A 72089-nucleotide genomic window follows, 5' to 3' on the forward strand; every position below is an offset into this window, starting at 1 on the left:
ATAACAGCAATCCACAGCAGTCAGACACATGTGGACGGGGATCAGCTGGTTAATCGATCATCACTTCATCTCTTTTTTTTGTTACCTAGTTGACGATCATCATGGAAACATCAAGTCTATTGTTTCAGAAAATCCAACTATGAGATTATAACAATATCCTTTAATACACCATATCACATTACTCAGAGTAATCATAAGCCGGGCACACACTGGCACCATGCCAGGCATCTACGTGCCAAGGTATCTCACCCTCCAAACCAAACACTTTCCCTGTTTCTCTAGCTGTGATAATAGAATAATGAGTAATGGGACCCAGCCGCATCCATGTGGTCATCAATCAATGTTTGGACAGTTTGTTTTTGAGGTCCTTACATTAATCTGATGAGTTTTTAGGACCTGTATGTAGAAGGTGCCCACCCCCCCCACCACCCAATTCCAGTCCGTCCTGATTTCTGCCCCTTCACATCTGATGTGCATGCAGAGTAGAGAGCGGAGCAGGAGTGGGGCAGGCTGGAGGTGGGTCTGAACGCCCCGACCTGCCATATTTACTATAGTCTGTGCCCAAAAACTGGTGGAGACTATAGAAGAACTCTTGGTGAGCTCTAAAAAAGGTCCAACCTGGTGGAGATCCCTTCCACATCCACTAAGAAGCTGGAGCCTCTTATTAGTTTTGGGACCCAATGAGACGGCAGGGTCCCAAATGAATGAATGCCAGTCTTATGCTGCTATGGGGCCCACAGTGTCAGGGGGCTCCGGCATCCTCTACAATCTTTTTGGAAAGATACAGTATCATCCACCTGATTTTGGCGGTGTTTTGTACCCCCTGTAACTTCTTTTCCTACTGCACTATTATTGGCAGACAAATTTCCAGGGCTCCAAAACCAAATTAATAAACCCAGCCAATGTATCTGTACAGCCGCAGGAATTCATGTGGCGGCTATTTGGAAGTCGCCGTTACTGTCAGTAACTCAGGTTAAGGCCAAGGGTCACCAAGATAATGAAATTTGAAAAGATATCGGCAATTAGGGAAGATGGTATGGAGGCTTCTCAGAAAACATGACCTCCCCGGATCGATTATATACAATTACCGAATCAGGCGGCTGGACTGACGCCATAACATGTAGGTATTGGGAAGATCAGAACTTCTTTATGCTTAATGTGTGTGTGTGACATAGCAGCTAAGACTGACTTAATTTATCTGAACACCCCCCCACCACCACCCTTTTGTGCTGTCCCCTTGTCTAACGTCTTTGTATTATTATATTATGTTGTTCGCAGGTTAGATCCAGTGATAATATAACCCTTATTACTTCCCCTGCGCAGGATGATGAACTACGTATCTTCTGCATCTTCCACGACAGTTCGGGGAATAGTATTATGTGACATATTTGTACATCTACCCCATGTGTGGGGTAAACCTGACATAATGGGAGACATTTACTTACCCATCCGGAGGAGTTCACCCGAAGTGCATTGTCCATGTATAATGCGCTGTGCGGCGATTCACTAAGAGCATGCGCCCGATATCCTGCATGCGCAACTTCCCCCACCGAGGCCTGGCCTTTTCTTGGGGGCTTGAGGCAGCCGGGGCCCAGGATACCGTTGTGGCTGGCGGTTGCGGCCTAGGCACGGCAGTGTTGCGGTGCTTGGTATGGGGACCGGAGGGCTGTCCTACAGCCTGGCAGCTCTCCAGCAGGTGGTGTGTGCAAGAAATATGGAGGAAGAGGCTGAAGTACTGGTTCTCCCTGGGGCAACCCTTAGAGTCTGTAGTGTGTGTCCCTCGTAGATAGATGGGGCGCCCTTGATGGTGATACAGCTGTAGCAGGGACCAGACGGAGGCAACAATGTGCAAAAATAACCGACAGTTCTTTATTTGAACCAAGAGCAGGCAACGGCCAAAACGTCCGGATTACTGGGAAGGATCCGGAGTGCTGGATGTGCAGGTGCAGGCTGGGATGGAGCTGTGTCCAATGCTGGAAGCTGCAGCTTTGGCCTGGGTCTTCTGTGTGTCTGTGCTAGTGGTGCACTAACACTCTGTAAGCTCTATAGTGAGAGCTGAGGCCTAAGAGGTCTGTAGTGAGAGCATGTGCTCTGAAGTCTCTCTGGTAAGAGAGCTTGCTGGAAAGAGAGCTTGTCTCTTCCTGTCTGGAGGTTTGGTTACTCCCTCTGGTCAGGTGGTGGCTCACTCTCCAATCACACTCCAGTTTACAATGAAGCATGTAATTGGACAATAACAGTATGCAATAATATTAACTCTTGCCTATCTAGGCAGAATCTACCACTGCATAATTACCTCTAGATGTACTGAATGGTACAAGGGGCTTATTCACAACCACTACTCTGCCCATGCATTGGCAGGGGTGATGCATATGTGTCGCTTCCCCACTCAGGTCCGCCGGAGTTCACCTTCTTCTTCCTGGTGCATGTAAGTGCTTGATCTTGCAGCACAATTTGAATATTAAATCACACGCTCAGTCCAAATGAGTTGTATTGTCCGACGGCCACGCCCTGATTCCTATTGAATTAAAACCGCCAAAATATGATCGTGTGCAACACAATCCCCTTCTAAATCCCTGTCCCAGTGGTGCAAATCCCGAAAACCATGAACAATGCAACGGAAATGCGATCCGCGGACCCTTAGTAAATACACCCCAATGTGCCTTGAGCGACTATTCGTTCTCTCCCAAATAAAACCTGGTAAAATTAAAAATGGCGCTTGGAAACAGCGGAACTCTGTGTGCTGTGGATACTGCTTTAAAGCTGTTTTAATGCAGCAGCTCAGCCATAAATATGATGATTAGTTTTTATTATTATACATTATTCATAGGCTTAGATATATAGCTCCGGCTTCATGTATAGTCCTACCTCTAATACTAACACCATAACCCTGACATGGGATCATAGGTTTTTGGACCCCAGTGTCACTCACTGTCTGGAGTGGAGCAGTGTCCGATAGATGTGTCATACATGAGACAAGATATCCCTTTAAGTGTTCTCCTGGGGTCCAGGGATGTAGCCTTACCTCTAGGATCCCACCAGGGGAGACATGTATTAGGGTCTACACTAGAGATGAGCGAACACTAAAATGCTCGGGTACTCGTTATTCGAGACGAACTTTTCCCGATGCTCGAGTGCTCGTCTCGAATAACGAACCCCATTGAAGTCAATGGGAGACTCGAGCATTTTTCAAGGGGACCAAGGCTCTGCACAGGGAAGCTTGGCCAAACACCTGGGAACCTCAGAAAAGGATGGAAACACCACGGAAATGGACAGGAAACAGCAGGAGCAGCATGCATGGATGCCTCTGAGGCTGCATAATCGCACCATTATGCCGAAATTATGGGCAACAGCATGGCCATGACAGAGTGACCGAATGAAGCTAGATAGCATCTAAAACATCCAATAATTGACCCTGACACTATAGGGGACGGCATGCAGAGGCAGCGGCAGCAGGCTAGAGAGTGTCATGGCGACATACCCTAAATGGACTCAGGCTTCAAACCAATGGGTGGCAGAGAGGAACCAAAGGAGGTGAGCAAGAAGCGCTCAAATAATATCGGTACATGATAAAAGTTTGCCAGTATATTTTGTGGATTACACAGCAGGGTGGCGACAAAGTTAACATGGAAGCCATGAAAACAACCCAAAATTCTGCCTGACACAGCTCGTTTGATAAGGGGACCATGTATGGAGGCAGTGAACTAGTAGTAGATTAAAGGTGCTGCAGTTAAAACTATGTTAGTTGGATCTTGGCATGGAGCTGGCGCTCCGCTGCCAGGCGAGCTTTCGCCAATCCAAGCCCCTGTCTCTAGGCTACTCCCCAAACAGCACTTCTAAGAACCTTTTGTATAAGATCAAGTGTAGTAGCGTTCTTATAAGTTTAGGATATGCCGGGTGAGGGGAATGTAAACAGATGCGCAAGAAGCGCTGAAATAATATCCCTAAATGGTAAAAGTTTGCAAGTATATTTTGGGGATTACACAGCAGGGTGGCGACAAAGTTAACAACTTTGATGTGGAATGCCCTGTAATAGCTCTTGGGCGGTGTGCCTTTTATCGCCTAGGCTCAGCAGTTTCAGCACCGCCTGCTGTCGCTTAGCGACGGCACTGCTGCTGTGCCTAGAGCTACCGACTGATGGCGCCATGCCCACGGATGGTAATTCGGAGGAGGAGGAGGTGGAGGAGGGGTGGGAGGAGGTATAGTAGGCCTTTGAGACCTGGACCGAGGTAGGCCCCGCAATTCTCTGCGTCGGCAGTATATGACCAGCCCCAGGGTCAGACTCGGTCCCAGCCTGCACCAAGTTAAGTGTAGTAGCGTTCTTATAAGTTTGGGATATGGCGGGTGAGGGGAATGTAAACAGATGCGCAAGAAGCGCATGATGCGCATGGAGCTGGCGTTCCGCTGCCAGGCGAGCTTTCGCCAATCCAAGCCCCTGTCTCTAGGCTACTCCCCAAACAGCACTTCTAAGAACCTTTTGTATAAGATCAAGTGTAGTAGCGTTCTTATAAGTTTAGGATATGCCGGGTGAGGGGAATGTAAACAGATGCGCAAGAAGCGCTGAAATAATATCCCTAAATGGTAAAAGTTTGCCAGTATATTTTGGGGATTACACAGCAGGGTGGTGACAAAGTTAACAACTTTGATGTGGAATCCATGAAAACAACCCAAATTTCTGCCTGACACACCTCGTTTGATAAAGGGACGATGTATGGAGGCAGCTATATGGACGACTTTTGGAGGTAGCAATGGAGACAACGTGTGGAGGCTGCTATGGAGACAATTTAATTTGGATAGTGCCTGTATGTGGCAGTCCCAAACATTTTTCAAACCAGAGGAGCAGGTAGGTGGCCCTCCAGTAAAATGGGATAGATTGAGTGCCTGTATGTGGCAGTCCCAAAAATGTTTCAAACCAGAGGAGCAGGTAGGTGGCCCTCCAGTAAAATGGAATAGATTGAGTGCCTGTATGTGGCAGTCCCAAAAATTGTTCAAACCAGAGGAGCAGGTAGGTGGCCCTGCAGTAAAATGGAATAGATTGAGTGCCTGTATGTGGCAGTCCCAAAAATTGTTCAAACCAGAGGAGCAGGTAGGTGGCCCTGCAGTAAAATGGAATAGATTGAGTGCCTGTATGTGGCAGTCCCAAAAATTGTTCAAACCAGAGGAGCAGGTAGGTGGCCCTGCAGTAAAATGGAATAGATTGAGTGCCTGTATGTGGCAGTCCCAAAAATTGTTCAAACCAGAGGAGCAGGTAGGTGGCCCTGCAGTAAAATGGAATAGATTGAGTGCCTGTATGTGGCAGTCCCAAAAATTGTTCAAACCAGAGGAGCAGGTAGGTGGCCCTGCAGTAAAATGGAATAGATTGAGTGCCTGTATGTGGCAGTCCCAAAAATGTTTCAAACCAGAGGAGCAGGTAGGTGGCCCTCCAGTAAAATGGAATAGATTGAGTGCCTGTATGTGGCAGTCCCAAAAATTGTTCAAACCAGAGGAGCAGGTAGGTGGCCCTGCAGTAAAATGGAATAGATTGAGTGCCTGTATGTGGCAGTCCCAAAAATGTTTCAAACCAGAGGAGCAGGTAGGTGGCCCTCCAGTAAAATGGAATAGATTGAGTGCCTGTATGTGGCAGTCCCAAAAATTGTTCAAACCAGAGGAGCAGGTAGGTGGCCCTGCAGTAAAATGGAATAGATTGAGTGCCTGTATGTGGCAGTCCCAAAAATGTTTCAAACCAGAGGAGCAGGTAGGTGGCCCTCCAGTAAAATGGAATAGATTGAGTGCCTGTATGTGGCAGTCCCAAAAATTGTTCAAACCAGAGGAGCAGGTAGGTGGCCCTGCAGTAAAATGGAATAGATTGAGTGCCTGTATGTGGCAGTCCCAAAAATGTTTCAAACCAGAGGAGCAGGTAGGTGGCCCTCCAGTAAAATGGAATAGATTGAGTGCCTGTATGTGGCAGTCCCAAAAATTGTTCAAACCAGAGGAGCAGGTAGGTGGCCCTGCAGTAAAATGGAATAGATTGAGTGCCTGTATGTGGCAGTCCCAAAAATTTTTTAAAACAGAGGACCGGGTAGGTGGCCCTCCAGAAAAATGGAATAGATTGAGTGCCTGTATGTGGCACTCACAAAAATTGTTTCAAACAGAGGACCGGGTAGGTGGCCCTCCAGAAAAATTAAATGCATGAAGTACTATAGCAAGAGCCAGTGGGCCCTGTCAAAAAATAGCCATTTTCCTCTGCTTTACTGTACAAAGAGGAGGAGAAGGAGGAAAATGAGGAGGAGGAGGAGGAGTGGATCAATTATTCAGGTTGAGCTTCCTTCACCTGGTGGAGATTGGAAATTCTGAGAAATCCAGCCTTTATTCATTTTAATAAGCGTCAGCCTGTCAGCGCTGTCAGTCGACAGGCGTGTACGCTTATCGGTGATGATGCCACCAGCTGCACTGAAAACCCGCTCGGACAAGACGCTAGCGGCAGGGCAGGCAAGAACCTCCAAGGCGTACAGCGCCAGTTCGTGCCACATGTCCAGCTTTGAAACCCAGTAGTTGTAGGGAGCTGTGTGATCATTTAGGACGATGGTATGGTCAGCTACGTACTCCCTCACCATCTTTCTGTAAAGATCAGCCCTACTCTGCCGAGACTGGGGACAGGTGACAGTGTCTTGCTGGGGTGACATAAAGCTGGCAAAAGCCTTGTAAAGCGTACCCTTGCCAGTGCTGGACAAGCTGCCTGCTCGCCTACTCTCCCTCGCTACTTGTCCCGCAGAACTACGCACTCTGCCGCTAGCGCTGTCAGAAGGGAAATACTGTTTCAGCTTGTGCACCAGGGCCTGCTGGTATTCATGCATTCTCACACTCCTTTCCTCTCCAGGGATGAGAGTGGGAAGATTTTGCTTGTACCGTGGGTCCAGGAGAGTGAACACCCAGTAATCGGTGCTGGAATAAATTCTTTGAACGCGAGGGTCACGGGATAGGCAGCCTAGCATGAAATCTGCCATATGCGCCAGAGTACCAACGCGTAAGAATTCACTCCCCTCACTGGCCTGACTGTCCATTTCCTCCTCCTCCAACTCCTCCAACTCCTCTTCTTCTGCCCATACACGCTGAACAGTGAAGGACTCAACAATGGTCCCCTCTTGTGTCTCGCCAACATTCTCCTCCTCTTCCTCCTCATCCTCCTCCACCTCCACCTCCTCCGATATGCGCTGAGAAACAGACCTCAGGGTGCTTTGGCTATCAACAAGGGAATATTCTTCCCCCGTCTCTTGTGACGAGCGCAAAGCTTCCGACTTCATGCTGACCAGAGAGTTTTTCAACAGGCCAAGCAGCGGGATGGTGAGGCTGATGATGGCGGCATCGCCACTGACCATCTGTGTTGACTCCTCAAAGTTACTCAGCACCTGACAGATATCAGACATCCACGTCCACTCCTCATTGTAGACTTGAGGAAGCTGACTGACCTGACTACCAGTTCTGGTGGAAGTTGACATCTGGCAGTCTACAATCGCTCTGCGCTGCTGGTAAACTCTGGATAACATGGTCAGTGTTGAATTCCACCTCGTGGGCACGTCGCACAACAGTCGGTGAGCGGGCAGTTGGAGGCGGCGCTGCGCTGCCCTGAGAGTGGCAGCATCTGGGCTGGACTTCCTGAAATGCGCACAGATGCGGCGCACCTTCGTGAGCAAATCAGACAGATTGGGGTATGTCTTGAGGAAACGCTGCACTATCAGATTTAACACATGGGCCAGGCATGGCACATGTGTCAGTCTGCCGAGTTGCAGAGCCGCCACCAGGTTACGGCCGTTGTCACACACAACCATTCCCGGCTTGAGGTTCAGCGGTGCCAGCCACAGATCAGTCTGCGCCGTGATGCCCTGTAATAGCTCTTGGGCGGTGTGCCTTTTGTCGCCTAGGCTCAGCAGTTTGAGCACCGCCTGCTGTCGCTTAGCGACGGCACTGCTGCTGTGCCTAGAGCTACCGACTGATGGCGCCGTGCCCACGGATGGTAGTTCGGAGGAGGAGGTGGAGGAGGGGTGGGAGGAGGAGGAGGCATAGTAGGCCTGAAACACCTGGACCGAGGTAGGCCCCGCAATCCTCGGCGTCGGCAGTATATGAGCAGCCCCAGGGTCAGACTCGGTCCCAGCCTCCACCAAGTTAACCCAATGTGCCGTCAGCGATATATAGTGGCCCTGCCCGGCAGCACTCGTCCACGTGTCCGTGGTCAGGTGGACCTTGTCAGAAACGGCGTTGGTCAGGGCACGGATGATGTTGTCTGACACGTGCTGGTGCAGGGCTGGGACGGCACATCGGGAAAAGTAGTGGCGGCTGGGGACCGAATACCGAGGGGCGGCCGCCGCCATGAGGTTGCGAAAGGCCTCGGTCTCTACTAGCCTATAGGGCAGCATCTCCAGGCTAAGCAATCTGGAGATGTGCACATTAAGGGCTTGGGCGTGCGGGTGGGTTGCACTATATTTGCGTTTCCGCTCCAGCGTCTGGGGTATGGAGAGCTGAACGCTGGTGGATGCTGTGGAGGATCGTGGAGGCGACGATGGGGTTTTTGTGGCAGGGTCCTGGGCAGGGGGCTGACTATCAGCTGACACAGGGGAAGGAGCAGTGGTGTGCACGGCCGGAGGTGAACGGGCTTGTTGCCACTGAGTGGGGTGCTTAGCATTCATATGCCTGCGCATACTGGTGGTAGTTAAGCTAGTAGTGGTGGAACCCCTGCTGAGCCTGGTTTGGCAAATGTTGCACACCACAGTCCGTCGGTCATCCGGTGTTTCCTTAAAGAACCTCCACACTTCTGAAGATCTAGCCCTCGCCGCAAGAGCCCTCACCACGGGAGCTTCACTAGTTGACAGTGGCGCTGATGCACCAGCTCTGGCCCTGCCTCTCCGTCTGGCCCCACCACTGCCTCTTCCAACCTGTTCAGGTCGAGGACTCTCCTCCGTCTCAGAAGCACTGTGTTCACCCGGCCTCTCAACCCAGCTTGGGTCTGTCACCTCATCATCCTCCGATCCCTCAGTCTGCTCCCCCCTCGGACTTCCTGCCCTGACAACAACTTCCCCACTGTCTGACAACCGTGTCTCCTCATCGTCGGACACCTCTTTACACACTTCCACTACGTCAAGAAGGTCATCATCACCCACAGACTGTGACTGGTGGAAAACCTGGGCATCGGAAAATTGCTCAGCAGCAACCGGACAAGTGGTTTGTGACTGTGGGAAGGGTCCAGAAAACAGTTCCTCAGAGTATGCCGGTTCAAATGCCAAATTTTCCTGGGAGGGGGCAGACTGGGGGGGAGGAGGCTGAGGTGCAGGAGCTGGAGGAGTGGCGATTTCGGTGACATGGGTGGACTGTGTGGAAGACTGACTGGTGGTGGACAAATTGCTCGAAGCATTGTCAGCAATCCACGACATCACCTGTTCGCACTGTTCTGGCCTCAACAGTGCTCTACCACGAGTCCCAGTAACTTCAGACATGAACCTAGGGAGTGTAGCTCTGCGGCGTTCCCCTGCTCCCTCATCAGCAGGTGGTGTCTCACCCCGCCCAGGACCACGGCCTCTGACCCCTGCAGTAGTTGGACGCCCACGTCCCCGCCCTCGTCCTCTACCCCTAGCCCTCGGGTTAAACATTTTTAAAATGAGAGTTATAACTTTATTTTTTTTTTTACTTTTTTTTGTTTTTTTTTGTGTTTTTTTTTTTTTTTTGTGTTTTTTGTTTTTTTTTGAGTTTTTAAAACCAAACAATGCTATCCTATTGCTATGGCTATTTTCTAGCCAAGTATCAAAGGAAGCACAGTACTATGCCAGATGAGATGACACTGAGTTATTGCCTAATAGAAATCCAACCCCTACTGAATTTTGCCACTTCGGCCTTTGCTATGGATATGTGCGCCACTAAGCGCAGAACACAGCGGTCGCAAGTCCCACTACAAATTGCTCAGAATTGGCAAGTACATGCACTGCAGAAACTACAGCCACCAGCAGATCAACCAGAAATCAAATATATAGAACGCTACTGTAGGCTTCAAGATCAAGAAGCTGTTTGTATTCTCCTATGGCTATTTTCTAGCCAAGTATCAAAGGAAGCACAGTACTATGCCAGATGAGATGACACTGAGTTATTGCCTAATAGAAATCCAACCCCTACTGAATTTTGCCACTTCGGCCTTTGCTATGGATATGTGCGCCACTAAGCGCAGAACACAGCGGTCGCAAGTCCCACTACAAATTGCTCAGAATTGGCAAGTACATGCACTGCAGAAACTACAGCCACCAGCAGATCAACCAGAAATCAAATATATAGAACGCTACTGTAGGCTTCAAGATCAAGAAGCTGTTTGTATTCTCCTATGGCTATTTTCTAGCCAAGTATCAAAGGAAGCACAGTACTATGCCGGATGAGATGACACTGAGTTATTGCCTAATAGAAATCCAACCCCTACTGAATTTTGCCACTTCAGCCTTTGCTATGGATATGTGCGCCACTAAGCGCAGAACACAGCGGTCGCAAGTCTCACTACAAATTGCTCAGAATTGGCAAGTACATGCACTGCAGAAACTACAGCCACCAGCAGATCAACCAGAAATCAAATATATAGAACGCTACTGTAGGCTTCAAGAAGCTGTTTGTATTCTCCTATGGCTATTTTCTAGCCAAGTATCAAAGGAAGCACAGTACTATGCCAGATGAGATGACACTGAGTTATTGCCTAATAGAAATCCAACCCCTACTGAATTTTGCCACTTCAGCCTTTGCTATGGATATGTGCGCCACTAAGCGCAGAACACAGCGGTCGCAAGTCTCACTACAAATTGCTCAGAATTGGCAAGTACATGCACTGCAGAAACTACAGCCACCAGCAGATCAACCAGAAATCAAATATATAGAACGCTACTGTAGGCTTCAAGAAGCTGTTTGTATTCTCCTATGGCTATTTTCTAGCCAAGTATCAAAGGAAGCACAGTACTATGCCAGATGAGATGACACTGAGTTATTGCCTAATAGAAATCCAACCCCTACTGAATTTTGCCACTTCAGCCTTTGCTATGGATATGTGCGCCACTAAGCGCAGAACACAGCGGTCGCAAGTCTCACTACAAATTGCTCAGAATTGGCAAGTACATGCACTGCAGAAACTACAGCCACCAGCAGATCAACCAGAAATCAAATATATAGAACGCTACTGTAGGCTTCAAGAAGCTGTTTGTATTCTCCTATGGCTATTTTCTAGCCAAGTATCAAAGGAAGCACAGTACTATGCCAGATGAGATGACACTGAGTTATTGCCTAATAGAAATCCAACCCCTACTGAATTTTGCCACTTCAGCCTTTGCTATGGATATGTGCGCCACTAAGCGCAGAACACAGCGGTCGCAAGTCTCACTACAAATTGCTCAGAATTGGCAAGTACATGCACTGCAGAAACTACAGCCACCAGCAGATCAACCAGAAATCAAATATATAGAACGCTACTGTAGGCTTCAAGAAGCTGTTTGTATTCTCCTATGGCTATTTTCTAGCCAAGTATCAAAGGAAGCACACTACTATGCCAGATGAGATGACACTGAGTTATTGCCTAATAGAAATCCAACCCCTACTGAATTTTCCCACTTCGGTCTTTGCTATGGATATGTGTGCCACTAAGAGCTAAACACAACGGTAGCAAGTCCCCCTGCTAATTCCTCACAAAATGGTAAAAGATGCAAATTAAAATAAAAAAAGTAGAACGTTATTGTAGCCCTAAGAAGGGCTGTTGGGTTCTTTGAGAATCACTCCTGCCTAACAGTAAGCTAATAGAACACCCTAACGCTTTCCCTGAGCAGCAGCAGCTCTCTCCCTAGCGGCATCCAGAGACAGAATGATCCGAGCAGCGCGGCCAGCGGCTAGTCTATCCCAGGGTCACCTGATCTGGCCAGCCAACCACTGCTATCGACGTGTAAGGGTACCACGTCATGCTGGGTGGAGTGCAGAGTCTCCTGGCTTGTGATTGGCTCTGTTTCTGGCCGCCAAAAAGCAAAACGGCGGGAGCTGCCATTTTCTCGAGCGGGCGAAGTATTCGTCCGAGTAACGAGCAGTTTCGAGTACCCTAATGCTCGACCGAGCATCAAGCTCGGACGAGCATGTTCGCTCATCTCTAGTCTACACCCCTTCCACTCATCAGAGATCCAGCCCTGCTCCCTGCACTATTGTCCCCCTGGTACGTGTTTGGGCTGGGGTCCAATGTATTCAGGCTCTGATGGTTTCATCCACAGACTATGGAGACTGCAGTATCACAATGTCCTCTACTTGGATCTAAATGCACAAAACAGGAAATGGATCCTGTAATCTGCAGATATTTATAGCTGGGACACAGCCGGCGCCGGATGGAGGGTAACTCCTCACATCTGTTCTGTCCAAACCCAGGAAAACACTAATTACTGTCTTGTGGGTGGCTGTGCTGGCGGAGCAGGACCCAGAAAACTGTGATGTGTGATACTGTGTGCTGAGCCAGGGTATCTAAGCCCATCAGGTGTGATACTGTGTGCTGAGCTAGGGTATCTAAGCACATCATGTGTGATACTGTGTGCTCAGCCAGGGTATCTAAGCCCATCATGTGTGATACTGTGTGCTCAGCCAGGGTATCTAAGCCCATCATGTGTGATACTGTGTGCTCAGCGAGGGTATCTAAGTGCATCATGTGTGATACTGTCTGCTGAGCCAGAGTATCTAGGCATATTCTATGTGCTTCATTGTCTGCTTATCCAGGGTATCTAAGCCCATCATGTGTGATACTGTGTGCTCAGCGAGGGTATCTAAGTGCATCATGTGTGATACTGGGTGCTGAGCCAGGGTATCTAGGCATATTCTATGTGCTTCATTGTCTGCTTATCCAGGGTATCTAAGCCCATCATGTGTGATACTGTCTGCTTGTTCAGGGTATCTACGCCCTAATCTATTGTGAGAAAGTGAGAACCGCTATCTGCAGACTGTGGTAAGCAGGAGTAGTCAGTTTGGTCTATCTTGGCCTCGCTAGCATAGACACCTTTGTAATGTCCGTACTGGGCTGCTTATTATGGAGTAGGGGTAGTGGGACTCCTACTCCATCCGGGCTTCGGTCCTGGGTTTCTGTATAGCCCACAGGTGCAGGGTCACAGGGGCAGGGTTAGAGCCTGACTTAGACTGCAGGCCAGAAGCAGTAGGTGAGGCACTACCTGGAGAGCTGAAGGCTGGACCGTGTTCACACAGCAAAGGTAACTGAGTGCCTCCTGTACTACTGCTGGCCAAGACCGTGTGCCAGGCAGCCTGGTACCTGTATAGCTAAGACCTGATATTGTATTAGGCAGCGCCTAGCCGGGCAGGATTTATTTTTGTATTTTGTATGTGTCTAAGCCAAGGCTGAATTTGTGTTTTGACAAAGAAGTGTGATTAAAACACTTGAAATTTGGACTTCAACTCTGCATGTGTCCCTGCTTCCTGCACTGCTACAAGACATCTACCAGAGCAATTCCCTACACTATATATAATCTTATTTACATTTCTCCATCTCCTCCGTCTCCCTCTCCTCTGTCTCTCCCCGCATTACATTGAGGTGTGATGTCCCCTGTAAGTGTGTGACGCGGCACTTCTGATATTCCCTTCCTGAGTGACACAGTTTGGTTTATTGCTGTGTCATCATTACTTATAGCCATTGTTTGTGTGAGATATAATTGTTATTGTCTTTTATTTCTCTGTGAGTGATGATGATCCACTGCCCGGGGCACAGCGGGGACAGGAGGGGGAACATCTCAGTGTATGTGGATTTGTACCTGTGCAAGTGAATACGATTGTGAAAGTTACCTATAAAATATGTCTTAACTTGTCTGTTCAATGACTCATTTTATTTTGCTCTAAACCTGAAAAACTCTTTTGTTTTGGCTTGAGGTAAAACTCATCCAATATTATTATCAGGTTAGTAATAATTGTTTTATAAGCACATGACGTTACTCATCCTGTACTGATCCTATCCAAACAACTGGAAATGTGTCTTATATCCCAGGTCCTTCTGCTGTGATTACTGCTTTGCACAGTCTTGGCTTCTCTTGATGAGATACAAGAGGTAGTCACCTTAAGAGGTTCTCACATCACAGGTGCCCTGTCAGGGGTAGTAAGTGGGGATTTCTTGCCTTATAAATGGGACTGGGACCATCAGTTGTGTTGTGCAGGAGTCAGGGGGATAAACTGCTGATCGTCCTACTGAATAGACTGGTAGAATATGTATTATGGCTAAAAAAAAGCAGCTAAGTAAAGGAAAATAAGTGGTCATTATTACTTTAAAGGAAACCTATTATGTGATTTGATGCATTATGAAGCAAACATACCTTGAGAATGCTGTAGCTACACTGATGCAGAAACATATCTTGGTTAATCCCTGAGATGAGTGGTTTTGCTGAAAAAACAATTATAACATTCACGACCTTGGGAAAGCTGGGTCAAGCTGGCTGCCCACATAAACACATTAGACACGAGCTTGAAATTACAAATGGAGATTAGTCAAGACATGACTAATCAACCTAAGCTGGATCACTCATACACAGCAGCTGGGGGATGGTGCAGTGATTGATTATTCTGCCTTCAAGCACAACCCAGGGATTACATCATCCTCTCCTCAAAAGAAAAACTCACCTGCTAGGAGAAGCTGATGGTCTGATGAGTCCAAATTTGAAATCTTTGGTTCCAACCACCGTGTCTTTGTGCAACGCAGAAAGGGGGAACAAATGGAGGAGGAGGTGTGATGGTGTGTGTGTGGGAGGGGGGGGGGTTGCTGGTGACATTGTTGGGTGTGATGGTGTGTGTGTGTGGGGGGGCTTTGCTGGTGACACTGTTGGGGACTATACTGGACCAGCATGGTTACCACAACATCTTGCAGCGGCTGCGATTCCATCCGGTTTGCATTTCGTTGGACCATCATTTATTTTTTAACAGGACAAGACCCCAACCACCTCCAGGCTGTGTAAGGGCTATTTGACCAAGAAGAAGAGTGATGGCGGCTATGCCAGATGATCTTGACTCCACTGTCACCAGACATGAACCCAATCCAGATGGTTTGGGTTGAGCTGGACCACAGAGTGAAGGCAAATGAGCCAACAAGTGCTAAGCATTTCTGGGAACTCCTTTAAGACTGTTGGAAGACCATTTCAGGTGACTACCTCTTGTATCTCATCAAGAGAAGCCAAGAGTGTGCAAAGCAATGATCACAGCAAAGGGAACCTGAAATATAAGACACATTTTCAGTTGTTTCACACTTTTTGTTAAGTGTGAATCCACAATTTTTATAGCCATGACAATACAGAAAACTCTTTTGAATGAGAAGGTGTGTCAAAACTTTTGGTTTGTACTGTACATACATGACATTATTTTAAAATAGATCTAAAATTTACCATAAAAATAATAGGTTGGCAACACAATACAAAATTTTTTAGTTTTTTAATGAAAAAGTAGTGCAGAAAAAATATATAATAAATATAAATTTGTCACATTATGTTCTTGGTGCCCTACATAAATGCTACATAAATAAATGGGATAAGTTCCAATCAGTACAACTCTACATTCTATGGGAGCAACAATTTACTAACATTCTCAGTTTTTTATTAAAACATAGTGGTAGATTGACCAATGAGTCTACCTGGGGCCCTAGAAGAAGACAAAGGAGGTGAGATATGCTGCTTCAGAATTTTTTTTTTTTTTCATTTTCATTAAAATCTCTAAAATAATGTAATAATGTAAGTAAGGCATTGTTAGAAGAAGACATTATACATTTGTATATGTTCCAGTATCGGTTCTATTGTGAGTATATCGCGACAATGGTGAGCGTAGCCAGGAGCGGTAGCAGAAGCCCATTGTCTCTCAAACACTCCCCATTGTTCTTGTTGCTCATATCCTGGATGGAGACTGAAGATCCACGGAAGGCAGCGCCCCCTTTAGACCTCTCCATACTCTCAGAGGCACAACCAGCCACGGTGATAGCTCCCCCTGCAAGATAAGACGGACACTTAGTACCGGTGCAGCATGAGCTTAGTGTAACTGTGCAGGCCTCAAAAAGTGGTGGGCATGATGGATGGAAATCAATGATAGAGACAGTTTAGCTCCTCCTCCCCTCCCTGCACAGTGACCTCTGCACAGGTCACAGAGCATGCTCACTACACTTTCCCTTGAAGGCAATGGGTATTTGATGTTTCTTATGATCAGTTTTTTGGAAATATTGTTGAAGTAGATCAGTGTAGACAATTATCTTCATATTCACATAATAAACATTGAAATGATACATGACACTTAACTTCATTAGAAATTTGGGTCCTAGCCTGGGTTCAGTTTAACTAATGTGGGCATTAAAGGGGTTTTCTCACAAAGACAAGTTAGGCCCTATCCACGGGATAGGGCCTAACTTGCTGACCAGTGTGGGTCTCATTGCTGAGACCCCTGCAGATCGCGGAAACTAGGGGTCCGACTGTCCCCTCGTTGCTCCATGACCGCACATGATTGTTCTGATCCATTAATCTCTATGGAGCTGGCGAAGATCGGTGAGCGCGGCGCTCAGGCCATTTCCATCAGCTCTATAGAGATGAATAGAGCAGAACGGTCATGTGCGGCTGTCTGCTCCATTAGTCTGACGAGCGTCGAGGGGTCGCGAACCCCCATTTGTGATCTGTGAGGGTCTCAGCACTGAGACCCCACTGATCAGCAAGTTAGGCCCCACGTCATGGATAAGGCTTAACTTTTCTTTGTGGGAAAACCCCTTTAACTCTTTAAATGCTGCTGGAAAAGTCACCAGGAGCAATGACCCTGCTCAAAATGGTTGCACGCAAGTACCGTATTTTTTGGACTATAAGACGCACATTTTTTCCCCAGAAGATGGGGAAAAAACTGTGGTGCGTCTTATAGTCCGAATAGAGCACATGACAGTAAGCGCAGGGGCAGTGCTGAGCTCGGCTCCACACACAGCTGCCGCCTGCTGGTTTCTGTGAGCAGCGGAGCTCAGTAATCAGATTGAATGCACACTGACTGACACCACTTCCAGGTTATGAAGGGAAGCACAAGCCACGCCCCCTCAGCACGGAGCTCTCACTGTGACTGATGCCTGACAGATCACTATCTTCTCCCAGAGACCCAGCATCAAATAACACTAAAGATGGGACAGGAAATGTGACCAGTACTTCTCTGCTCCTGTGCCTGCTGTGCTGTTCTCACAGGTGTGTGAAACTGAACAATTCACAAACAGTGCTTGTACAAGGTCATATGAGCTTACAGTCTATGTCACCTCCCGTGTCCTCCTCCTCCTCATAGATTGTAATCGCTTGTGACCATTGTACAAGCACTGTCACCTCCCGTGTCCTCCTCCTCCTCATAGATTGTAAGCTCTTGTGACCATTGTACAAGCACTGTCACCTCCTGTGTCCTCCTCCTCATAGACTGTAAGCTCTTGTGACCATTGTACAAGCATTGTCACCTCCTGTGTCCTCCTCCTCCTCATAGATTGTAAGCTCTTGTGACCATTGTACAAGCACTGTCACCTCCTGTGTCCTCCTCCTCATAGATTGTAAGCTCCTGTGTCCATTGTACAAGCACTGTCACCTCCTGTGTCCTCCTCCTCATAGATTGTAAGCTCCTGTGACCATTGTACAAGCACTGTCACCTCCTGTGTCCTCCTCCTCATAGATTGTAAGCTCCTGTGACCATTGTACAAGCACTGTCACCTCCTGTGTCCTCCTCCTCATAGATTGTAAGCTCCTGTGACCATTGTACAAGCACTGTCACCTCCTGTGTCCTCCTCCTCATAGACTGTAAGCTCTTGTGACCATTGTACAAGGATTGTCAACTCCTGTGTCCTCCTCCTCATAGACTGTAAGCTCTTGTGACCATTGTACAAACATTGTCACCTCTTGTGTCCCCTCCTCCTCCTCATAGATTGTAAGCTCTTGTGGCCATTGTGCAAGCATTGTCACTGCCTGTGTCCTCCTCCTAGTAGATTGTAAGCTCTTGTGACCATTGTACAAGCATTGTCACCCTGTGTCCTCCTCCTCCTCATAGATTGTAAGCTCTTGTGAGAATTTGTCACATATACTCATACATACAGCCCTGGTAACTCTTGAGACCCCCTGACTACGTGTCAACATAATTCTATAATTCCCATCACTAATTCTGCCACCAACACTGGCTGATCTTCCTGCTAGCCAAGCCCTAGCCAATCAGTGTTGGGTCAAAGTAACAACACTTCCCCCCGACCACCAAGTGTTCTGTATAGGGCTGTATCTGATAGAACACTTGTAGTGTCGGCACAGGAGTCATCCTTCAGCATCAGGTAACAGTGTCCCATAAAATGTCCCCTAATAAAGTGTCCCCATTAATTCTCCCCGAACACAGTACACTATTAAAACTTCACCAAATGTCACTCAATGACTCCTAATAAAAGTACCCCCTACACAGTCCCCTTAGGCTACACTCACATGAACGTGTGCCCGCCGTACCATAGCAAGGCTGGCACACGTTGATCCCCAGGAGAGGAGGAGGGGGTGAGGGCTGCTCGCCCCCTACCCCTCTCCAAAGTGAAACATGGCTGTACCGCCCCATACAGCGCCGTTACTTTACTGTTAAATATTTTAGCACACTATTTGGGGGGGGGGGGATTTTTTCTTATTTTTCCACCTCTAAAACCTAGGTGCGTCTTATGATCCAGTGCGTCTTATAGTCCGAAAAATACGGTACCTTAACCCAGAACCAAATTGAGTTTTAAAAATAAACCAATAAATTCATCACCTATTATATGGGTATATTATCAATGTTGTTATCCTTGAATCCTCCTTTAAGGTCCTCCACTGCTCTATACTGACATATGAAGATTATCTGCATATATGTAAAGCGCTACAGAATATCATGGTGATATATCAATTTTTATTATATGATTGTGCCTTTGGTGTGACCTCTGCTTGTATGTAGTCCCAGAGCTTCCATGTCACAATCGTATCTTACATCATATATTGCTCCTTCTTTATAATTATTATGTATATTCCCATAATTCCCATTACAAATCCTACAATTACAATCAATTTACTGCAGGGATTTTACAGCTACAACCTGCTACTGTGGAGAAGCTACTGTGGAGAAGCTACTGTGGAGAAGCTACTGTGGAGAAGCTACTGTGGAGAACTGAAATGTTGAAAAATCTAATCATTATAGGCCAAGGTTGTGTCCAATGGTGGAACTTAGACCAATCCAAAATCTGTACTGGACCACCAGTAATCATGTGCTATTTATAGTCCTGTACTCCTCATAGAGAAAAGATTTTCCAATGGGGAATGTTTGGTTGTTGTATGATATTGATGTTGTGCTGAGGGCGACAGATTCATGAATTGTGGTGCCTTATTTTCATGAATCTAGCGCCCTCTGCACTGCCCCAACAGAGTGCACCAACTCTTTTGGTGCACCTTTAACATTGGGTGTGCAACACAATACTGTTGGACTCTTCACGATATGTGTCGCCCATTGCGATTCTGCATTAGAACGCCTCATTTTGGTGAAGAAATTTGTGTTGCTTCGGGAATAGTGCAACCGCAACACAAAAGTGTTGCATGTGGGGCGCGGACCCTTCTTAAATACATGTGCAAGCAGTTTGGACAGAAAACAGGTGCTGGGGCTTTAGTAAATCTGGACCATTGACTTGAATTATAAACTACACATTTTGCATAAAAAATAAATGAAGATCCCAATAATAAGGATTTCCAGAAAGAAGAGGCTGCCAGGGTAGAGCTCAGCTAAAGAACGTCCAACAGGTGAAATACAACATTCTCTCATTGAGATGAAAATAACAATTTTTGATCAACTTTTTTACTAGATTGACCCAGTTTTTTATCCTTGTTTTTTTTTTTCTTCAAAATATTGTAAACCACCCAAAACATTTTTATCCAAAAACAAGGATACAATTTTGTAAAATTTGACTGGGGTGTCACTGTTCACCTAACTTATTGCCATGAAGATAAACTTGGCTCCATCTCTAAATGTTTGTTCGAGTCTTTGACGAGAGACTTGGAAGAACCACAAAGAATAAAATTACTTTCAGAAGGACGCGGTGACAATGAAGATGCTTGGGGTAGATAAAGACATAACAAAACAATACAATTCACATTCATTAAACTCCTAAAAGCTGAGATTATGAGACACAATGGAAAAATAATGGCTTGAACCACCTTGGGTCATGTTTCTAGGACAAGATCTTTTGGAACAACAATAAGATCTGAATTGTGAGATTTACTTTAGAAACAGGTTATTCCTCTTCTTCCTACTTTTTGTCTTAGAATATTTTAGAAGATATTCAATCACAAACTTGACGTTCTGTGTGAATGTGAGGCCAAGCGAAGTGTATGACCCTTTTTGTGATTTTAGGGAAGCCGGAACACAAATTTTTGGAATTAGATAGAGAGGCATTTATCCAGACTGCTGTTTTGTACACTGATATTGACAATCCCTGCAGTGGTGGAGCCAGGAACCAAGGGGTTGTACTAACTTTGATTGTTATCCCATATCCATAGTTCGAAATGGGTCATGCTCTTACTAACTGATGGAGCGGCAGGTTAAGTATTCCTACTGCCTGTCCATGCACTACAATGGGAGGGCTGGAAACTGCTTAGCACATGGCTCGTCTATCTCCGGTGTTTTCATAGACAGTGAATCAGGCGATAGCTGAGCCCGTTTCATTCAATTTGCCAGAGCAAGACTCCTGTTTTCATGAACTACAGGGTCTGTTTTCATGGGTGGTGGGAGTCCATGCAGTTGGAAGTTTGCAGATATTTTAAGCAACATGTATTCCATAAATATTGTTAAGAAACTAGATAACAAAAATTTGCAAGCCTACGATTCGCAACCAGTGGTGAGCAAACTATTTGGAATTCGTCTGAAGCCACATTTTTAAAATCCCCAAGGTGCAACAGCCGCCATTTAAGTCAATGTTCACTGTTTAAAGTCAACCCCAGCATTTAAAAAAAAACGCAAGCATGCACATGCATGGACATTGCTAGGCGTCATTCTAGCAATGTCCATTGTCCATTTTCGATAAGTAATGATCATCCCCAATTTGGTAGTGCCCAGCGCCGCCAAGTGCTTAGTGCTGGCGCATGGGCACAGCCAGTTAAATACCGGCCATCAGTACCAACAACAATTGCAGGACTTAGCTGCGGAAGCAAGTTGAGACGACCCAGCCCCAAACTTCTAATGAAATTTAGGTTCGGTTTCAGGGGACTTGAACCCAGAAGGTTCTGTACAAACCAAAACTTTGCATTTCAAGTCCTCTATTTACAATTATAATTGTAATTATCCATCGTAATCGCCTTGATGTTCCTCTACTCATCCTCCTAATTTTTACTATTCCATCTCAATGTAACATATAATTTTGCTGATTAACCTATAATCATATCAGCAAATCATACGCTGCGATGTATCAGCTTGTTTGTTTGTTCCTTCAGGCTTCGAAATCTACGCAATTTCTAAATTCTCTTATGTGAACGGCCAATTTCTGATTTTCTTTTTTTCTCTTTGATTTTTAGTTTTGCATGTGCTGAATACTTTGTATTGCGCAGTCTTTTTTCGTAAATCCTTTGTTTTTTGTCCAAGAAATATTTTTGGAACTGAAACACTTAACAACCTGAAAAACAAAATAGTCTCCTTTTCTCTACAAATCAATCTCCTGAGCCTAAAAACGAATGGATGAAACAGAAAGACCACACACATTTGTAGAAAGAGATGATGAAAAGTAATGCCGGATATTGAGATCTTTGGGTAGCGTTCAAAATTATCTATAAATTACAAAATATTTATGGTGATTTAGAAGAAAATATATCTAACTTATCTCATGTAATAAAGAAAGGTGTGGACATGTTTACCCCTGTAGATGCCCTATAGGTGGGTGTGGACTCGGCACTGCGGGGTTAGTTCTAACATTGGTAGCAGATAGGACTTCACTTTAGGGAAGACATGATTCACTCATAGCCCCCAAACCATACAACCGACAGTTTATGGAGATTGTACATTAAATTGTTTTGGCATTGGGTGGGAGCAGATACAGTTTCAAAATATGGCAGATCAAGGCGCAATAGTCTTCAAGCTCTACAATTGAGAGATGTCCCCACAAATTTGGTGGCTTCCAGACATTTCATTGTTTTTGGCCTCAGAAATGCCACTTGAATCATCCAGTAGTAAATTTTGCCTATACAATAACGCATTACTTATTGGCTACATTTGGAGAAAAATGGCCTCATGACAGATAGCTAAGAGAGGAAAAAAGATGGGCGTAAAATAGAAGGCATGCCACTGAGTCTTAGTCTCCTGCTGCTGTTCTATTATTTTTCTGGTCGGATGAAGATGCCATTACTGGTTTAAAACGGGTAGCTTCATCAATGAAAGATTTTAACAATAAATTCTACCAAAGTCATCCTTCCTCTGGTTCCACAGGATAGAGCCTAGCTTGCTGATCGTGGGGTGTCTCAGTGATGAGACCTACACAGATAACAAAAACGAGGGATTCAATGGGGTCCCAGGTACCTCAGTCGGATCCCTCTTTGGTCCCCGGGCCACACATGACCGTTCTACTCCATTCATCTCTACGGAGCTGACGGAATTGCCAAGTGCCATGGAAATTCTCACCTCTGCTCCTCTTCATCTTGACCCTAGCACTGTCTTTCGCTAAGCTTGACACACCTGGATCACTTAGAAATGAAAAATATAATTAGCAGCACGTAGTGTGGGGACAAGATGTCAAGCTCTCCAGGCTGCTAATTATGCATGCCCCAGCACCTCCCTCTCACATGCAGGGAGAGGGAGGTGACGTCATGCAAGAGGTGTGAGAGATATGCTCCCAGAATGGGAGAGGGAGGTGCAGGGGAGTGCATAATTAGCAGCCCGTGGTGATGGACATCTTGTCCCTGCACTCCATGCTGCTAATTATTAGTTTATTTTCTATATGATCCCGGGGTGTCAAGCTTAACAAAGGCAGCACCATAATCAAGATGAAAACAAAAGAAGTGGAGGTGAATATTTCCTTTATTTATTTTTTTATAACTGGTTTATTTCCTTTCAGATTGACAATAAGATCCATACCTAGGAAGAAACTCTCATATCAAATGTATTTTGCCCACTATAACCCCAGAACTCCTGGTGGTATACACGGGCTTTCTTCAGCCACTGAGCGTTCATTCCCTTTATCCTTGTTCTACCTTATTATATTAGATTTCTTTTGCACTTTTGCTATGATATTGCTTTATTCCATTACCATGGTAGTTTTATTATGTGATGCTAATTTAATTTTGAGACCCTAATTTGTGGACCCCTCCACCTACTGTACTAATGGTGTTGTAAGTGTCTGAAAGCTGTAGTTTAATAAGTGTTGTTATTCTTTTTTGCTGTTTCTTCTTTGCTTCTTCTTCGCATGGCTGGTGGTATTTCACACATATTCACCAACCCTCCTTCTTGGTGGTGCTGGTCTTGGTCTCCTTAGATGTGGTCATCATTCCTGACATTCATGTAGCAGCCTGTATAGTCACAGTATACAGCCAGTAGACCATTAATGTTTGCACGCGGCATACTTTGCTTTTTGATGCTAATCCATGCCAACGCCTTGTCACCCACAATATATGAGCCTGAAGCTAACGTGTTCAAGCAAAGAAACCGAAGGAAACAAGCCAAATATCATTATCAGGAAATTCCTCAACTAAGCACAGAAATGTTAGGAAGAGTTAAAGGTGGAAACCCCCTTTAAGTCCCTTCTATACCATCATTTGTATCAAGTTTCTTCGACTTTGTGAAGGAAATGTCCAGTGAGATCCTGCAAAGCTCCACCAGCGAGGAGCATTGTCTGAAGTCTACAACAAAGGCTTTAATAGAAGTCATGTTCTATAGTAATCTCAGGTACAAGGTGACACCCGACTAAGAATCAGCTTTACATTTGCCTTCATTTTATACCCTGGGAATATTATCTCTACTCCACAACTTCTATTATATGCCGGGATACAATAACAGGACATATTGTACAATCCTATTGTTCAGGGACTATTTGTGTGCACATAATACTATGGGTAAGATGAGGTCTATTGTTCTGTGATACACGACACAAAATTCTATAAATGTTTAATTCTATAAAGACAAAACTAAAGTAGATGAGAAAGTAAATCTATATACAGGCGGTACCCTACTTAAGGACACCCAACTTACAGGTGACCCCTAGTTAAAGACAGACCCCTCTGCCCCCTGTGACCTCTGGTGACCTCTCTGGATGTTACTATAGTCTACAGCAAAAATTTTTGAAACTCCAATTGTCACTGGGGCAAAAACTTTTTTTTGTCTGGAACTACAATCATAAAATATACAGTTTCGACTTACATACAAATTCAACTTAAGAACAAATCTACGGAACCTATCTTCTATGTAACCCGGGGGATCGCCTATATATATATTATACCAGCTATAAAGCCGTTCAGCCCAACTTACTGATTCCCCAAATCCTGCTATTTAGCTTACTAGGATGTATAGAAGGATATAACTACTATGTACGAGAGTGTAACTAGCACAATACCGCACCTATGACAATAATCCGGCTCTGTAGAGGTAACTACTTATTATATAAGTAATAATTATGTGACTAAATCATTTACATTCAGAGTGACCTGCACCATATCATTATCTGGTAACATCTCATATTAATATCAGGGCAGGTATAATGTCATCGGGTAATTATACAATAGTCATAGAGAAACATACAACATCAGTGTCCCCGGCCCGGCATTAGCGATAACCATTATAGCAATGGGTTGTGTAATAAATAAATATACACGAGGATATAAAGGACTGATCTGACTTGTAGCCTCAGGCGGCAAATTAGTGCCGCCACCACCCTGCTCACGGGAGACGTCTTTATCAGTAGCCATCGATTTTATTTGCTTCAAGTACAACTAATGGTAAAACTGATGTAAAGATGCCGGTACAAGGATAAAACTTATAAATGTGAACGCATTCTTAGTCTTTTACTTTCCATTTAGGATTAGTGGAATTAGTAGACACCGCGTCTTCTAGATATGACACTGAATAATAGTGATTCCCTACGGAAGTGAGAGTCTCATCTTTTGGGTTACTTATATGTTATGGTGGGAACCAAAGTCCAACACCATGCTACAGGCTGCATTTGCAAACAGTGGATACACTAAAGACTAGTGATGAGCAGACCCAAATTGCAAAGGTTAGGTTTGCAGAGAACTTTGCCGGTTCGGGTCCTCCGGGTTCGACTCGTGGACATTAACTCTTTTAATGGCGCTGGCAAAGTGGCCAGTGGCATTTTAATGGATGGTGTCATTGGGAGGATTGACGCACCTTTGATGATGTCATTGCAAGGGACGACACCCTCCAAAATGGCTGCTCCCAGTGCCACCGATTTGTTAGTGCTGGAGAACTCCCACTCCATTCATTTCTGGTGGGGATTTTGGACTCGGAACAGATTAATAAAATTTAGTTTCAGCTGAACTCAGCTCAACCCAAATTTTAATGAGTCTGCTCATCGTCTACCTCTGTTCATAGTGTAATTCAGCTGATCCCTAGGAGATTTGGGTGTTGCACCACCAACCTCACCTAAGCTCTCAATTCAGATTTATGCCTGAATATTCAATTAAGAATATGCCTACAACGTTTTTTGGTGAAAAGCCTGTTAAAGTGGACCTTTCATCACCTCAGACTTCCCACTTGGGGCACTTTGAATTTTCCTCCTAGCCCCCTCCGTTCCAGAGATATGACCCCCGGGATCTGAAGATTCCGAGGTCTGTATGGTCAGAAAGGAGGAGCTGCAACACGGGTCCGGGGTGTGAGTATGCTAAAATCTTCTGACACCATCCAATCAGCGTCGGATGGTGTCAGATAAAAGACTACTTTGTACTGGGGTGAGCGCGCGGAATCTTCAGATCCTGGGGGTCATATCACTGGAACGGAGGGGGCTGGAAGGAAAATTCCAAGTTCCCCAGAATCAGGATTCCAGAGCCTGCTTTATGGTATGTTCAGTATGGGAAGTCTGGGGTGGTGAAAGGTCCTCTTTAAAGGGGTAAACCATGAGTGAGGCTTACAATATAGCGTAGTTTTTTTTACCTACATGTACACAGTTGTACATTTTAAATGAATGAGAAATAAAGGATGGTAAATTTTATCGGAATGTGCTACAAAAACTTTTTTGAATCATTCCTCTTAAAAATAGTGTTTCATCACACCCGATGTCAGCGTGAGACACTGCATGGAGAACCCACATACTAAAAAATAGCCTAATATATAACCAGTGGATGGGGCAGAGGGGCTTGCCTATAGCTTGACTCGGGCAGCAGATAGTTTAGGTTCACCCCTATTTTTTTTCAGTGGGTCTTTTAAAGAATCTTAACAAATGTAACCCCCAAAAGTATTTCAGGTTTGATTGAAATTGTTGGGGGTCCCTTGTTCTGCAGTGCCCTGACACTTCTGTCCCAGGCAGGAGTATGGAAGGACCAATGACCTCCTAAAATTTTTGCCGTAACAGGAATATTTTGGCTCCGATTTTGCACCAGTAACTGACGTCAGCGTGGATTGGCCACGGATGATTTCGCTAATTTCATTTTATTTGTTCCCGGTCTTTGAAGGCAATTTTGTTGGAACAAATATGTCCCATTGTTAGGACTCAAGGAGTCATGGAGCAAGTTCTCTTATCTTGATGAAGTATAGTCTGCTGTCTCTTTACTCCAGTCAGTAGAATTTCCCTAATGTTCCTTTCTGGAGACAAGAATTTTACAAATTTGGTCTTTTTGAAGTTTCATGAACGGCCTCCGACTTTTTTTTTTTAATAATTGATTGATGTTTAATTACATATATAATAAAAGATCATAGACCTTGACGTGAGGCCGTATTATAGTGTCCACCCTTTCCTAAAAAACATCAACAGGACAACCTCTGTGTACACAGGGACTTCCTATTTGGCAACATTTTAAACCAAATTCATATTGCAAAAACATTAAAAAATGAAGTAATTAAAATTCCACAGAGGAAACTCCCTTATAGGTGAAATTCAGTGGAAAAATAACAAGTCGAGAGTTCTTGAATGGAAATAGACATGTAAATGGCAAATCTTGGGGGGAAAGGTAAAATCGACTTTGAATGTAAAGTAATGGGGCACATTAACTTACCCTGTCCCTGCGCGATCCCCAGGGGTGCGTTGTCCGACGAGGATGAAGTCTGCCGCAATTCAACAAGATTGTGCGTCCGAGATCCTGCATGTGACGCTTCCGCACTCAGGTCCGCCGGAGTTCACCTTCTTCTTCCCGGTGCATGTGAGTGCATGTTGCGACACAATTTGAATTTTAAATCCCGCACGTAGTCCAAATCAGTCTGGTTGTCCGACGGCCATGGCCCCCCGATTTTTGTCGCGTGAAAGTCGGTGCGATTGCGCCAAAAAAACCCTGTTTAATGCGTCGCAAAATGGTAATAGTCGAGAAACCAACAGAAATGCGCCGTTAGTAAATGTGCCCCACTGTGTCTACTGGCCAGAATGGCTCCTTTATCCCCTTAAAGGAAACCTACCACCACGGATCCACCTATTAAGGTAGATCGGGTGGAAGAAGCCTCTATTGTACGTGAGGATATCCCTTTTAAGGGCTAATTCTCATGTACCCTGTATCTTTTTCAAACTTTTATTGTAATAATATAACACTGACCCATCATTACATCACTACTGACAATAGGTGATGTCACAGCTTATCTCCTCCCCCTCCCCGTACAATGACCTCTATATAGATAACACTGACCCATCATTACATCACTACTGACAATAGATGATGTCACAGCTTATCTCCTCCCCCTCCCTGTACAAAGACCTCTATATAGATAACACTGACCCATCATTACATCACTACTGACAATAGGTGATGTCACAGCTTATCTCCTCCCCCTCCCCGTACAATGACCTCTATATAGATAACACTGACCCATCATTACATCACTACTGACAATAGATGATGTCAAAGCTTATCTCCTCCCCCTCCTTGTACAATGACCTCTATATAGATAACACTGACCCATCATTACATCACTACTAACAATAGATGATGTCACAGCTTATCTCCTCTCCCTCCCCGTACAATGACCTCTATATAGATAACACTGACCCATCATTACATCACTACTGACAATAGATGATGCCACAGCTTATCTCCTCCCCCACCCTGCACAATGACCTCTATATAGATAACACTGACCCATCATTACATCACTACTGACAATTGATGATGTCACAGCTTATCTCCTCCCCCTCCCTGTACAATGACCTCTGTATAGATAACACTGACCCATCATTACATCACTACTGACAATAGATGATGTCACAGCTTATCTCCTCCCCCTCCCTGTACAAGGACCTCTATATAGATAACACTGACCCATCATTACATCACTACTAACAATAGATGATGTCACAGCTTATCTCCTCCGGCTACCTGCACAATGACCTCTATATAGATAACACTGACCCATCATTACATCACTACTGACAATAGATGATGTCACAGCTTATCTCCTCCCCTCCCTGTACAATGACCTCTATATAGATAACACTGACCCATCATTACATCACTAATGGCAATAGATGATGTCACAGCTTATCTCCTCCTCCATGTACAATGACCTGTATATAGATAACACTGACCCATCATTACATCACTATGGACAATAGATGATGTCACAGCTTATCTCCTCCCCCTACCTGCACAATGACCTCTATATAGATAACACTGACCCATCATTACATCAATACTGACAATAGATGATGTCACAGCTTATCTCCTCCCCCTCCCTGTATACTAACCTCTATATAGATAACACTGACCCATCATTACATCACTACTGACAATAGATGATGTCACGGCTTATCTCCTCCCCCTCCCTGTACAAGGACCTCAATATAGATAACACTGACCCATCATTACATCACTACTGACAATAGATGATGTCACAGCTTATCTCCTCCGGCTACCTGTACAATGACCTCTATATAGATAACACTGACCCATCATTACATCACTACTGACAATAGATGATGTCACAGCTTATCTCCTCCCCTCCCTGTACAATGACCTCTATATAGATAACACTGACCCATCATTACATCACTACTGACAAAAGATGATGTCACAGCTTATCTCCTCCCCTCTCTGTACAATGACCTCTATATAGATAACATTGACCCATCATTACATCACTACTGACAATAGATGATGTCACAGCTTATCTCCTCCACCTCCCTGTACAATGACCTCTATATAGATAACACTGACCCATCATTACATCACTACTGACAAAAGATGATGTCACAGCTTATCTCCTCCCCTCTCTGTACAATGACCTCTATATAGATAACATTGACCCATCATTACATCACTACTGACAATAGATGATGTCACAGCTTATCTCCTCCCCTCCCTGTACAATGACCTCTATATAGATAACACTGACCCATCATTACATCACTATGGACAATAGATGATGTCACAGCTTATCTCCTCCTCCATGTACAATGACCTCTATATAGATAACACTGACCCATCATTACATCACTACGGACAATAGATGATGTCACAGCTTATCTCCTCCCCCTACCTGCACAATGACCTCTATATAGATAACACTGACCCATCATTACATCACTACTGACAATAGATGATGTCACAGCTTATCTCCTCCACCTCCCTGTACAATGACCTCTATATAGATAACACTGACCCATCATTACATCACTACTGACAATAGATGATGTCACAGCTTATCCCCTCCCCCTCCCTGTACAATGTCCTCTATATAGATAACACTGACCCATCATTACATCACTACTGACAATAGATGATGTCACAGCTTATCTCCTCCACCTCCCTGTACAATGACCTCTATATAGATAACACTGACCCATCATTACATCACTACTGACAATAGATGATGTCACAGCTTATCCCCTCCCCCGCCCTGTACAATGGCCTCTATATAGATAACACTGACCCATCATTACATCACTACTGACAATAGATGATGTCACAGCTTATCTCCTCCCCATCCCTGTACACTAACCTCTATATAGATAACACTGACCGATCATTACATCACTACTGACAATAGATGATGTCACAGCTTATCTCCTCCTCCCTGTACAATGACCTCTATATAGATAACACTGACCCATCATTACATCACTACTGACAATAGATGATGTCACAGCTTATCTCCTCCCCCTCCCTGTACAATGACCTCTATATAGATAACACTGACCCATCATTACATCACTACTGACAATAGATGGTGTCACAGCTTATCTCCTCCACCTCTGTGTACAATGACCTCTTATATAGATAACACTGACCCATCATTACATCACTACTAACAATAGATGATGTCACAGCTTATCTCCTCCCCCTCCCTGTACAATGGCCTCTATATAGATAACACTGACCCATCATTACATCACTACTGACAATAGATGATGTCACAGCTTATCTCCTCCCCCTCCCTGTACAATGACCTTTATATAGATAACACTGACCCATCATTACATCACTACTGACAATAGATGATGTTACAGCTTATCTCCTCCCCCTCCCTGTACAATGACCTCTATATAGATAACACTGACCCATCATTACATCAATACTGACAATAGATGATGTTACAGCTTATCTCCTCCCCCTCCCTGTACAATGACCTCTATATAGATAACACTGACCCATCATTACATCACTACTGACACTAGATGATGTCACAGCTTATCTCCTGCCCCTCCCTGTACAATGACCATGCACAAAAAAACAACAATAAAACCCTACACATTGGGAGTCTGGAGCTTCTTACCTCCCTCTCTGGTGGCTTGGTAATGTACACAATGCTTTTCATCTCCAGTGCAATCAATATTTTTTTTTACTTCACAGGTTTGAGAATTTTTTTCAAAGCAGGACAAGCAGGTGACTCCATTAATGGTGGAATTTAGTCCTTTTGCTAAAAGAAAAAATACAAAATCAAAAAGTCATGGACTAAAGGCTTCATAAAGCGGCAAAGGCAAAGAGAACTCATATCTAGACTCTAGTAGTAACGTGCTGTGTCTATATGCGAGTAGTAGTATTGTTATGTGCCCATATATACTCTGTATACAGAGTAGGAGTAGGAGTAGGAGTACTATAATGCACCCATACATATAGGATAGGAGTAGTAGTACTGTACTGTGCTTAAAAATACAGGATAGGAGTAGTAGTACTGTGCTGTGCTCATATATACAGGATAGGAGTATTAGTACTGTGCTGTGCGCATATATACAGGATAGGAGTAGTAGTACTGTGCTGTGCTTATATATACAGGATAGGAGTAGTAGTACTGTGCTGTGCTTATATATACAGGATAGGAGTAGTTGTACTGTGCTGTGCTCATATATACAGGATAGGAGTATTAGTACTGTGCTGTGCGCATATATACAGGATAGGAGTAGTAGTACTGTGCTGTGCTCATATATACAGGATAGGAGTAGTAGTACTGTGCTGTGCGCATATATACAGGATAGGAGTAGTTGTACTGTGCTGTGCTCATATATACAGGATAGGAGTATTAGTACTGTGCTGTGCTCATATATACAGGATAGGAGTAGTAGTACTGTGCTGTGCCCATATATACAGAGTATGAGTAGTGGTACTGTGCTGTGCCCATATATACAGGATAGGAGTAGTAGTACTGTGCTGTGCTTAAAAATACAGGATAGGAGTAGTAGTACTGTGCTGTGCCCATATACACAGGATAGGAGTAGTAGTACTGTGCTCTGTTCTATATGTACAGGATAGGAGTAGTAGTACTGTGCTCTGTCCTATATACAGGATAGGAGTAGTAGTATTGTGCTGTGCCTGTATATACAGGATAGGAGTAGTAGTATTGTGCTGTGCCCATATATACAGGATAGGAGTAGTAGTATTGTGCTGTGCCTGTATATACAGGATAGGAGTAGTAGTATTGTGCTGTGCCCATATATACAGGATAGGAGTAGTAGTACTGTGGCCATACATACAGGATAGGAGTAGTAGTACTGTGTTGTGTCTATATACAGTATAGGAGTAGTAGTAGTACTGTGCTGTGTCCATATTTACAGGATTGGAGTAGTAGTATTGGAGTGTACCCATACATACAGGATTGGAGTAGTAGTACTGTGCTGTGCTCATATATACAGGATAGGAGTAGTAGTACTGTGCTGTGCCCATATATACAGGATAGGAGTAGTAGTACTGTGCTGTACCCATATATACAGGATAGGAGTAGTAGTACTGTGCCTATATATACAGGATATGAGTAGTAGTACTGTGCTGTGCCTATATATACAGGATAGGAGTAGTAGTACTGTGCTGTACCAATATATACAGGATAGGAGCAGTAGTACTGTGCCCATACATACAGGATAGGAGTAGTAGTACTGTGTTGTGTCTATATACAGTATAGGCGTAGTAGTACTGTGCTGTGTCTATATTTACAGGATTGGAGTAGTAGTTTTGGATTGTACCCATACATACAGGATAGGAGTAGTAGTACTGTGCTCTGTCCATTTGTACACATTATGAGTAGTAGTACTTTCCTTACCCACACATACAGAATTGGCCTCTGCATGTAAATCCCCCAGACATATTTCTACCTCCACCAACACCTTGTTTTATTCAAGAAAATAATATTTCCATTCGTTCCTAAATACATACACTTGTACATCGTGCCGTTGTTGCAGAAGTCGGTGTTACAGCACATTGTGGTCACCCGCACATGGAATTCCTCTGTGGTCAGGGTCGCAGGATGGCTGCAGTCATAGACACTTCCGCAGGATTTCTCTAAAACAGCACTTGTCATTTCTCCTGAAATAGAAGGAAATTACCAGCTTGAAAAACATCTAAAATATGTAACTATACAACTTGTATCGTTATGGCTATAACCGAAGGGTGATCAAAGGGAAAGCCCCAATCATGGATTTCATGTTCCTGATAATGTCTTACAAGGGAGAGGATCTTCTGTATTACAAGTCAAAAGGATATGTTCATCCAGACTATCCTGTGGAAATGTCATGTACATGTAGGTGGAGGTACTGGAACACCGGCATCTTCCTGGAGCAGCATTGTGTAATCTGAACCGAACCAATCCTCCGGATGAGGAGCAAGAATTCGGAAAAAGTGACTTTACAGATGAGTGCCAAGAGGGTCTGTAGTGGGACATTGACCCCATAGATAGTTACAATAACTAGGATCGGTACTGAACAGAAAGTTTATAACTAGTTATTCAGCAAGACGTTTGAAATCAGCCGCTTCTAATAACACCCTCTATCAGTGCTCGCCCACATTTTCCTGAGGATCGTTCCCGTGATGCCATCGGGGAGCAACAATCCTTGTAAAAAAGGTGGTGTGCCCCATGTAAAGGGTGTTATTAATGGGGGTGAGCTGAACTCGGCCAAACTCAAACCTTAATGGCTTCTTATATATCATTATAACAAAGGGTAACCTAAGTCCTGTTACTCAACCAATTGGAGAGGTGGCTACATAATAATGGGGCAGATTTACTTACCCGTCCCGTCACGATCCCCGCCGTGCGTTGTCCAACGAGGATTCGGCTCTGCCACGATTCACTAAGATCATGCGTCCAATTTCCTGCATGTGTCGCTTCCCCCGCTGAGGTCCGCCGGAGTTCACCTTCTTCTTCCCGGTGCATGTAAGTGCTGATCTTTCAACACAATTTGCTTTTTAAATTCCGCGGTTTGTCCGAATCAGTCGGGTTGTCCAACGTCCATTTGTGTTGCATGCAAGCCGGCGCCGATGCGCCACAATCCGCTCACATGCGCCAAAAACCCGGGGCAATTCAGAGCAAAACGGAAAAAAAACCTGCGAAACCCGACGATAATGCGGCATTCGGACCCTTAGTCAATGTGCCCCAATGTCTATGGAAGTGCCGAAAGGATCCTAAGTTATTTCCCTCATTCCCATGAGAGTTCAGGCGCATGCGCAGCCCCCTGTAAATAAAGATGGATAATAAGGGGCCTCTGTGCTGATTTTTTGTTCAGTGCTAACCACAAGTATAGTCGCTACCTGGTGGCTTTATGTCCCTCTAGTAAAAATCCTTGAAACATGAGCAACAATGTTCCACAATCATTTCTCCTCATCAGTGTAGAGTATTCACCATGTAATATCACTAATACCTACAGGTTTTCTTACTACTACTAGTACTGGGCAAAATAAACATCGAAAACTTGTAACTAGAGCCATTCTTCTTTGAAGACGTCATCTAAAACCTCATAAATAGGTGGTCTTCTCCGGGAAAGGGAGGAAGACAACCAGTGTATCGCCGGAAATTAGGGGATGATCAGAGGTGATCTTCTCAAAAATTCAATATTTTGGAGAGATTTCACTCTATCTAAATAATTAGCTACTCTCCATGTGTTACCACTTACCTTTCTCATCTTTGAGAGATTTCTCAGTGAGCGTCATCATACAACGACTTTGTGGAGTTTTGCATCGCTCGTAGTGTCCGGAACAACTATTTGAGTTGAGTGCATAACATACTTCGCACTCCAGAGCAGCACCTGAGGGCGGAAGGGAAATTACAACTCAATCAATTTGACAATTCGGTGAAAGTCGAGAGAAATTCATGGTTCTGGATGTGTCTAGGGTGTGACCCTACCATCCAACATAACAGGTGTTAGTCAACATGAAGGTGAAACACAAAAAAAATAACTTTTATCTTGTAGTGTAGACCCTTTTCTCTTCAATAATTCTTTTCAGTGTTACATAACTACAGAATATCCATATAATAATCCCGGCATCTCGGAATGATAGGAATCCATGTGGTCAGGATTCTGTGGCCTCCAAGACTCATTAGAACTTGGAAGTTCACCGTGATCAATCAGATAGGTGGGAGATGGACCTTTTTGATATCTTGGTATCCCCAAAGACATACTTGGACATCATCCCATAATAGTCTATTGGAAAACCAATAAATCCCACAGTCATCAAGGACCAAGAGGAACTGTAGATGTTGCTCCTAGTTTTTTGTTGATGATTTTTGGTCAGATTAGGATCTTCCCCATTATTAAAGGTTATATAATCTGATATCTAAACTTTTCAATTCGCAAACATTGGGGCATTGGTGCGCCCATGTCCACCAGGTGTCGCTGCTGCGCTGAAGTCCGCCGGAGTTGACCATCCGTTGCTGGGTGCAGGTAAGCGCGTGTCGACACATTTTCTTTAAAAAATACAGCAGTTTTTCCGAATCAGTCGGGTTTTCCGACGGCCACGCCCCCCCCCCCCCCGATTTCCATCACGTGCATGCTGGCGCCGATGCGCCACAATCTGATCACGTGCGCCAAAAACCTGGGGCAATTCGGCGCAAAACGGTAATTTTTGGGATATGCGACCACAAATAGCGATTCGGGCCCTTAGCAACATCTTTCAAATTCTGCTATAAAGTTCCCCAACACGGTTGAATATTTCAGAATTATTTGGTCTCTTAGGTCAAGTAAGGATATCTCCAGATTACGGGATTACTATCAGTTCTATATACAATCTACAATCTACACCCAATACGGATTTCTGAATCAGGTTGTGGTTTCTTTAAACATTGCTTAAGACAAGTATATACAAAACAATCCTTGCCCGGGAACGTTCTCACCCCGGAACACCAGGCTTTCTGAATGGTAACTCTATAGTACAATGTGACTACACAACAAAATAATTTCCGATAAAACATACTGTAACTGTAAGATTACTAAAGCTGGTTTAAAGGCCATCTACAACCAGGATGAAGGACTGTATGCAAATGAGCCTGAGGGGTTCCATGCTCCATACATGTTTATGGGGCTTGGAGCCCCTCAGGCTCATTTGCATACTATTTTTTATCCTGCTGGTAGATGCCCTTTAAAGGGGTTTTCCCCCCACAAAGACGAGTTTCTTAAATTAGCTCAGGATAACAAAATAACACATTCTCTAATTCACTGTTATTAACAAAAATGTAGCATTTCAAAGATATAAGTCCAACCAGTCTATTAATCCAGTCCTGCTGTACACAATTTTGGCTGCCCCTGGACACGACCCTAGATCTTTTTTTCTTTTTTTTTTAATTGGGAAAGAAGGTACATAATTACAGAGTATACCAGATACAGTCCATGTACTACCAGTTAATTGAACGAAGGGCACACAGACAAATACATTTTGAGGGGCTCACACAAATGACTTTGGTTTCCCTGGCCCTTTTCTGCTCTCATTGGTGAATGAGCAGACCACATGTGCCTATGAGACATGGGCTACAAACAATGGCCCAAGGATCCATTGCTTGTAGACCATGTCTAGGTTGTCTGATGGTGAGGTGGAGGTGCCTTGCTTTGACATTTCGTCTCTTCACACTTCCCAGAGCGCCAGGACAATTGTACTGCTACTATGGGGTACGGATGTCCAGGCACCTCCACATAATCAGACTGCAGCTCGGAACGAAATCATCTCTAGGTAAGGCCATGGTCGAGTACTATGGAAACACTGGGGCTCATTTACTAAGGGACCGAACGCCGCACTTTCGTTGGGTTTCCCGAATATTTCTGATTTGCGCCGAATTGCCCCGGGATTTTAGCGCACGCGATTGGATTGTGTGGCATCGGCGATGGCTTTCACGTGACAGAAATGGGGGGGGGGCGTGGCCGGATTCGGAAAAAACACGGAATTAAAAGGAAGAATTTGTCGCAAGATCAAGCACTCACATGCACCAGGAAGAAGAAGGTGAACTCCGGCGGACCTCGGCGCAGCAGTGACACCTGCTGGATATCGGGCACATGATCTTAGTGAGTCCCGGCAGAGCCGAATCAGCTTCGGACAACGCACCACAGGATCGCGACTGGACCGGGTAAGTGAATGTGCCCCACTGAGTAAGTAGTATTATGGTCTCAAAATATACAGATATCTCCTTCTTACGATTTCACAGAATTAGAATTTAGTTTTACAGAATTATTGAAAAAAACCCTAGTAACTAAATTGTCAGACGGGTCAAGGTTCTGGCACACCTTGGAGGAGATAACTGCACAATCTGTGCCAAAAATGTGCCCTCTGTTAGATGTTCCTCATCCATTTTACAACTCTTTCCAAAGAAAACGTAAGAATTGAGTAATTCTTTCTCAATCTGGTAAGGAAAATATTGAAGCGAGAAAACCTCTCCAGTATACGTTGGCTCCGGGCCAGGCTGTAGACACGTGCTGGTTTCTCCTGAGCATGGCAGAGCAGACTTCAGGAAGTCAATCATTCGGCTCACAAGTGCCAAGAGCTAAATGAATTCCACATGTGTGACGGTCACAATACAAGATCAACATTCAAAGGTAGAATGGAAACTGAGCAAGGAATCATATGCCGGGGTACGGGCAGCCGGTCACGTACGTAGAGCAGGTCCCGCAATAAACTCTACTCATTATAGTTACAGAAGTTGTGAGCCAGGAATCCCACCAGAGACCACCCGACTAATGATTGGGCTAATTGGGACAGGGGGTAAAGGACTATGTTATCTGTGATGGGAAACTAAAAGTAACTGTCAGTAGTGATGCAATGATGGGGCAGTGTTATCTATATAGAGGTCATTGTACAGGGAGGGGGAGGAGATAAGCTGTGACATCATCTATTGTCAGTAGTGATGTAATGATGGGTCAGTGTTATCTATATAGAGATCATTGTACAGGGAGGGGGAGGAGATAAGCTGTGACATCATCTATTGTCAGTAGTGATGTAATGATGGGTCAGTGTTATCTATATAGAGGTCATTGTACAGGGAAGGGAGGAGATAAGCTGTGACATCATCTATTGTCAGTAGTGATGCAATGATGGGGCAGTGTTATCTATATAGAGGTCATTGTACAGGGAGGGGGAGGAGATAAGATGTGACATCATCTATTGTCAGTAGTGATGTAATGATGGGTCATTGTTATATATAGAGGACATTGTACAGGCAGGGGGAGGAAATAAGCTGTGACATCATCTATTGTCAGTAGTGATGTAATGATGGGTCAGTGTTATCTATATAGAGGTCATTGTACAGGGAGGGGGAGGAGATAAGCTGTGACATCATCTATTGTCAGTAGTGATGTAATGATGGGTCAGTGTTATCTATATAGAGGTCATTGTACAGGAGGAGGAGGAGATAAGCTGTGACATCATCTATTGTCAGTAGTGATGTAATGATTGGTCAGTGTTATCTATATAGAGGTCATTGTACAGGGAGGGGGAGGAGATAAGCTGTGACATCATCTATTGTCAGTAGTGATGTAATGATGGGTCAGTGTTATCTATATAGAGGTCATTGTACAGGGAGGGGGAGAAGATAAGCTGTGACATCATCTATTGTCAGTAGTGATGTAATGATGGGTCAGTGTTATCTATATAGAGGACATTATACAGGGAGGGGGAGGAGATAAGCTGTGACATCATCTATTGTCAGTAGTGATGTAATGATGGGTCAGTGTTATCTATATAGTGGTCATTGTACAGGGAGGGGGAGGAGATAAGCTGTGACATCATCTATTGTCAGTAGTGATGTAATGATGGATCAGTGTTATCTATATAGAGGTCATTGTACAGGGAGGGGGAGGAGATAAGCTGTGACATCATCTATTGTCAGTAGTGATGTAATGATGGGTCAGTGTTATCTATATAGAGGTCATTGTACAGGGAGGGGGAGGAGATAAGCTGTGACATCATCTATTGTCAGTAATGATGTAATGATGGGTCAGGCGTATCTATATAGAGGTCATTATACAGGGAGGGGCAGGAGATAAGCTGTGACATCATCTATTGTCATTAGTGATGTAATGATGGGTCAGTGTTATCTATATAGAGGTCATTGTACAGGGAGGAGTAGATAAGCTGTGACATCATCTATTGTCAGTAGTGATGTAATGATGGGTCAGTGTTATCTATATAGAGGTCATTGTACAGGGAGGGGGAGGAGATAAGCTGTGACATCATCTATTGTCAGTAGTGATGCAATGATGGGGCAGTGTTATCTATATAGAGGTCATTGTACAGGGAGGGGGAGGAGATAAGATGTGACATCATCTATTGTCAGTAGTGATGTAATGATGGGTCATTGTTATATATAGAGGACATTGTACAGGCAGGGGGAGGAGATAAACTGTGACATCATCCATTGTCAGTAGTGATGTAATGATGGGTCAGTGTTATCTATATAGAGGACATTGTACAGGGAGGGGGAGGGGATAAGCTGTGACATCATCTATTGTCAGTAGTGATGTAATGATGGGTCAGTGTTATCTATATAGAGGTCATTGTACAGGGAGGGGAGAGGAGATAAGCTGTGACATCATCAAAACCAGAATTCTTATTATATTTCTGTACATCTAAATAAAAAACACAGAAAATTCTTCTAGTATCTTGAGAAACTTGTTCTGATAGTAAGTAAACACTTGTTGAATGTCCCTTTGGCTATTTTTAAAGATTTACTGTGACTTGTTCAGGTAGAAAACAAACAATTCCTGAGAACATCCTCTCCCGCAGACTGTAGGGGGCAGGGATTGTTTCTTCTCTCAGATGATGCTTTTTGTTACAGTCATTTTCTTCAGCTCTAGTGGATTTATGTCCAGACTATTGTCTAGCTAGAATAATAATCACATACCAAGGCAGGGCCGCCGATAGGGCAGTACAACTGGTACTGCCCTATGGGGCCCGGACTCTAAGACACTAGGGGGGGGCCCGCAGGGCCGCATCTGCCATGAGCAGAGCCGGATCATCATTGGCGCTATTGGAGCGCTAGCGCCGGGCCCCCGGATCCGGATTTATTGGTTGGGGGCCCCCGTCCTGGCGCTCCAATAGCGCCGATATTCATGCTCCTGCTGGGGCCCCGGCACGCCCCGACACTCTCCACGGTAGACGGGCAGGGACCTCCGTCCGTCCGGAAACGGAAACGGCCGCTCGAGCACTATTACTGGAGCGATGTGCGCCGGGGTTGTCTTCCGGCCACATCGCTCCATGAATTAGGATGCGCGGCCGCGCGATGACGTCATCACGCGGCCGCGCACCCTTTCCTGCCTGGCCGCGGGCTGAAGAAAGAAGATGTGGGAGCCTGAGGTGAGTACGAGTTTTTTTTTTTTTTTTAAATCAAATAGCAGTAAAAACATGGTGGGGGCTTATTAAAATATGGGGGCAGAACATTATATAATTCATGGTGGGGGAGGAGGCAGCATATTAAATAATTCAGTGTGGAGGGGCAGCACATCATTTAATTCCTTGTGGGGGGGCAGCACATCATTTAATTCCTTGTGGGGGGGCAGCACATCATTTATTCCATTGTGGGGGGGCAGCACATCATTTTATTCCATTGGGGGGGGGGCAGCATATCATTTATTCTATTGTGGGGGGGGGGGGCAGCATATCATTTATTCCATTGTGGGGGGGCAGCATATCATTTATTCCATTGTGGGGGGGCAGCATATCATTTAATTCATTGTGGGGGGGGGGCAGCATATCATTTAATTCATTGTGGGGGGGGCAGCATATCATTTAATCCATTGTGGGGGGGGCAGCATATCATTTAATCCATTGTGGGGGGCGGCATATCATTTAATTCATTGTGGGGGGGCAGCATATCATTTAATCCATTGTGGGGGGGGGGCAGCATATCATTTAATTCATTGTGGGGGGGGGGCAGCATATCATTTAATTCATTGTGGGGGGGGGCAGCATATCATTTAATTCATTGTGGGGGGGCAGCATATCATTTAATTCATTGTGGGGGGCAGCATATCATTTAATCCATTGTGGGGGGGGGCAGCATATCATTTAATCCATTGTGGGGGGGGCAGCATATTATTTAATCCATTGTGGGGGGGGCAGCATATTATTTAATCCATTGTGGGGGGGGGCGGCATATCATTTATTCCATTGTGGGGGGGCAGCACATCATTTAATCCATTGTGGGGGGCAGCATATTATTTAATCCATTGTGGGGGGGGGCAGCATATTATTTAATCCATTGTGGGGGGGGGGCGGCATATCATTTAATTCATTGTGGGGGGCAGCATATTTATTCCATTGTGGGGGGGCAGCATATCATTTATTCCATTGTGGGGGGGCAGCATATCATTTAATCCATTGTGGGGGGGGACGGCATATCAATTAATTCATTGTGGGGGGCGGCATATCATTTAATTTATTGTGGGGGGCGGCATATCATTTCATTCCTTGTGGGGGAGGGGGCGGCATATCATTTTATTCATTGTGGGGGGGCAGCATATCATTTCATTCCTTGTGGGGGGCAGCATATCAAATAAATCATTGTGGGGGGGGCAGCATATCAATAATGAGGGGATGTGTTCTATGTGGGGTAGCGTGCGGTCACTTGTGTTGTGAGGGTTATTTAGGAGCGCCGTGTTGTTATCCTGGAGACTTTATACTGTAAGTGACTGTGGTATTTTTAGGGACGCCGGGTGGAGATGCTGCACGGAGCTGAAGATATCCAGCTGTGAATTCACCTGTGATACGTCATGGATTGGAGAACCCGGAATAAAGTCCTCCTGATGGAAGAGATTGTCATCTATAAGGTACTAGATGCCACTAATGCCTCTCAGAACCTGTAGTCAGTCACACAGTGTCAGGGAGCTGTCTGTAGGGATGTTAATTGTTAGTAAAGTTTTCAGCATTTTCTGAACAGGGAGCGGAATTTGATAAAAGATTTTGCAAATCTGAAAGTAAGAAGACTGATTGCTCCGTGAATCTGAATTTGCGGTTACTTTGCCAAGATCTAGCTGATGTGGCTTCAGGCCAGAGTATAGTTTGTAGAACATGGTCCTTGCTGACCGCGTCACAAGGACTGCACCCTAAGCCAGTTATAATGCAAGGAATTCCACAGTGCTTGGAGTGGCAGTGCACTGTAAAGACAAACGATGTCATTACAGTTCACTGCAGCTCCAAGTGCTCAGAGCTCCCTGCATCATATATGGGTTATGATGTGAGAAGTGCAGTCCTTGTGATGCAGTCAGCACAAGGACCATGTTGCACCAACTGTACACTTTTTTGGAGCTGCTGGGACCAACTGTTTGTTGCAATAGAGGCTCAAAGTGATTTGAGTTGGTTTAATTTTTTGTTTACACCTATGGTGAAGTTTACATATATTTATAAACATTGTTGCATTTACTTTATCCATTGAATGCTGATGCTTATTTATTGGCATTCTTGTGACTACACACTTATAGATGCATGCATCTAATAAAGTTATTTTTATAGTGTGGTACATGAGTATTTTGTCTTTATATATATCCCTTGTTTAAAGGGAATCGAGCACCAGGTGCACAGCATAGTACCTGAAGGTATCATGCTATGCACCTGATGACCCTGACTTCAGCACTGTAAGTTCCATCAAAATGGCCTCTATGGTTATCCTTTAATGCTTTTATAAAGAATTATGTTAATTACCAGCTTAGGAGCAGTGGGAGTGCTCCAGTGCACCTAAGGGCTCCTTATGTCACCCAGCGGCCAGTCCTGCGGACTGCGGTGATCCGAAATCCCGATACCTGTGCCTGCTCAGCAGCCTCTGTGAATCAGTGTGCAGGTGCTGGGACTTTAGGTTTCCTTGGGGCATGCAATGAACGCTCCTTCTTTTCCTTCCCATTGGTTCTGAGGAAATATGAAGTCCTGACCCTTATGCAGTGATTCACAGAGGTTGCTGAGCAGGCACAGGTACCAGGACTTCAGATTACCTCAGGACTGGTGGCAGGGTGACGTAAAGAGCCCTTAGGTGCACTGGAGCACCCCCACTGGTAATTAACACAATTCTTTATTAAAACATTAAAAGATAGTGGCGGCCCTAGCAATTGCACTTTATAATGTTATATTTGTTATATGTTGTCTGTTAAACACTTTTATATGTTTACTGTTCACCATGCTTTAGTTTTTGATGCCATATTTGCACTATAATAAATATACTTGACCAAAAGTATGACTCCTATTGGCAATCTACCAGAAGAGTGTGCCTTGTCGTAGCAACAGGCCTCAAACCCTGTTTGTGAAAGGTCACTGCGGGGGGCAGGAGGCTTGTTCGGTTTTGGGGTGTGTTGGGGCCCAGACACTTTTGCTGTATGGGGCCCCGAATTTCCTGATGGCTGCCCTGTACCAAGGTCCTTTAAGGTGATCTGCCGTGTTCTGCATTGTGTTTGTGACATGTTATAGAGCAGGATAGCGGCAGAGCACATTGCAAAAGAAAAATCTGATCTGCAGGCAGCATGTTATAGACCAGGAGGAGCTGAGCAGATTGTACATAGTGTCCTATTTGCAGGTATCATGTTATAGACCAGGAGGAGCTGAGCAGATTGTACATAGTGTCCTATCTGCAGGCAGCATGTTATAGACCAGGAGGAGCTGAGCAGATTGTACATAGTGTCCTATCTGCAGGCTGCATGTTATAGAGCAGGAGGAGCTGAGCACATTGTACATAGTGTCCTGTCTGCAGGCAGCATGTTATAGAGCAGGAAGAGCTGAGCAGATTGTACATAGTGTCCTATCTGCAGGCAGCATGTTATAGAACAGGAGGAGCTGAGCAGATTGTACATAGAGTCCTATCTGCAGGCAGCATGTTATAGAGCAGGAGGAGCTGAGCAGATTGTACATAGTGTCCTATCTACAGGCAGCATGTTATAGAGCAGGAGGAGCTGAGCAGATTGTACATAGTATCCTATCTGCAGGCAGCATGTTATAGAGCAGGAGGAGCTGAGCAGATTGTACATAGTGTCCTACCTGCAGGCAGCATGTTATAGAGCAGGAGGAGCTGGGAAGATTGCACATATTGTCCTATCTGCAGGCAGCATGTTATAGAGCAGGAGGAGCTGAGCAGATTGTACATAGTGTCCTATCTGCAGGCAGCATGTTATAGAGCAGGAGGAGCTGAGCAGATTGTACATAGTGTCCTATCTGCAGGCAGCATGTTATAAAGCAGGAAGAGCTGGGCAGATTGTACACAGTGTCCTATCTGCAGGCAGCATGTTATAGAGCAGGAGGAGCTGAGCAGATTGTACATAGTGTCCTATCTGCAGGCAGCATGTTATAGAGCAGGAGGAGCTGAGCAGATTGTACATAGTGTCCTATCTGCAGGCAGCATGTTATAGAGCAGGAGGAGCTGAGCAGATTGTACATAGTGTCCTATCTGCAGGCAGCATGTTATAGAACAGGAGGAGCTGAGCAGATTGTACATAGAGTCCTATCTGCAGGCAGCATGTTATAGAGCAGGAGGAGCTGAGCAGATTGTACATAGTGTCCTATCTACAGGCAGCATGTTATAGAGCAGGAGGAGCTGAGCAGATTGTACATAGTATCCTATCTGCAGGCAGCATGTTATAGAGCAGGAGGAGCTGAGCAGATTGTACATAGTGTCCTACCTGCAGGCAGCATGTTATAGAGCAGGAGGAGCTGGGAAGATTGCACATATTGTCCTATCTGCAGGCAGCATGTTATAGAGCAGGAGGAGCTGAGCAGATTGTACATAGTGTCCTATGTGCAGGCAGCATGTTATAGAGCAGGAGGAGCTGAGCAGATTGTACATAGTGTCCTATCTGCAGGCAGCATGTTATAAAGCAGGAAGAGCTGGGCAGATTGTACACAGTGTCCTATCTGCAGGCAGCATGTTATAGAGCAGGAGGAGCTGAGCAGATTGTACATAGTGTCCTATCTGCAGGCAGCATGTTATAGAGCAGGAGGAGCTGAGCAGATTGTACATAGTGTCCTATCTGCAGGCTGCATGTTATAGAGCAGGAGGAGCTGAGCAGATTGTACATAGTGTCCTACCTGCAGGCAGCATGTTATAGAGCAGGAGGAGCTGGGAAGATTGTACATATTGTCCTATCTGCAGGCAGCATGTTATAGAGCAGGAGGAGCTGAGCAGATTGTACATAGTGTCCTATCTGCAGGCAGCATGTTATAGAGCAGGAGGAGCCGAGCAGATTGTACATAGTGTCCTATCTGCAGGCAGCATGTTATAGAGATGGATGAGATGAGCAGATTGTACATAGTGTCCTATCTGCAGGCAGCATGTTATAGAGCAGGAGGAGCTGAGCAGATTGTACATAGTGTCCTATCTGCAGGCAGCATGTTATAGAGCAGGAGGAGCTAAGCAGATTGTACATAGTGTCCTATCTGCAGGCAGCATGTTATAGAGCAGGAGGAGCTGAGCACATTGTGCATAGTGTACTATCTGAAGGCAGCATGTTATAAAGCAGGAAGAGCTGGACAGATTGTACATAGTGTCCTATCTGAAGGCAGCATGTTATAGAGCAGGAGGAGCTGAGCACATTGTACATAGTGTCCTATCTGCAGGCAGCATTTTATTGATAAAAGTACCTAAGTAGATGAATAGTTTTGTGTGAGAACATTCATTATCACATCGCCCTCTGGATTCCTGTGGGATTCGGTGGGGAAATCCTTCTGCTCTTTACACTGTCAATCAGTCTGAGGCTTCAGGTTACCGGGTGATAATGTGACCCCATTACATTACACTAAACAGGAATCTGAGCTTTGTTTGAAGGTGAAACCTGTGGATTCTGGTTTCATGATATTATTGTACTTTTTAGGGACCTCGCCCCGCAGAGGCTGATGTCACTCGCTGTCACCCTTCACCTTCTTGCTCAGCCTATGGTGATGATTCATTGCAGGAAGCAATAGTCGCAGGACTTAGTTTCCCGTCTAGGACTTTCCCATTCATCAAAGGCAATTAATCCTATAGGAAGAGAGATTCCAGGATGTGCCTTTCCTGGTATAATGTATCCTGAATCCAAAGACCGGACATATATGTAGGACTATAGCACTCTCTTCCCTTCCTATATGTGGTCTTGAGGGTCAGGCATGTCATGTACACGTATATCAGATCTATGTCCCCATAGCCGATCCCCTGGTGGTGCATGTGCAGGACCTCTTCTTCATAGACTCCCATGGGACTGATTGACATGCAGAATCCGGAGCTCCCCCTAGTAATAGTCACACATCTCCACAACTGCCTCCTTCATATTGGGGACCCCCGTTCTCATAATCGGCTGTTATTATAGTAATTGTCCCCTCAGCTCCTATACATTTATTACATTTATTAGCTATTTGTAGATTCTTTAAAGGGAACCTACCACCACAAATCTACCTATAAAGGTAGATCGGGTGGTAGGTGGATCAATAGGACTTCAGGATAGCCCTTTTAAGGGCTAATCCTCATGTCCCCACTCTTTTTTGGTAACTTTTATTAGAGTTATATGCAAATTTTGTTATGCGGCTACTGGGGCGTGGAGTAGCCGCAGCTGAGGTTACACAGGGTGGCTACTCCACGCCCCGTTAGCCTCATTTCTCCTCCTACTCACAATCTTTTTCGCGCAGCTCCTCGTAGCTGCGCGCCCTCGTCCGACGATCCCGACGAGCCTGCGCGGTCACTGCTACGAAGCCGGAACTGCACAGGCGCGGGTCTGCTGTTCTGCGCATGCGCAGACGGCAGGTTCGTTGGACGAGGGCGCGCAGCTACGAGGAGCTGCGCCGAAGATTGTGAGTAGGAGGAGAATAAAGGTTACTGGGGCGTGGAGTAACCGCCCCATGTAACCTCAGATGTGGCTACTCCACGCCCCAGTAGCCGCATAACAAAATTTGCATATAACTCTAATAAAAGTTACCAAAAAAGTGCGGGGACGTGAGGTTTAGCCCTTAAAATTCATAACTTGCTGAGGAAATAAGTTTTACCCCCTATAATTACAGGACTTCATCACCATAAAAACAGTCGGGGGCATTTATTATCTCCTTTCATATGAAAGCTTACGGTGTTTTTTTCCCTTGTTGCCCCTGTTGCGCTTTATTTATGAAGAGGCGGGGCCACAATATTGGTGGTTTTCCGACACTCGCAAAAATTGTGAATCCGATACTTTTCCGGGGCTTCTATTATGCTGACATGTTTCCTGGCACAATTTTTGACGCAAAAATAGAAGTGCTAAAAGCTGGTCTAAGGAGTCCTACTTCCCCTTCATGGATAGCTTCTAAACCTTTTTGTTTGTGCGCCAAATTAATAATCCCTTGCCGCACAAATTTACATCACACAGAGAATTATAGCACGTTTGCTGCACCACTGATAATGAATGTCCTCCAGTGAATCTGTGAAATTGTCACCTCAGGAGCAGCTTCTTTACTAGAGTGATAAATCTGTAGAATAGCGGAGCTCAGGAGCTGCTCACAGCAGGAACAGGAGAAAGCATCACACAGGGGATAAATGTCTTCTAACAGCAAAATAATAGTGAAATGTCTGTGTGATCACAGGGATTCCATTCCGTTTTTTTGCTTTCTTTGGTTGACTGTGAAGAACATCTTTTTTGAAGACTACCAACCTACCGCCGCTGCGTCCTAGTGTAATATCTGTACTGGGTCCCCAAACTTTAATTTATCTTATGTTTTATTGGCTTCTTTGTACAGGGATGGATTTAGTCATAATGCAATGATATAATTATGTATAGCACCAAAGATGTCTCCTTCTACCCTCCCGTGTGGATGTGAGCCCTCACCAGCAGGGTCCTCCTACCAACTTTTCTCGGTCAATGTAGATTTCTACCTTTTGTACTTGCATTTTTTCTCCTCATAATAAAATGTATGTGAACCCCTTATTTAATATACAGCAGCATCTAATTAGTGATGCTCTTAATTTATAAGGATCATAATAATTAGTCGACCTGAACACCGGACCAGGAGTTCGGTTCAGGTTTGGCATTCAGGCTCAACCCCTACTGGTAACAACTGTGATCAACTTCTTGGGTCCCTTGTGTCCCTTCTGCCTGATTTCAATCCGCAGTTTTAGGACCTTTGGAGGTCATATTGAGAGCAGGAACAGATGGAGCAGAATTTCATGGGTGTAGATGGGCCTGTAGAAGGCTTGGGCTCGGGGTTACCACCGAAACCACGAATATTATCCACTACTGGTTGACCACATCAATTAATAATTTGTGAGGATAATTCATAACAAAATTATTATTTAGTGACAGTTAGTAATACTAATTTTGCTATGAATTATCCTCAAAATGACTAAATTGGGCTAGAGCAATGCCAACCCTGCCCTTGCCTACAGGTCTTATAAGGCATCTGGGCCCAGGTGTGACTGCTGCTCCCGGTCACATTATGCTCCTCGGTGCAGAGGCGAGTCATATATGAGCAGTAATGTACTTGTGCCATTTTCTGGCAGAGGGGTCTATAAGTAGGAAACCTACTAATCACCAGGCTATGACCTATCACGTGGATAGACCACAACTAGATATGATAACACAATTTCTTTAGTCCAAAAAGTGTCGGATTGAGGTTACTTGAGCCCACCAGTTAAACCTATTTTGATTGACCAACCCTTTATCAAACTCCATGAAGTAGACCCTAGAAGTCATGTATATAGGGACAGGTTATAGTGTAGGCGCGCAGGGCGTGTGCCCCTGGGCCCCGACCACTTTACCCTTAAATGGGCCCCCAATAAATGTGTTTGGGTACAAGTTTGGCTACCCAACTCTCTGGGGGTTGTATACAATATACAACGACCAGTGTACAATATACAGCCCCCAGTGATTAATATACAGCCCCCCAGTAATATACAGCCCCCAGTGATTAATATGCAGTCCCCCAGTAATATACTGCTCCCAGTTATTAATTAAACACTGCAGGGAGCGCACAGGTTGTCATCATTCTGGCCAGGACGCTGACATCCCGAAAGAAGAGGAGGAGGAGGTTGCAGCACTTCGGGGGAACAGGAGAAGGTTAGTACAGCTTTATTATTTTACTGGGGGCTACTATATTATACACTAGGGGCAGGTTATGCATTATGGGGGGGCTGTATATTTCTTAGTTATGGGGGTGATGATAAATTGTACACTGTGGGCTATATATTAGTAACTAGGGGGCTATACAACCCCCAGTGTACTCTATAATAATTACTGGGGGGGCTGTATATTTATTAATTGTATGTATATTAGATGCTGGGGGGCTGTATAGTAGTTGCTGGGTTGCTATATATTAATTACCACAAATTGTGCAGCTAGATCATGGTCCCCCTTACGTTTTTGGGCATAAGCCTAAGGGGAGAACCTCCCTATTACATGGATAATTGACTAAGGGGGGACCTTACCTATTACATGGATGCTAAATGTGTACCCTGTCCGGGCTACATTCTATGGAGGCCTCCACCAGATTTTGTGCCCAGGGGCCCCCACCAATCTTACTCTAGTCCTGCATCTATAGGACAACAATTGGCATAGACAGCACCATTATACATCACATCAAAAATGTAATTCTGATAGAGACAACAAGTGTAGGGATCAAGATAAACCCAGCTGTGATTGGTGGTTCTCTGGACCTCGAAGGTAATGGTAGTAACGCTCAGGAGTAAGGTAGTAACAAAGAGAATAGTCCAGCATCAGGTTCTCATGATCTGTACTTCTACTACTTTACTCTTAGAAGCCCTCTAAATGGGACTTCTGGGGTCCCACCGGGGACTCTGCTCCTCCGGTGGGCCAGTCTGATACTGTCAACAAGACTCTCGTCATTGCCTTCTTTTCCATTGACGGTGGTGACGCCCAGTTCTTAAGAAAAACTCATAATAAAGGTGTAATCTTTGTTTCTAATCTCGAAGCTCATCTGATGCTTTTCCATTAAATTATTTTGAATACAAAAGAAACAAAGGATGTTCCGCTCTGCATTGTTCTTCTTCCATGGAATGAGCTGCTTTATACAGTAATTACATGTAATGCTCCGAGGCCGAGCCTAAAGCTTATGGGCTTCTATACAAAATCTGTAGTCAATCCCCCACCCAACTTGTGCTATTTACGAGTCCTTATGTGTATTGAAGGAGGGTATTTGTTCTCTCTGGCACCAGGACCTAATGACGACTACCACATCTGCACCCCATATAGATACTACCTGGGTGATGCATTGTCATAGACTTTAGAAAAGATCCAAAGAATGTTTACTGTAGGATCAGTGAAACAATATATTGTGAGGGGCTGGGAAATCTGCAGTGTAATAATATCACATGTTATGGATGATACATGGTACAGGGTCAGGAGGGGCCGGGATGTCTGCAGTGCAATAATATCACTTGTTATGGATGATACATGGTACAGGGTCAGGAAGGGCCATGATGTCTGCAGTGTAATAATATCACATGTTATGGATGATACATGGTATAGGGTCAGGAGGGGCCGGGATGTCTGCGGTGTAATAATAAAACATGTTATGGATGATGCATGGTACAGAGTCAGGAGGGGCCGGGATATCTGCAGTGTAATAATATCACATGTTATGGATGATACATGGTACAGGGTCAGGAGGGGCCGGGATGTCTGCAGTGCAATAATATCACTTGTTATGGATGATACATGGTACAGGGTCAGGAAGGGCCATGATGTCTGCAGTGTAATAATATCACATGTTATGGATGATACATGGTATAGGGTCAGGAGGGGCCGGGATGTCTGCGGTGTAATAATAAAACATGTTATGGATGATGCATGGTACAGAGTCAGGAGGGGCCGGGATGTCTGCAGTGTAATAATATCACATGTTATGGATGATACATGGTACAGGGTCAGGAGGGGCCCGGGATGTCTGCAGTGTAATAATATCACATGTTATGGATGATACATGGTACAGGGTCAGGAGGTGTCGGGATGTCTGCAGTGCAATAATATCACATGTTATGGATGATACATGGTACAGGGTCAGGAGGGGCCAGGATGTCTGCAGTGTAATAATATCACATGGTATGGATGATACATGGAACAGGGTCAGGAGGGGCCGGGATGTCTGTAGTGTAATAATATCACATGTTATGGATTATACATGGTACAGGGTCAGGAGGGGCGGGATGTCTGCAGTGTAATAATATCACATGTTATAGATGATACATGGTGCAGGGTCAGGAGGGGCCGGGATGTCTGCAGTGTAATAATATCACATGTTATGGATGATACATGGTATAGGGTCAGGAGGGGCCGGGATGTATGCAGTATAATAATATCACATGTTATGGATGATACATGGTACAGGGTCAGGAGGGGCCGGGATGTCTGCAGTGTAATAATATCACATGTTATGGATGATACATGGTACAGGGTCAGGAGGGGCTGGGATGTCTGCAGTGTAATAATATCACATGTTATGGATGATACATGGTACAGGGTCAGGAGGGGCTGGGATGTCTACAGTGTAATAATATCACATGTTATGGATGATACATGGTACAGGGTAAGGAGGGGCTGGGATGTCTACAGTGTAATAATATCACATGTTATGGATTATACATGGTACAGGGTCAGGAGGGGCTGGGATGTCTGTAGTGTAATAATATCACATGTTATGGATGACACATGGTACAGGGTCCGGAGGGGCTGGGATGTCTGCAGTGTAATAATATCACATGTTATGGATGACACATGGTACAGGGTCAGGAGGGGCTGGGATGTCTGCAGTGTAATAATATCACATGTTATGGATGATACATGGTACAGGGTCAGGAGGGGCCGGGATATCTGCAGTGTAATAATATCACATGTTATGGATAATACATGGTACAAGGTCAGGAGGGGCGGGGATGTCTGCAGTGTAATAATATCACATGTTATGGATGATACATGGTGCAGGGTCAGGGGGGTGGGATGTCTGCAGTGTAATAACATCACATGTTATGGATGATACATGGTACAGGGTCAGGAGGGGCTGGGATGTCTGCAGTGTAATAATATCACATGTTATGGCTGATACATGGTACAGGGTCAGGAGGGGCTGGGATGTCTACAGTGTAATAATATCACATGTTATGGATGATACATGGTACAGGGTAAGGAGGGGCTGGGATGTCTACAGTGTAATAATATCACATGTTATGGATTATACATGGTACAGGGTCAGGAGGGGCCGGGATGTCTGCAGTGTAATAATATCACATGTTATGGATGATACATGGTACAGGGTCCGGAGGGGCTGGGATGTCTGCAGTGTAATAATATCACATGTTATGTATGATACATGGTACAGGGTCAGGAGGGGCCGGGATGTCTGCAGTGTAATAATATCACATATTATGGATGATACATGGTACAGGGTCAGGAGGGGCTGGGATGTCTGCAGTGTAGTAATATCACATGTTATGGATGATGCATGGTACAGGGTCAGGAGGGGCCGGGATGTCTGCAGTGTAATAATATCACATGTTATGGATGATACATGGTACAGGGTCAGGAGGGGCCGGGATGTCTGTAGTGTAATAATATCACATGTTATGGATGATACATGGTACAGGGTCAGGAGGGGCCAGGATGTCTGCAGTGTAATAATATCACATGTTATGGATGATACATGGTACAGGGTCAGGAGGGGTCGGGATGTCTGCAGTGTAATAATATCACATCTTATGGATGATACATGGTACAGGGTCAGGAGGGGTTGGGATGTCTGCAGTGTAATAATATCACATGTTATGGATGATACATGGTACAGGGTCAGGAGGGGCTGGGATGTCTGCAGTGTAATAATATCACATGTTATAGATGATACATGGTACAGGGTCAGGAGTGGCTCGGGATGTCTGCAGTGTAATAATATCACATGTTATGGATGATACATGGTACAGGGTCAAGAGGGGCTGGGATGTCTACAGTGTAATAATATCACATGTTATGGATGATACATGGTACAGGGTCAGGAGGGGCCGGGATATCTGCAGTGTAATAATATCAGATGTTATGGAGGATACATGGTACAAGGTCAGGAGGGGCTGGGATGTCTGCAGTGTAATAATATCACATGTTATGGATTATACATGGTACAGGGTCAGGAGGGGCCGGGATGTCTACAGTGTAATAATATCACATGTTATGGATGATACATGGTACAGGGTTAGGAGGGGCCGGGATGTCTGCAGTGTAATAATATCACATGTTATGGATGATACATGGTACAGGGTCAGGAGGGGCTGGGCTGTCTGTAGTGTAATAATATCACATGTTATGGATGATACATGGTACAGGGTCAGGAGGGGCCGGGATGTCTGCAGTGTAATAATATCACATGTTATGGATGACACATGGTACAGGGTCAGGAGGGGCTGGGATGTCTGCAGTGTAATAATATCTCATGTTATGGATGATACATGGTACAGGGTCAGGAGGGGCCGGGATGTCTGCAGTGTAATAATATCACATGTTATGGATGATACATGGTACAGGGTCAGGAGGGGCCGGGATGTCTGCAGTGTAATAATATCACATGTTATGGATGATACATGGTACAGGGTCAGGAGGGGTCGGGATGTCTGCAGTGTAATAATATCACATGTTATGGATGATACATGGTGCAGGGTCAGGAGGGGCTGGGATGTCTCCAGTGTAATAATATCACATGTTATGGATGATACATGGTACAGGGTCAGGAGGGGCCGGGATGTCTGCAGTGTAATAATATCACATGTTATGGATGATACATGTTACAGGGTCAGGAGGGGCCGGGATGTCTGCAGTGTAATAATATCACATGTTATGGATCATACATGGTACAGGGTCAGGAGGGGTCAGGATGTCTGCAGTGTAATAATATCACATGTTATGGATGATACATGGTACAGGGTCAGGAGGGGCTGGGATGTCTGCAGTGTAATAATATCACATCTTATGGATGATACATGGTACAGGGTCAGGAGGGGCCGGGATGTCTGCAGTGTAATAATATCACATGTTATGGATGATACATGGTACAGGGTCAGGAGGGGTCGGGATGTCTGCAGTGTAATAATATCACATGCTATGGATGATACATGGTACAGGGTCAGGAGGGGCCGGGATGTCTGCAGTGTAATAATATCACATGTTATGGATGATACATGGTACAGGGTCAGGAGGGGCTGGGATGTCTGCAGTGTAATAATATCACATGTTATGGATGATACATGGTACAGGGTCAGGAGGGGCCGGGATGTCTGCAGTGTAATAATATCACATGTTATGGATGATACATGGTGCAGGGTCAGGAGGATGTCTGCAGTGTAATAATATCACATGTTATGGGATGGAACTACTTTCTTTGGATAGTCTTTTAGATTTGGAGTCAGGAAGGAATTTCTTTCCCATTGTGGGTAAAATGGTTTGAGCCTTGTGGTTTTTTACTGCCTTCCTCATCTCCATAGGATTATACAACAGGATGGAAAACAGGACCGGCTAATCCCGGAACTCCCAGACTATGGGGAAGATTAGAGGGATCACAGCGGACGTGGCTGTTGGAAGTCCCATGGCCAGACATTGTTTACTAGAATCCCCTTTACTCCATTTGACTCAATGGAGCTGAGCTGCAATACCAGAACCAACCTGATATCAAAGGTGGCGCTGTTCCAAGAAAAAAAATTAGAACAGCGCCACTCGCGTCAACTGGTCTTGTGTGGTATTGCAACTATGTCTAGAAATGAAGACAATTTCATCCGTCACATGGAAACTACAATTCTCAGTAGCTTTACTACATCTTTAGACTGAAAAGTATGTGCCCCCTGTCACTGAGCAGATAATGGAGCTCTATGAAGCTCTTGTGTTTACATGAGATGAGATTTTGGTTATTTTAGGGCTTAAGGAATTTAAACAGGGTCCCTATTATGAGGGAAGAGCACTCTTAAAGGGGATGTCTGATTAAAGGAAACCTTAATGCATCGATGACTCTATATACAGGTGAAGACTTTGTTTAAACTTCACATCCATTGACTCCACATCCAAACTCTTGTCCCGAGTCTTTTTCCATAAATATTATAAAGAACATTTGTGCTCATCATTATAAACATCCCTTTAAGGATAACACAGATCCCTCATATAAGACATAATAATATGGATGATATTCCGGGAGGTTACTAGTAGGTCACTATATATACAACCTGCTGCCTGGCACCTCCTCAAAATCCCTCCCGAAATGGCGAGTGTCCTGGCCGGATCATGTGTGGATGCCAGGGATAAAAATACACGGATACAAAAGGTCGTGATAATTCAGTCAATGTGTCGGTTATGTAACAGGTCCCCAGTTATGTATCAATGTAGCAGAGCTGAATGTGTTACACATTAAAGGGATGTTGTTCAAAAGACACTTATACCCTGTATACAAGATTGGGGGCGGGTGTTTGAATTTTGGGGGGACAAATACTTGGCACCCGGTAAACGGTAGAATGGGGGACTACAAGACCCATACTGAATTAAAGGGGTTGTCCGGATGTTGATAATCATAGCTGCTTCCTTCCAAACAGCGCCACCCCTGACCATGGTCCGTGCCGGTATTGCAGCTCAGCTGTATAGAGATTAATGGAGCTTAGTTGAAATACCGTGTACCAACCGTGTACCAACCGTGTACCAACCCTGTACCAACCGTGTACCAACCATGTACCAACCGTGTACCAACCATGTACCAACTGTGTACCAACAATGTACCGACCTTGTACCAACCGTGTACCAACCGTGTACCAACCGTGTACCAACCGTGTACCAGCCATGTACCAACCATGTACCAACCATGTACCAACCATCTACCAACCGTGTACCAACAGTGTACCAACAGTGTACCAACCGTGTACCAACCATGTACCAACCATGTACCGACCGTGTACCAGCCGTGTACCAACCATGTACCAACCGTGGACCAACCATGTACCAACCATGTACCAACCGTGTACCAACCATGTACCAACCATGTACCGACCGTGTACCAACCATGTACCAACCGTGTACCAACCGTGTACCAACCATGTACCAACCATGTATCAACCGTGTATCAACCGAGTACCAGCCATGTACCAACCGTGTACCAACCATGTACCAACCGTGTAGCAACTGTGTACCAACCGTGTACCAACCGTGTACCAACCATGTACCAACCGTGTACCAACCGTGTACCAACCATGTACCAACCATGTGCCAACCATGTACCAACCATGTACCAACCATGTACCAACCGTGTACCAACCATGTACCAACCGTGTACCAACCATGTACCAACCGTGTACCAACCATGTACCAACCATGTACCAACCGTGTACCAACCATGTACCAACCGTGTACCAACCGTGTATCAACCGTGTACCAACTGTGTACCAACCATGTACCAACCATGGTTGAGGTTGGAGCTGGATAAAGCTGGATAAAGAAGCCATGTTTTCCAACCTCCAAACATCCCCTTTAAATAAAATCTAATTCATCATGATAAACCAGGGACACCTACTCGTATATCCATCTCCCCCTCCCCTCTGCTCCCTCAGCGCTTCCCCTCTCCCTCTGCCTGATAATCTCACTGCAGCAGAGGAAGTTTTAGCACACGGTGGGAAAGGGAAGTGCTCCTGCACATTGTAACAGTCTGTGAAGCTACTCCATGGAGGAGCTCTGGTAACACCCCCAGGAGCCTTTCTGACTCATTAGCGTAGATCATACGCCTGGCGTTGGCTCGGTTTCCGAGCTGAAACGCGTTACTAATAAAAATCTTCTTGTGAAACTACATGGAAGATATCACGTCTCTGTGAGCGCCAGTGACATCCGAAACCTCCGAGATTTATGTTTTGGGTCCCATACTACTACGTCGATTTTAGAAGGTCAAAGTGGCTGGATTACAGTCACTGTCACCAAGATCTTTGAGTAAGTCCCTGGTTTGTCTTGCTTGATTCTGATGGTAGATTTCCTTTAAGTGCACTGGGCATGCTCAGACTTTGCTCCATCGTCATCTATATTCCCCCTTGAATCCCATATGGGGCACTTATGGCACAGTATAGGGCACTTTCACTATTCCCACTCACTGAGCGTCCCAGTGGTTGGACGTCCAGCAATATGACACTAATCATATGCCCTGAGTATAGGTAATAAGTATCTTTAGTAGAAACACCCCTTTAAGTATATTTAGAGCATGACCTTAAAGGGGGTGTACCAGCTGTGAACCGAAAGTAAATTCAGAGTGGAGTAGGATCCTTCATAAGCTGCATATACCCAAAGTACCCTTTTTTTTCCAATTATCTTTTATTTTTGAGGAAATGTAATCTTTGCCTTTATGCAAATAATCCTCTAAGTGCTCTGAAGGCGGGGCTAATTATGTTGTTATCACTGTTTTCTTCTATCTTGACCTTATTGTATTGAAAGTGTTAATCACTACATAAAGGGGCAGCGCATTGTAGTCATAGATAGTATATAAAAGAGGAAATCCGGTGGACCAGAGGGCGAGGACCCGCCCTGAGTGCACCTCATTTGCATAACTAACTTTTTTATCTTTTTTGCTCTATTCAATGCTGGTTTTACTTTTGGGGGGTTTGGAGCTCATAATCCCCTTAAATCTACATATGCCAACTCCTGGGGGTTCCTGACCTTAATTACAGTGCAGTAAATCGTCAGCTGGGTGGCGGCGTGACATACAGGCTAGTATGATGGCCAGGATGCTGATTGGCTGCCACAGGCATCATAACAAAGACCGGAGCTACAGCACGGCATCATCCAGGATGAAACAATATGAATTCTCCTATTTATGTTATTTTTAACAATTGAGGAATAATTGAATAAAATTATAACCTATAAGTTATTTTTTAGTGCACTGGGGGCGGGGCTATATCTGCTGGTTTGCCTGTTTTCTTCTTTTTACACCTTATTTCTATCGAAAATGTTAATCATTGTGTAAAGGGGAAGTTGTTTGTAGTGATGGGCGACATGAAAAGAGGAGACAGGTGAACCAGCCCTGAGTGCACCGAGGACCTAATTTGCATAAAGATTGGATTTAGAGCCCCTTTAAATGTGCATATGCTAATGAGGCTTGAAGTAGCTAAGTAGATTTTTTAGACGTGGCAACATTAAAGGGTTCCTTCAAGTTTTACTTTTCACCCACAAAAAAAGTGAATTTCTCCTTAAAGACAAATAACTGGCAAAAAAGAAATGTGCATCTGGAAAGCTTATGAGGTGCTCTACACAATGCTGGATTTACTTGCGGTGGAATTTTGAGGTGGTGAGCCCCTTTAAATTTACATATGCTAATGAGGCTTGATATAGCTGAGTAGGGTTTTTAGACATGGCAACATTAAAACTTTTATTCCCCCCCCCCAGAAAAAAAGCATGCATCAGCAGGCATGGAACCGCCCTCAGTGCACCAAGGATCTTATTTACATAATTAAATAAAAATGTAACTTCTCTATAAAGACAAATAATAGGGAAAAAAGAAATGTGTATCTGGAAAGCTTATGAGGTGCTCTACACAATGCTGGATTTACTTGCGGTGAAATTTTGAGGTGGTGAGCCCCTTTAAATTTACATATGCTAATGAGGCTTGATGTAGCCTCATGGCAACATTAAAGCGTTCTTTCAAGTTTTATTTTGTTCCCCCCAAAAAAGCATGCATCATTAGGCATGGACCCGCCCTCAGTGCACTGAGGAGCTTATTTGCATAATTAAATAAAAAAATGTATTTCCCTATAAAGACAAATGATTGGGAATTGGGAAGTTTCTGGAAGCTTATAAGGTGTTCTTCACAATACTTGTGGGGGAATTTTGAGGTGGTGAGCCCCTTTAAATCTACTTATCCTAACGTTTGTTGTAGTTTTTTTGAACACGGCAAATTTAAAGGGGTATTCGAAGTTTAAAAAAAAAAAAAATTCAGAAAACATAATAAAATCGACTTCTGTGTTTTATACTAGACATTCCAGAAATGCAGCTCCTGGGGGGCTCCCAGGATAGTGAATATAGAATATGATGACCAGGCTGCCGAGACCAGAGACCAGAGCCAAGGATAAAACCAGAGGAGTCCTCTTTTATATGTTCATTTTACAAAATTGGGGATGAAAGTAAAGAAATAATAACCTGGAAAACCCCTTTAAGGTCATCATTTGTTGATAACTATCCCAAGTCGGGTCAATCATGAGCAGATCACTGGTGCCACACCGGCGCTCCGACTCCTGGTATATCACCAGGACTAATTCTGCCCCATTACATCTCCCAAAATGTTTCTGTAGTCAAAAATTCACAAAAATGTGAAAATATGTTACAAACAAAATATTTTGAACTAGGGTGCGTTCACACGGTCAGTTTTTCAGATGCAGTTTTCGAAGTCCGAACCAGGAGTCAAGTGAAAATTGAGAAGTTGCAGCTTCTGATATGTTCTCACCCAGTAATTTTGGCTTCAAAAACTGCATCTGAAAAAACTGAACGTGTGAACGCCCCCCCCCCCCCCCCCCCCTAAGGTGACATCTTTGAAGACTTGTTAAAATTTAAGGTCAAGTTTTCGAGAAGCAGGAAAACCTGGAAACTAAAGGAACGTCTCCTTACCTGCCGCTAGTAGAGCAGAACAGACGAGGAGGAGGAACATCTCGGAGATTCAGAACCTTCTGTAGATGAAGCAGGTGCCGGGCGCCAAGAGTTATAACCCAAGGAACGAAGGATCTGGAGATGGTTGAGAAGATCTTCAGGACAAAGTTTCCATGTGTCAACCTGTTCTTGCTTCACTTTGTATCTCCCACAACAAACCTTCTCCGTTCTCCACAATGGACCTTCTTTTCCCCCTTGGCGACGGTCGTAGGTGCCCTTCACCGACAAGATCTGACTGGAAAGATCTCTTGGAATAATTCCAGATAGGGTTGAGGTTTCGAAGCTTCTGTACGGAGGATGAGTGTGCAGAAGCAGTAGATGTCCTAGGGCACCTCTAACCAGCAGGTACTTCAAGTCCCACAAGTTATTACAAACCCATGGAACGTCCCTTTAAATCCCAAGACACAAGCGAGTAGGAGACGTAGGGTGAACGAGATTCGGGTTTAGTCAGCAAGTGCTCAGTGAGTAAGAGGGAAGGAAGACGACTTCAAAGGCAGCAGAGAGGACGGTGCTGCTACTGCTGCTGCTGCTGCGTAGGAGATGTAAGGAGCGCACACACCCCTGTCTGACAGGAGAGGGGGACACCAGCCAAAAAGTCACGTCTGGGCAGGCGTATGGGTGCCGTGTCATTAACACTGACTAATCAGTCCTGGAGTCTAACTATAGAGGAAAACGTCCTGTTTATGTGTATTTATATACTTTATACTATTATTGTATGTGATTTCACATCCTATTATATTAAGCTGAGTTATTTTTCATTGTGATTTGTAAATTGCTGCAAAAATTGATGGCGCTATATAAATAAAGATTATTATTATTTTTTATTATTTATTATTATTATTATTACACTTATTATTATTATTATTATTATTACTACATGATATTATGCTGTACTTGTATTGTCTTGTTAATACTTTCTTGTATTGTAGTAAGTTACATTGGGCCACATTTATCACTAGTTTTTTTTGTTGTTTTTGCACCTTTTCATTCAGGCGCACCGTTTTTGCGCCATTTTTGCGATTAAACGCCAAACTAGCCGCGCAGCACAAATAACCAGCTTTCCCTCATCTATCTTACCAATCCAGATGTTTTGCTGCGTCTAATGATATTCATCACTTGCAACGTTTTCATTTAGGCGCAAAAACGGGCGCAAAAACACTCCAGCCCGAAGGTGGCGTTATCTGAGAAGAAAGCACTGAGCCCCTTTGCAGAACAGCTCATTTCTAGCAGCAGAGCTCAGCCAGACACTGGAACATATAATAGATACATTAGATACATTACAGACAGGAGCTGCAGACTCTATTTACAGTTCATCACCTTCTATTTACAAAACATTCTGCAAAACGCTGAGCTCACAGCAAGAGAGGAGAGAACTTTGCAGAAGCTTGCAGAAGTTTGCAGATACTACAAACAAGTGTCCCCCATGTAATTCTGCACAGTGTCTGAGGGGGATATTGTGCAGAATTACAGGGGTGCAGCAGGAGACCAGCACTGGGGGATCCCCTCCAGGAGAAGCCACTGCTGAGGAGGTCACTGGGTGCTGGGTGTCACACACCTGGGTGCTGCTGAGGAGGTGACTGGGTGCAGGGTGTCACACACCTGGGTGCTGCTGAGGAGATCACTGGGTGCTGGGTGTCACACACCTGGGTGCTGCTGAGGAGGTCACTGGGTGCTGGGTGTCACACACCTGGGTGCTGCTGTGAGTGTTATCTTCATTCTGGGCTGTGGGAGAAGCAGAGAGGAGTTTGTAGCAGGATCACATGTAACTGCCTGAATCTAACATTGCGCCTAAACTGTGTTAAAGTAAAGTGATTAATAAGAGGCAGAAAATAAACTTATCACAGATGGTTGTAGCTTGTGATAATTCTGGCAAAACAGAGCGCCAGAATTTAGGCGCAACTACTACACTTAGGGACAGATTTACTTACCCGGCCCATTCGCGATCCAGCGGCGCGTTCTCTGCACTGGATTCGGGTCCGGACGGGATTTATGAAGGTAGTTCCTCCGACGTCCACCAGGTGGCGCTGCTGCGCTGAAAATCATCTGAACGCGCCGGAATACACCAGCTCGGACCAAGTGAAGGGAAGCGCTTCCCAAGCGACACTTTTTCATTTTTTAAATGCGGCGGTTTTTCCGAATACGTCGGGTTTTCGTTCGGCCACGCCCCCCGATTTCCATCGCGCACATGCCGGCGCCGATGCGCCACAATCCCGGGGCAATTCAGGTACAATCGGCGCAAATCGGAAATATTCGGGTAACACGTCGGGAAAACGCGAATCGGGCCCTTAGTAAATGACCCCCTTAGGCGCACAAAAGTGATAAATGTGGCCCATTGTGTGTTGGGCAGCATGGTGACTCTTGCAGCGCTGAGGTCCTGGGTTCAAGTCTTTCATGGCTCATTGTGGGGACATCGTCCAGAAAATCAACTTTAAAGTGAGTTGTAAATTGGGTGTATAAAGTCAAGGAGGCGGAGAGCGCAGCATTGAAGTCAAGCTCACCTCACCTCAGAATAAAGGGGATCTGGTTGGTGATGTGTCTGGATGCAGGACCATCAATTACAGTGAAGACGGCATCCTGAAGTGAGGAGAGCTTGACTTCAATTTTAAACTCTCCGCCTCCTTGACTTTATACAAACAAATTACATGTCACTTCAAAGTACATTTTCGGGACGATGGAGGAGGTGTTCAGCTGCAAGATGACATACTGGTAGTGGTTTATTAGGTCAATTTCTTAAATCACATCATATCACTACATTATTAATAGCCAATGGTAGCCCAGAGACCACCACATACAGAGCGACCCCCTAACTACTGTATACATTTCTACTGGCTACTAATGGTTACATGGAAGAGAGAATCTACATAGATTCTAACTGCCTGACTATTATTAGTTGTATACCTAGCTACCAGAAGGCACCTTGATCAGGGTCGCCTCCAGGTTTTAGTGGGTCACTGGGTGACAGAGCCTTAGTGGGCCCCTTCGTAGCCACACTGCCCCCCTACCCAGCGTAACCAAACTGCCCCCCACCTCCTTCCCCTGTGGACACACTGCCCCCCTCCTGTAGACACACTGCCCCCCTGCCCCTGTGGACACAGTGAATCAAAAGCTCCAGCCCCTCAAATCCCCTGCCTGCTTGCCTCAGCGTATCCAAAGTGATACAGTCCATCCCTCGAGCCGCAGCTACACAGAAATAAAACTCATGCCCAGCTTTCCCACAGGAAAAGATCCTGAAGGGCAGCTGTCAATCAAAGGCAACCCTGGGTATGGTTTTAGAGCACAGAAGTTTAATACCTCCTGATCGTAACGACCCAAAGAATAAAAGGGGTAGGTGTCAGCTGCAGCCCATAGTGAAAGCTGTAAAAGTCCACATAAAAATGGTGCAAATCATTTTTTTTCCCCAATTTCACTGCATTTGGATTTTTCCATAAAAGAAAACACATGTGGGGTTTATCTGAAGCTACATTTAATTTTTAGTGTTGAGTGGTTTTCCCCTGTGAAACCGCTGATAACCCGTCACTACATGACAAGCCCAATGTTGCCCAATGTGCACGAGACAAAACATACAAAACCACATGTGATTCCGCCTCCAGCGACATTCAGACAAGTCCACAAAAGAAGACAAATTGAATGTTTTTATAAAAAACTCAAACTTATGTTGCGCAACATCTGTCCTGTCCTGTTACACCCTGTCCATGCTGTATAGTATTTACAGCAGGGGTGCAAATAGGAGACGTCTGCATGGGCCCCTTATACATATTTATACATACACATTTATATACTTATATACACACATATAAAGCTCTACACTCATACATACACATATATTTATGCACTTTAAGATATAAACACGTGTATATTCCTACACACCCATTTCTGCACCGCATATATTACTTATAACACTAATACATGCAGCATATTGGGGCACATTTACTTACCCATCTGAGTCGCGATCCCTGATCCGGAATGTCCGCCGGAATGCACATCTGCCGCGTTCCACGTAGCTCCTGCCCCCGATATCCTGCATGTGTCGCTTCCCCGCTCAGGTCCGCTGGAAATCACCATCTTCTTCCTGGTGCATGTAAGTGTTTGGCTTGCGACACAAATTTGAATGTTAAATCCCGCGCTTAGTCCAAATCCGTCGGATTGTCTGTTGGCCACGCCCCCGATTTGTGTCACCTGAAAGCCGGCGCAATTGCAACACAATCTGATCGCGTGCGACACAATCCCCGGCGCAGTCCCCGAAAAGTCGGGAAATCCGACGAAAATGCAGCCACTGGACCCTTAGTAAATAAGCCCCATTGTATACACACAATATACACACTCTTTTATACACATACTGTATATACATATCATATACACACATACAGTATATAGACATCAAATTTGCACACTTATTGCATGGTACATACACGTATACACACAAATAATATATAAATCATATACTTAGACATAAAGTACACGTGTCACACTCACAATATACACACATACAGCATAAACGAGGACATGTTAGAAATGTAAGTGTCAGGCTTGTGGGTTGTGGATCCACTGGACCACTGCAGACGATGACACAAGCCACTACCTGGGACCGGAGTCTAAGTGGTACCCGGTTTTCACCAGAGCCTGCCGCAAAGCGGGTTAGACAAGCTGCGGCGTGGTACCACCAGGTCGTCCAGGTCGTTCCTCAGGCGTGACTTGTCCGCAGTGGTGGCCAAGGTTGAGGTACAGAGACGGCTGACAATCTCAAGGTCAAAGTCCAGGCACAGGGTCAGGGCAGGCGGCAGAGATGCAACGTCAGGGTTCAATCTGGGGTCAGCAACAGGAAGTCCAAGCAGAAGGGTAAGGGAACACAGCACAGAGGACAGCAGCACGGAGGAACACTGGTACACAGTAACACGGAGGAGCTCAGGTGACACAGGAACATGGAGGGACTCAGGAACACAGGAGACACAGGAACGCAGGAGACACAGGAACGCAGGAGACACAGGAATGCAGGAGACACAGGAACGCAGGAGACACAGGAGACACAGGAACGCAGGAGACACAGGAATGCAGGAGACACAGGAACGCAGGAGACACAGGAGACGCAGGAACGCAGGAGACACAGGACAACAGCACGGAGGAACACTGGTACACGGGAACACGGAGGAGCTCAGGAACGCAGGAGACACAGGAATGCAGGAGACACAGGAACGCAGGAGACACAGGAATGCAGGAGACACAGGAACGCAGGAGACACAGGAGACACAGGAACGCAGGAGACACAGGAATGCAGGAGACACAGGAACGCAGGAGACACAGGAGACGCAGGAACGCAGGAGACACAGGACAACAGCACGGAGGAACACTGGTACACGGGAACACGGAGGAGCTCAGGAACGCAGGAGACACAGGAGATGCAGGAATCGCAGGCACATCGCAGAATAGCTTTCTCTCAGGCTGTGAGGCACAAAGATCCGGCAGGGTGAGATGGGAGAGGCAGATATAAATAACCTCATGGGAAATAGCCAGAACCAATTAATGGCGCGGTGGCCCTTTAAATTTTCTAAAGCTGCCGCACGCGCACCCTAAGACACGGGGACGCACGCACACGGAGCGGGGAGAGGTAAGAAGCGCTGACGCCTGCGGGGAGCGAGAGGCACGGGTGAGGCCGCGACCCGCGATTTCTTTCGATTTTTTTAATTTTTATTTTTCATCATAGACCCCTTTTAGAAAGATACACTTCTCCCAACCTTCCTGCCATATTTTTAACCCCTCCAAAAAATAGGATTTGTCAAACTCTCCAAAATACGCCTCTGTCTCGATGACTTCCTCGTTTGAGCTAAATATTTTGCTCGTGAGCCAGGGGCAGATTTACTTACCCGGTCCCTTCGCGATCCAGCGGCACGTTCTCTGCGGTGGATTCGGGTCCGGCCGGGATTCACTAAGGTAGTTCCTCCAACGTCCACCAGGTGTCGCTGAAGTCCGCCGAGGTCCGCCGGAATGCACGAGCCTATTCCTGGTGAAGGGAAGCAGGTGCCCTGGTTTTTCCAAATCCGTCGGGTTTTAGTACGGCCACGCCCCCCCATTTCCGTCGCGTGCATGCCAGCGCCGATGCGACACAATCCGATCGCGTGCGCCAAAATCCCGGGGCCATTCAGGGAAAATCGACGCAAATCGAAAATATTCGGGTAACACGTCAGGAAAATGCGAATCGGGCCCTTAGTAAATGACCCCCACAGTGTATACACAAAGTATATACATATTTACACACTTAGGCTACAATCACACTGCCAGATGGGGACGTATATACGGCCAACGTATATATACGGCCGATATACGTCCCCCATAGATGGCAATGGGCAAACGTGCGGCTCCGTACCCCGTAGAAAGATAGGACATGTTCTATCTTTCTCCGTAGTTCCTATGGAGAGGGGTGGGGGTGAGCTGCGCTCACTTCCTCCGCTCACTTCCTCCTCCTCTCCCCGCGTGCCACCATTGCCCGCCGTGCCACGGTACAGCAGGCAATGGCTGTCTGAATGTAGCCTAAGGGTACATTCACACGGCGGTATGTACGCCAGACGGGCGCTGGAGAGGAGGCGGAGGTGACCCCTTCCCTCTCCAAATGAAAAAGCGGCGCACGGCCGCGCTCATGCGGAAAGGTAGCGAGCATCCTCTATCTTTTCCCGGTGTATGGCGAGGAACGGTAGCACACATGTGTGGCACAGTACTGCCGCCGGGGTCACCAGATGTGCAGCCCCATATACATCCTCACAGACGGCCGTCTGAACGAGCCCTTATACTGTAGGTACACATCTATTTGGTAGGTCCTGGCGGTCGCGTCGAAGCGTGAGCTCGGTGTATGATAAATACCCCCCACTGAGTAATAATCTGCCATTACTACAGCTAGAGGACAGCTCCATCTCATCTACATCTGTATAGCAGAGAGATATACACACTACACAATACACAATGGACTGGAGTGTCAGCCGTGGTCTGCGCAGAACTGGATAAACCTGTCTATCAGGATCATGGAGGCCCCGAGGATGACGAGTCCGGTCTGTAATAAAAGCACTTTTGGGGCTGGACACACTTTTTATACACAGTCATCTACTCTGAGCTTTTGCTGTTCTGATTAAAGGGATGTGTCACCAGAGAACGGCTTGTAATGTAATACATTGAATAGATGTACAGTCAAAAAGTCAAAGCGAAGGCTGATACCGAGCCCTGATCTCAACATCTTCCAGTCCTCGAGGGACTATATATAGAGGGACAGAAGGATTGGAGCAAGTCTATGTCCATAGAACATCCCTGCTTAGTGCTCTTTAAAATGTTTGGAACAACCTTCCTGTTGAGTTCCTTCATAAAGTGTCTGAAAGTGATGACATGGGCCCCAAAGAGCCCCGAGCTCATGATTATCCAGTTTGTATAGGTAAACATGAAGACAAAGAAGTACTGGAGGAAGCATAGTACTACTGCTACTATCCTGTATATATGGACACAGCACAGCACTACTAATCCTATCCTGTATATATGGACACAACACAGTACTACTAATCCTATCCTGTATATATGGACACAGCACAGTACTACTACTCCTATCCTGTATATATGGGTACAGCACAGTACTACTACTCCTATCCTGTATATATGGGCACAGCACAGTACTACTACTCCTATCCTGTATATATGGGCACAGCACAGTACTACTACTCCTATCCTGTATATATGGACACAGCACAGTACTACTACTCCTATCCTGTATATATAGGCACAGCACAGTACTACTACTCCTATCCTGTATATATGTGCACAGTACTTCTACTCCTATCCTATCCTATATATATGGGCACAGCACAGTACTACTACTCCTATCCTGTATATATAGGCACAGTACTACTACTCTATCCTGTATGTATGGGCACAGCACAGTACTACTACTGCTATCCTGTATATATGGGCACAGCACAGTACTACTACTCCTATCCTGTATATATGGACACAGCACAGTACTACTACTCCTATCCTGTATATATGGGCACAGCACAGTACTACTACTCCTATCCTGTATATATGGACACAGCACAGTACTACTACTACTATCCTGTATATATGGGCACAGCACAGTACTACTACTCCTATCCTCTATATATGGGCACAGCACAGTACTACTACTCCTATCCTGTATATATGGGCACAGCACAGTACTACTACTCCTATCCTCTATATATAGGCACAGCACAGTACTACTACTCCTATCCTGTATATATGGGCACAGCACAGTACTACTACTCATATCCTGTATATATGGGCACATCACAGTACTACTACTCCTATCCTGTATATATGGGCACAGCACAGTACTACTACTCCTATCCTCTATATATGGGCACAGCACAGCACTACTAATCCTATCCTGTATATATGGACACAGCACAGTACTACTACTCCTATCCTGTATATATGGGCACAGCACAGTACTACTACTCCTATCCTGTATATATATATGCACAGCACAGTACTACTACTCCTATCCTGTTTATATGGGCACAGCACAGTACTACTAATCCTGTTCTGTATATATGAGCACAGCACAGTACTACTACTCCTATCTTATGTACATGGACACAGCACACAAGTACTACTTTGGCTCTGGGTCCTGGGCTATATGAATATTATGGAATCACTCCCTACATCTGGTACTAGAATCAGCTTCTTGGGGAATGGAGGACGTGTCACTGCTGCTGTTTTCAATCTGCAGTTTCAGGACCTTTGGAGGACCTTCATTGTCCTGAAATGGCTATTTTATACATGGGTATTGAGAGCAGCAACAGATGTACAAGGATTTCTGCGGTGAAGGTCCTTTTCAGTATAAAATTTGGTGCGTGACTTGGGTGACCATGGATCCCCTAGCATGCTTGGGCCTACAGTGGGTACACAAAATATCCAGATCCCTTTAAATTTTTCATTCTTTGTTTCATTGCAGTCAAATAAGATTAACAAATGTTCTTTCTTTTTGCTCATTAATGTGCACTCTGTCCCTATCTTGACAGAAAAGACAGAAATGTAGATATTTTTGCAAATGTCTTAAACAAAAAAAACCTGAAATATGACATGGTCAGAAGTATTCACAATCTTTGCTGTAACGCTCATATTTACCTCACATGCTGTCCATTTCCTTCTGATCCTCCATGAAATGGTTCTACTTCTTCATTTTGGTCCAGATTTGTTTAATTAAACTGATTGGACTTGATTAGGGAAGGCAGAGACCTGTCTATAAAAGACCTCACAGCTCATAGTGCTTGTCACAGCACATGAGAATCATGAGGTCTACAGAACTGCCCAAGGTGCTCAAAGACAGATTTGTTGCCAGACGCAGATCTGGCCAAGGTTACAAAATAATTTCTGCAGCACTCAAGTGTCCTAAGAGCACAGTGGCCTCCATAATCCTGAAATTCAAGAAGTTTGGAAGAACTACATCTCCGACCAGCCAAGTAATCGTGGGAGAAAGTTAAGGAAGACCCCCAAGATCCCTGTGACTGAGCTCCAGAGATACAGCAGGGAGATGGGAGTCTCCTATCACTGCAGCCTCCAGCAGTTGGGGCTTTATGGCAGAGTCTGGAAACTTCTCCTCACTGCAAAACACATGAAGGATCCGGACTATGAGGAATAAGATTCTCTGCTCTGATGAGAGGAAGATGGGACTTTTTGGTGATAATTCTAAGCGGTGGAAAAAAAAACAGGCCAAGGGACAGGGGGACAGGACCACTGGGGGTAATAGAAGGAAAGATGAATGCGGCCAAGTACAGAGATATCCTGGATGAAGACCTCTCCCAGATGCTCTGGACTTCAGACTGGGTCGAACCTTCCAACAAAACAATGACCCTAATCCTACAGCTAAAATAACACAGCAGAGGCTTCAGAACATCTCTGTGACCATTCCTGACCGGCCCAGTCAGAGCCCGGACCTAAACCCAATGGAGAATCTCTGGAGATACTGGAAAATGGGCTCCATCAACGTTCACCATCCAACCTGAGGGAACTGGAGAGGGAAGAGGCAGAGGATCCCCAATACAAGGGGGAAAAAACTAGCAGCATCTTCTCAAAAAGATTCCTGGCTGCACCAGTTCCAAAGCTTCTACTCAACACTGAGCGAAGGGGCTGAATACTTATCACTAGGAGCTGAATACTTATCACCAGGAGCTGAATACTTATCACCGGGGGCTGAATACTTATCACCGGGGGCTGAATACTTATCACCGGGGGCTGAATACTTATCACCAGGAGCTAAATACTTATCACCAGGGGCTGAATACTTATCACCTGGGGCTGAATACTTATCACTAGGAGCTGAATACTTATCACCAGGAGCTGAATACTTATCACCGGGGGCTGAATACTTATCACCAGGAGCAAAATACTTATCACCAGGGGCTGAATACTTATCACCGGGGATTGAATACTTATCCCCGGGGGCTGAATACTCATCACCGGTGGCTGAATACTTATCTCCGGTGGCTGAATACTTATCCCCGGGGGCTGAATACTTTTCACCGGGGGCTGAAAACTTATCACCGGGGGCTGAATACTTATCACCAGGAGCCAAACACTTATCACCAGGGGCTGAATACTTATCACCGGGGGCTGAATACTTATCACCAGGAGCAAAATACTTATCACCAGGGGCTGAATACTTATCACCAGGAGCCGAACACTTATCACCGGGGGCTGAATACTTATCACCGGGGGCTGAATACCTATCACCATGGGCTGAATACTTATCACCAGGGGCTGAAGACTTATCACCGGGGGCTGAACACTTATCTCCGGAGGCTGAATACTTATCCCCGGGGGCTGAATACTTATCACCGGGGGCTGAATACTTATCACCAGGGGCTGAATACTTATCCCCGGGGGCTAAATACTCATCACCAGGGGCTGAATACTCATCACCATGGGCTGAATACTTATCACCGGGGGCTGAATACCTATCACCAGGGGCTGAATACTTATCACCGGGGGCTGAATACTTATCCCCAGGGGCTGAATACTCAGCACCAGGGGCTGAATACTTATCACCAGGGGCTGAATACTTATCATCAGGGGCTGAATACTTATAACTGGGGGCTGAATACTTATCACCAGGGGCTGAATACTTATCACCGGGGGCTGAATTCTTCTCACCAGGGGCTGAATACTTATCACCAGGAGCCGAACACTTATCACCGGGGGCAGAATACTTATCACCGGGGGCTGAATACTTATCACCAGGGGCTGAATACTTATCACCGGGAGCTTAAAACTTATCCCCAGGGGCTGAATACTTTTCACCAGGGGCTGAATACTTATCACCGGGAGCTGAATACTTATGACCCGGGGCTGAATACTTATCACCAGGGGCTGAATACTTATCTCCGGGGGCTGAATACTTATCACCGGGGGCTGAATACTTATCACCAGGGGCTGAATACTTATCACCGGGGGCCGAATACTTATCACCGGGGTCTGAATACTTATCACCGGGGGATGAATACTCATCACCAGTGGCTGAATACTTATCACCAGGGGCTGAGTACTTATCACGCGGGCTGAGTACTTACCACCAGGGGCTAAATACTTATCACCAGGGGCTGAATACTTACCACCAGGGGCTGAATACTTATCACCAGGGGCTGAATACTTATCACCGGGGGCTGACTACTCATCACCAGGGGCTGAATACTTATCACCGGGGGCTGAATACTTATCACCAGGGGCTGAATACTTATCACCGGGGGCTGACTACTCATCACCAGGGGCTGAATACTTATCACCGGGGGCTGAATACTTATCACCAGGAGCTGAATACTTATCCCCGGGGGCAGAATACTCATCACCAGGGGCTGAATACTTATCACCGGGGGCTGAATACTTATCACCAGTGGCTGAATACTTATCACCGGGGGCTGAATACTTATCACCAGGGGATAAATACTTATCACCAGGGGCTGAATACTCATCACCGCGGGCTGAATACTTATCACCGGGGGCTGAGTACTTATCACCGGGGGCTGAATACTTATCATCGGGGCCGAATACTCATCACCAGGGGCTCAATACTTATCACCGGGGGCTGAATACTTATCACCAGGGGCTAAATACTTATCACCAGGGGCTGAAGACTTATTACCGGGGGCAGGATACTTATCACCGGGGGCTGAATACTTATCCCCGGGGGCTGAATACTTATCACCAGGGGCTGAAAACTTATCACCGGTGGCTGAATACTTATCACCAGTGGCTGAATACTTATCACCAGGGGCCGAATACTTATCACCAGGAGCTGAATACTTATCACCATGGGCTGAATACTTATCACCGGGGGCTGAATACTTATCACCGGGGGCTGAATTCTTATCACTGGGGGCTGAATACTTATCACCAGGGGCTTAATACTCATCACCAGGGGCTGAATACTTATCACCGGTGGCTGAATACTTATCAGCAGGGGCTGAAAACTTATCACCAGGAGCCGAACACTTATCACCGGGGGCTAAAAACTTATCACCGGGGGCTGAATACCTATCACCAGGGGCTGAATACTTATCACCGGGAGCTGAATACTTATCCCTAGGGGCTGAATACTTATCACTGGGGGCTGAATACTTATCACTGGGGGTTGAATACTCATCACCAGGGGCTAAATACTTATCACCGGGGGCTGAATACTTATCAACAGGGGCCGAATACTTATCACTGGGGGCTG

The 72089-nt window shown here is 45.3% G+C and overlaps 1 protein-coding gene across 1 annotated transcript; it reads right to left on the bottom strand.

Annotated features, from left to right (window-relative positions):
* Positions 1-15411: 15411 nt before the first annotated feature.
* Positions 15412-59926, bottom strand: LOC140134592 (phospholipase A2 inhibitor and Ly6/PLAUR domain-containing protein-like). The gene is made up of 5 exons (XM_072155025.1): positions 59330-59926; positions 34466-34597; positions 32736-32885; positions 30865-31008; positions 15412-15972 (listed from the first exon to the last, which is right to left on the bottom strand). The coding sequence occupies exons 1-5, from the start codon at positions 59367-59369 to the stop codon at positions 15782-15784; spliced, it is 657 nt and encodes a 218-aa protein (XP_072011126.1). The 5' UTR covers positions 59370-59926; the 3' UTR covers positions 15412-15781.
* Positions 59927-72089: the final 12163 nt, after the last annotated feature.

The sequence above is a fragment of the Engystomops pustulosus genome, chromosome 6, assembly GCF_040894005.1.
Source record: "Engystomops pustulosus chromosome 6, aEngPut4.maternal, whole genome shotgun sequence".
Classification (NCBI taxonomy): domain Eukaryota; kingdom Metazoa; phylum Chordata; class Amphibia; order Anura; family Leptodactylidae; genus Engystomops; species Engystomops pustulosus.

Coding starts and splice junctions, on each gene's coding strand:
- LOC140134592 (XM_072155025.1), bottom strand. CDS start 59,369: ATGTTCCTCCTCCTCGTCTGTTCTGCTCTACTAGCGGCAG. Junction 34,598..59,329: donor TTCTGCTCTACTAGCGGCAG/GTAAGGAGACGT, acceptor TTCCGCCCTCAG/GTGCTGCTCTGGAGTGCGAA. Junction 31,009..32,735: donor CAACGGCACGATGTACAAGT/GTATGTATTTAG, acceptor TTTTTCTTTTAG/CAAAAGGACTAAATTCCACC.